This window comes from Amyelois transitella, chromosome W, assembly GCF_032362555.1.
Source record: "Amyelois transitella isolate CPQ chromosome W, ilAmyTran1.1, whole genome shotgun sequence".
In the NCBI taxonomy this organism is placed as follows: Eukaryota; Metazoa; Arthropoda; class Insecta; order Lepidoptera; family Pyralidae; genus Amyelois; species Amyelois transitella.
In genome coordinates, this window is record NC_083536.1 from 9,399,982 (window position 1) to 9,472,070 (window position 72,089).

The 72,089-nt window shown below is 36.7% G+C and overlaps 4 protein-coding genes, 1 long non-coding RNA gene and 1 pseudogene across 5 annotated transcripts; 3 read left to right on the forward strand and 3 right to left on the reverse strand.

Moving 5' to 3' along the window:
- Positions 1 to 11,226: 11,226 nt before the first annotated feature.
- On the reverse strand, positions 11,227 to 12,244 carry LOC132904166 (lactosylceramide 1,3-N-acetyl-beta-D-glucosaminyltransferase-like; the record flags this gene model as incomplete). The annotated part of the gene is made up of 1 exon (XM_060954081.1): positions 11,227 to 12,244. A coding segment is annotated over one exon (924 nt), but the record flags the coding sequence as incomplete, so codon positions are not given.
- A 5,645-nt stretch (positions 12,245 to 17,889) lies between these two features.
- On the forward strand, positions 17,890 to 21,652 carry LOC132904249 (uncharacterized). The gene is made up of 2 exons (XM_060954174.1): positions 17,890 to 17,929; positions 18,885 to 21,652. The coding sequence occupies exon 2, from the start codon at positions 18,886 to 18,888 to the stop codon at positions 21,505 to 21,507; it is 2,622 nt and encodes an 873-aa protein (XP_060810157.1). The 5' UTR covers positions 17,890 to 17,929; position 18,885; the 3' UTR covers positions 21,508 to 21,652.
- A 2,493-nt stretch (positions 21,653 to 24,145) lies between these two features.
- LOC132904281 (uncharacterized) lies at positions 24,146 to 25,268 on the forward strand. The gene is made up of 3 exons (XR_009657553.1): positions 24,146 to 24,631; positions 24,776 to 24,946; positions 25,057 to 25,268. It is a non-coding gene; the product is annotated as an uncharacterized LOC132904281 (long non-coding RNA).
- A 24,304-nt stretch (positions 25,269 to 49,572) lies between these two features.
- On the forward strand, positions 49,573 to 51,860 carry LOC132904312 (uncharacterized). Its single transcript, XM_060954240.1, has 5 exons — positions 49,573 to 50,197; positions 50,282 to 50,414; positions 50,509 to 50,694; positions 51,063 to 51,189; positions 51,274 to 51,860. The coding sequence occupies exons 1-5, from the start codon at positions 50,148 to 50,150 to the stop codon at positions 51,723 to 51,725; spliced, it is 948 nt and encodes a 315-aa protein (XP_060810223.1). The 5' UTR covers positions 49,573 to 50,147; the 3' UTR covers positions 51,726 to 51,860.
- Positions 51,861 to 51,932: 72 nt separating this feature from the next.
- LOC106134332 (putative nuclease HARBI1) lies at positions 51,933 to 54,468 on the reverse strand. The gene is made up of 6 exons (XM_060954223.1): positions 53,879 to 54,468; positions 53,591 to 53,781; positions 53,171 to 53,306; positions 52,947 to 53,088; positions 52,562 to 52,831; positions 51,933 to 52,413 (listed from the first exon to the last, which is right to left on the reverse strand). Exons 1-6 carry the CDS (start codon positions 54,125 to 54,127, stop codon positions 52,295 to 52,297), a joined length of 1,107 nt encoding a protein of 368 aa, XP_060810206.1. The 5' UTR covers positions 54,128 to 54,468; the 3' UTR covers positions 51,933 to 52,294.
- Positions 54,469 to 70,869: 16,401 nt separating this feature from the next.
- Positions 70,870 to 71,868, reverse strand: LOC132904167 (uncharacterized; annotated as a pseudogene).
- Between the last annotated feature and the right edge of the window lie 221 nt (positions 71,869 to 72,089).

The following is a 72,089-nucleotide window of genomic DNA, read 5'->3' on the forward strand; positions in this document are numbered from 1 at the left end:
ACTCTGTGCGGTTAAATACTCCGGCTACGACACTACCAAGCGAGCGAGGGGAAACACACCTCAGCCCCGCGGGAATGAAACGACTGCGATAATTCATCTCTTTTTAACATTGTGCGTGTGCGTCATCACGTCAAACTTCGCTCCATCAAGCTACGAATTTTGTGCTACGAGCAGGCATCGGCGGCGTCGTCGTAGCTAATCAACTAAGTGCTACGACATTTACCTGCATATAGTACCTATATGTTGCGCAATTCGTCGTCTACGAGTGTCGTAATCGTTTGAGGTAACTTGCATCTTATATTTACTAGTTCACAAGCTGAATCTTATGAGCATAAAATAGTCTGTCACTTAGGACAATATGGAAAATCTTGATAAGTCATTCTTAGACTCTGAAAACTTTGTCCAACCTCGCAGAAAGAGGAAGGAAAGAGACGATGATCACGAAATAAGTAAACTAAGGAATGAGATGATGAATATGTTTTCTAAATTAATGTCCTCGCAAGAAAAGGAATTTAAGAAAAATGAGACTATTTTAAAGGAAATTGAGGAAACAAATGCTAACATAGAAAAATCTATAACATTCTTATCGATGCAGAACAAAGAGTTTAAGAAAAAGATTGATTCGCTAGAAGAAAAAATTAAAGAAGATCGTAAATATATAACATTGCTGGAGGATAAAATAGAAAATCTACAGGTGGAAAAATGTACCAAAAAAAGCAAATGAAACTAAAGAGGATTTATTGGAGATGGTCCAACAACTTACCACAAATATTTGCTGTCAGCTAAAAAACTCAGACATAAAAGATATATACCGCGTACGTGGAAAAAATAATATGAGTAAAAATTCACCTATTGTGGTAGAAACCTCTTCAGCTCTTTCGAAAAATGATTTGCTCAAATCTTGCAAGATCTTCAACATGAAACAAAAGATTAAGATCTGCGCCAAACATCTGGGTTTCCGCACATCGGAAGACACCCCTGTGTACATTACGGAACATCTTACCGCGAAGGCGGCGCGCCTATTTTTCCTCGCGCGGGAGCTCGCGTCTTCTAAAAAATATAGATTCTGCTGGTCTTCCTTCAGTCGTATATACCTTAGACTGAATACTGAATCGGAAGTTATTCATATTAAGAGTGAAGGTCATATCCAACAACTGTACATTGACAACGTATACTTTTTTGTGTTATGACTGTTGTAAGGGAATATCGGTTGCTTATTTTTTGCAATGTGTAGCATTAATTTTTATTGTACTGGTTAACTTTAGACATGTCCGTGTGCATAGCACACGACGTATTGCCACATATCTGTTCTCATATACAAAGAATATTTTACAAAATCAGTTCACTTGTATACTGGCACATTTGAGAATTCTACATAATCATACTCATTTTCTGTACAATTCAAATAGTATTCATAAATTATTTTATATATCAATCAACATCAAGACTGAATTAGGTTACAACGCATCTGTTTCACAGCGCAACCAAAAGTCACTTTTACTTATAATGCTATGTTACGTTATAGATATATATCATAACAATTATATTTGTCTCACATTAATAGCGGATAACTTCTTAACAATTAAACCAATTATATTCCTACAAAAATATGCAAATGCCATGTACAAATACATAACTAATCTTAGCTTACTATATAAACTTTCAGCTTTCTACGTAAAATATCCTGGGTCAACATTGTGTAGTGATAAATTCATGGATTACAAAATAGTTGAGTGCGTGTTTATTTGTCAATACCTATTAACTAAAATAACCCAGCTCGCGGTACATAAAAGTGTTTTTGTTAAGAACCCAACATGAATTTTTTGCGGGTAGGCGCGGCGGAAATACGAAAAAACTTAGCCACAATAATAATTTATTAAAATTTGTAATCAAGTGAAACTCTGGCTAAAAGTAGATAAGTTTGCTGCCAGACTCACCTGCGCTCATCTGAAATAATAATCCTGTCAAGTATCCTGCTCCAACACTATTCTGCATTATGGAGGCTACTCATGGGCTAAGCTTTGAAGATCTCCAAAGAACGTTTCAAACTAGAATGCAGGAATATGAGGACAAGCTGCTGCAGATTGCTTCCGGGACTTCGCCAGGACACCCTGATTTGTCATCACTTGCACGTGAGTTCAGTGATTTTTAGAAGTTTGTCTTGCAATCATTGTCTGTCATGAAATCACAGATAGATTTGCTCTCTCTTGGTCAGGACAGACATGAAACCATGATGCGAAGAAAGGTACTGATGCTACATGGGTTTCCAGAGAAAGATAGTGAGAATGTCCAAGATTCTGTCCTTCGCATACTTAGTGACAACATGAAATTGGGTAGTGTTGTAGGAAGTGATTTGGCTGTTTGTCATAGGCTGGGTTCCCGTCGTGGTAAGACCCGACCGATTATCGTGCGTTTTTGTAATATGGATTCCAGAACTTTAGTGTGGGACAGCAAAATTACACTGAAAGGTTCTGGTATTACGGTATCAGAATTTTTAACTAATGCCCGGCATAAGGCATTCATCACCGCACGTCGTCACTTTGGTGTGAAGAATTGCTGGACCGTCGAAGGAAAAATCATTGTCTTGCTCCCTAACAAGTCTCGTCGTAAGCTGGAGTCCCTCACCGAAGTGCAAGCCCTTATTGCTGCCCACCCGAATGCTGAAACAAGTTCCGATGGTAGAGAGACGGGCCCGGCAGTCACTCACAAGCAAAAAGCTGGCTCCAGTAAGGCTCCTGTGGCCCCTAAAGCGAGCAGATTGCGTGGACGTGAGTGAATGACCGGTATTATTGTTAATGGGGTTTTCTGTGGTCCAAGGTGGCGGTACATTTATTGTTCACATTAATGTAGGTATTTCTTTAATTTTCGTTTTTGCAAATCACCCTTACCTCTATTTTGAATATTAATTTTAAATAAATAAATTTACTGGTTATTGTTATGGAAATTCACTGTCACACTTCACAGTCTGTTATTGTCATGTTTTTAATCCAATTGTCATTATCATGATTGTCATTCACCTGTCACCTTGGACTAACAATTACTGTCACTGTCATTTCTGCTGTGGTGTTGTCATCAGGGTATAATTATTAATTGCTGCGTTTTGTTCCATGCCGTAATATTTGTAGCAGTTTATTTTCTTTTCTTTTTTTTCTTTGTTTTTCTGTACTTTTCCTTAACTTGTAATTCTTTTACATTTGTAAAATTTTGCGGAACTGTGTTTATTCGATTTTGTGAGTAGTGAGCAATGGATGAGTTTGGCGGGTGATTTATTGCTTGTTAATATAGTCACATTATTTATTATTATAATATTTTTTTTTATGTTAAAATATTAATATTTTGTTAATTGTCTTTTTATGGATATTCACGAGAGTTATTTTTCTTGCTCGTCTTCTTCTTGTAGTTTTCTCAGTGCGGATACGGATTTCACACCTGGACAGCTATTATGCGATGATCTGTCTAGAATTTTTTCAGACTATCCTCGAAATTTTAACATTGTACATATAAATGCCCAAAGTATCCTTGGGCATTTCCCAGATTTTGTAACCTCATTTGATTGTGCTCATTTACTTATTATTCATACTTGTTTCGGAATCTTTCCTAAAACCCTCACTACATTCTTCTCTTGTTGATTTAAATAATTTTAACCTTATTCGCAATGACAGAGTTGGTGCAGCTTGTGGTGGTGTCGCTATTTACATCCGAAATTCAATTCCCTATAATATTCTACGCAGTTCCCCCTCCACTTATTCAGCAACTGCTGAATTTATTTTCCTTGAATTGAATATGCTTCACGCTAAAATACTTCTTGCGGTATTTTATTCTCCTAGTCTCCATATTAATTATTTCAGTACATTTGATTCCTTTTAGATGAACTTCGTCCCATCTATGAACACGTTGTTATAATAGGTGATTTTAATACGTGTCTCATAAAAAACGATTCTCGTTCCCTTCAAATTCAAAACATTGTGTCTTCTTATAATTTGAATATCTTACCTCTTTCTACAACACATCATGCACCGGGCAACGTCCCATCCCTGTTAGACCTTATAATTACCTCTTCTCTTGACAATGTCGCCTGTCATGGTCAACTTACTGCTCCGTTTTCACATCACGATCTCCTTTACTTATCATACCTGATTCGTGCCCCTAAGCGTAAGTTACAGTACCGAACTGTCCGAAATTTCAAGGGTATTGACGTGGAGGCATTGACTAGGGACTCATTGACCATTGATTGGACCTTAATTTTGAATGAGAATAATATAAACAATAAAGTTGAAATTCTCAACACCATGATTCTTACATTATTTGATAGCCATGCACCATTGCGTCGTATCAAAGTAAAACACAAACCTGCCCCTTGGCTTACTTCGGAAATTAAGGAGTGGATGGCACGCAGGGATAAAGTGAAACGGCGATATAAGAGATGTCCGTCTGAACGTAATTTGCAATTTTACAAGATGCTTCGCAACCGGTGTAGTCGTTCATGTCATGACGCCAAGAGACGTTACTTCCACGAATCGCTTGTGAATCGAAGCCCTGCCGAGACGTGGAAATTTTTGAGGTCTGTTGGTGTTGGAAAATCCTCTTCTCCTACTCTTGCTCATTTTAACCTTAATGATCTCAATAAACATTTCTCACGTCCCCCTGTAAGTTTAGATCCAACTATTAAATCTGCTACTCTCTCCAAATTATTAGATGTACCCACCCCCACTTATCCTGCCTTTGAATTTTCTGCAGTTCTTCAAGATGAGGTTAATAAAGCTATTCAACATATTTCTTCTGATGCAGTGGGAAACGACTTAGTATGCTCTAAGATGATCAGTTTACTTTTACCCATACTACTACCAGTACTAACTCACATCTTTAATTATTCATTTTCATCAGGTATTTTTCCTTTAGCTTGGAAGCGGGCTAATGTTATACCATTGCCAAAAACTTCTAATCCTTCATCTTTCTCTGACCTTCGTCCTATATCTATTTTACCATACCTCTCTAAAGTTCTTGAACATCTTTCACACAACCAGTTTTCTTCATTTCTCTATAAAAATAATCTTATTAGCCCATTTCAATCTGGTTTCAGACCTGGACATAGCACAGCCACCGCTCTAATTAATGTAACGGACGACATCCGTTGGGCAATGGAAAATAAGGCACTCACTTTGATTGTGTTACTGGATTTCACTAGTGCATTTAATTCTATTAACTTTGACGTTTTGTTGGGCGTACTGCGGTCAAGTCATATCTCTCCCTCTTCCCTATCATGGTTTGATTCATATCTCCGTGGTCGATCACAGCTTGTCCGTGTTGGTGAGTCGGTTTCTGATTGGTGTAATCTTAGTGCTGGTGTTCCTCAGGGCGGTATACTCTCGCCGTTGCTATTTTCGTTATTTATAACATCAGTCTCTAAACTACTGACATGCAAATACCATCTTTTCGCTGATGATTTACAGATATATTGTCATTTTAATGAGAAAGACTCCTTGACAGCCATTGCGGAGATAAATGCAGAACTTGATCGGGTTTCTGAATGGGCGAAGTATTATGGTCTTTTGGTTAATCCTGTCAAATCTAAGGCTATGATAATTGGTAGTTATTATATGTGTAATCAAATCAACATTGATATATTGCCAAGCCTGTACTATAATGGTTCTCCAATTGAATTCACCAAATCTGCAAGGAACCTTGGTCTTACTATAGATTCAAACCTAAACTGGTCGGCCCATATTAAGGAGGTTAGTCGTAAGATCTATTACTCTTTCCATACTCTAAGATGCCTTCAATATTTCTTACCTTTACAAACAAGGGTCTCTCTCATGCATAGCCTGATTCTTCCAATTCTGGACTATGCTGATGCGTGCTATCTTGATGCCACAGAGGAGCTACTAGATAAATTGAAACGGTTACAAAACCTCTGTATTCGTTTCATATTTGGCTTAAGAAAATACGATCATGTTTCCATTTACCGTTCTAAGCTGAAATGGCTTCCCATTCGCTTTCTTAGAAATACTCGCATTCTCTGTCTTCTTTTTAATATTTTATTTAATCCCGCCTTTCCTTCTTATCTTAAAGAACGTTTCTCTTTCCGTCATTCGTCAAATTCTCCTTGCAGATCTCATTTGCGCACCATTCTTACTATTCCTACCCACAAGACTTCCTTCTACTCTTTTTCCTTCTCTGCTCGTGCTGTACGACTGTGGAATTCCTTACCGCATGATATTCGCGATTCCCAAACTCTTACTTCATTCAAACGACGAGTTAAAGACTATTATCTCTCCAAATAGACTTATATTATATATATATATATATATATATATATATATATTGGTATGTTTATGTAGTTTATTACTGTCATTTATTTAATTGTTCCATGTTTAATTATGTAAGTATTAGCATGTATGTTTAGTTAAATATGTTAAACGTTATTTATGCACACGCCATACCGCTCCAAAATTAATCTCTCCTCTCATGGGTCTACTGAAAGAGATTTCTTTTGAAATAAGTAGCACCTTTGTACTAGTATTACTGTTATAAATGCTTCTGTATAAAATTTTGTGTACATAAATAAATAAACAAATGAATAAGTTGGTAAATACAATTAATGATATAGATAATCTAAACCCAGCTCGATCTGTACAATGTGATACAAATGACCTTATTAAGTATTGTAATATAAATAAATCAGATTTTACCATCTTCTCACAAAATAATAATGAAGTGTTAACACTGTACGATAAACATGCACCCGTACGTGCCATCAAAATAAAGCGCCCTCCTGCACCATGGATCACGGAGGCGGTACATATCGCCATGAGAAGACGAAATCGTGTTTTTAGAAAGTTTAAACGGGATCGTACTAACGAAAATTGGTGCTTATATAAGGCTGCAAGGAATCTCTGCAATAGATTTTGTAGAAATGCAAAACGCCAATATTTCTCCGACAACATAGAAAATGTTTCTCCAGCTAATATGTGGAAATTTCTTAATTCTCAGGGTATAGGTAAAGTACAGAAATCATGTTCAAAATTCCCTTTCACTTTGAATGAGCTTAACAATCATTTTTCCTCAGTTCCTCTTTTAGATGAAAATATAAAATTAGCTTCGATCTCTTCCATTCTTGCTTTGCCTTCTCCCAACAGTAGGCCATTTGAATTCTCAGCTGTCACTAAAGACGACGTATACAAAATCATTCATTCCATCTCCTCTAATGCCGTTGGTCCAGATCAAATAAGTCGTGTGATGTTAATTCCAATCCTCTTTTATATCCTCCCTATCATCACCCATATTATTAATAACAGTTTCTCAGAAAATCGCTTTCCTCTATCATGGCTCATGGCCTATGTACGTCCTCTCCCAAAAATCCCAGATCCTACTCATTTGAATGACGTACGTCCTATCTCCATACTTTCATTCTTATCGAAGGTCCTAGAAGCATTTGCCTTTAGCCAGTTTTCAAAATATCTACTTGATAACCACCTTTTAAACAAATATCAAACTGGTTTTAGGCCGGCGCATAGTACCACCACTGCACTTCTTCGAGTTACAGAAGACATTAGAACGGGCATGGAACATAAACAAGTCACAATTTTAGTATTAATAGACTTTAGTAACGCATTTAATACTGTTGACATTGATATCCTTTTAGCCACCCTTTCCCGTTGCAACGTCTCTTCTTCAGTGATTTCTTGGTTCTCCAGTTATCTTCATGGAAGCCGGCAACAGGTTCGTAACGGTACGGATGAATCAGATTGGTGCGAATTGAAAGCTGGCGTTCCACAAGGCGGTATTTTGTCTCCTAGATTGTTCTCAGTTTTCATAAACATGCTTCATTATATATTAACTGTTTCTATCACTTCTATGCTGACGACTTGCAGCTTTATGTACAGACGAATATTGATAACATGGAACAGGCCATTGATTTGCTGAATCAAAACTTAAATGGAGTTCTAGACTGGTCTAATCGATTTGGCATTTCTGTTAATGTTAAAAAGTGTCAGGCTATAGTAGTTGGCAGTTTCTATCAGATTAATAATATTGACATTAACACCTTGCCACCGCTGATTTTTGACGGAACTATAATTGAATTTAGTACGACGGTTAAAAACCTTGGCTTACATATTGATACCAACTTACATTGGGATTCACACGTTGTTGCAACCAGTCGGAAAGTTTACAGTGTTCTGCATTATCTGCAACGCTTAAAACATTTTCTTCCAACAAAGACGAAGATTATGCTTGCCCAAGCACTTCTTCTGCCTATAATTGATTATGCTGATGTGTGTTATTTGGATTTAACTGAAGAGCATCTCAACAAATTAGAACGTCTTCTAAACAATTGTATCAGGTTTGTATTCTGCCTTCGGAAGTACGATCATATTTCTGAATACCGTTCTCAGCTAAAATGGCTCCCCATCCGTAACCGTAGAAATCTTCACATCTTATGTCAGCTCTATACCATTCTCAATTATCAGCTTGCCCCAGACTATCTTAAAAAAGACTTCCAACTATTAACTCCTACTCACGAAAAAATCCTACGTTCTTCAAATAAGTTAACTCTTGCTATCCCTTTTCACCGTACAGGTATTGCCTCCAATTCTTTCGCCGTTATGGCTGTTAGGCTCTGGAATTCACTTCCCGGGTCCATCAGGACATCCCCAAGTCGTTCTAGTTTCAAATCGCGGGTATACGGGTTTTTCTTAAGTCGCGAGGGTATTTAATATCGCCTTTTCACTCATTTCGGTAATCGCTGCACCTATTTATTTATGTATATTGTTTATCTATTGTAGTTTTTATGAATGTATATTATAATTATTTTATTTTATATTTTGTGTAGGTATAAATATATTTATTTAGTTTAACCCCACATGAAGTTCTCTGTAAGACCCAATGGTTGACTGGTAGATAATGCTTCTAGCATTAAGTCCGCCAATTGTGCTATACATTTGTATCTTGTGCAATGAAGTTTAAATAAATAAAAAATAAATAAATAAAAAATAAATAAATAAATCATTATCTATAGTTATTATTAATTATAAATTAGTAACCAGATTCTAAAGACTAGAAAAGTTGTTAATTGAAGTTTGTATTGATGGGTTTTTCATCTAATTACCGCTATATGTCTTTAACAAAAATTTGGTTTTTGAAAAAAAATCAGTTCCGGGTACACTTGATCCCTGCGAGCGCGGGGAGCGCGATGTTCGAATTCCTCAATACTTTTTTTAAATTTTAAAACTGTCTCTAAATACAATTTGTTGAAATCATAATCAAAATATAATATTTTGTTTTTCATAAGAGAGCATAGTCAGACAACCCGTCTCCGAGTTGTTTTTGATGCAAGTCTCAAAACAAGTTTAAATTTAAGTCTTAATGATGTTCTTTATAATGGGCCCACAGTGCAAAGGAAGTTGTTCGAAATATTAGTATTGTTTCGCTCATATGAATTTGTAGCCTTGTGTGATATCCGTCAAATGTATAGGCAAATAAGAATTGATCCTTCACAAAATCATTTACAAAATATCCTTTGGAGAAGTAATGTTAATGATCCATTATTGTGCTTGCAGCTTCAAACTGTAACATATGGTGTCAGGAGTTCCAGTTTTCTCGCCACGCGATGTCTGGTTGAGCTAGCAATAAGGTATGGAGACAAATATCCATTAGCAGCCAGCGTGTTGTTGAATAATATAGTATATATATAGTCTTACAGTATTGAGCAAAGTAAAAAGCAGGTATGTAATGAATTAATTACTTTATTAAGGCTTGGAAGCTTTGAGCTACATAAATGGAGCTCAAGCAGCAATAGGGTATTATCTGATATTCCAAAGGACAAGCAAGTATTTTCTGAACATCATCAATTTGATAACAGTGAAGCTGTGTTAAAGGCTTTAGGATTATTTTTAGATATGAAAAATGATCAATTTAGAATATGCAAGCCAGAAGGCAAACTCCCTAAAGAGTGGACGAAACGAATTGTCTTAAGGCTGATCTTATGGATTTTCAGAAATATTCTTATTTTAACAAAGGATATAAATATGTTTTAGTTGTAATAGATACATACATACATACATACATAAACTCACGCCTCTTTCCCGGAGGGGTAGGCAGAGACTACCTCTTTCCACTTGCCACGATCCCTGCATACTTCCTTTGCTTCATCCACATTCATAACTCTCTTCATGCAAGCTCGGCGGTTTCGGGCACTTTTGACCTGACCCTTCACCAGTACGTCCTTAATTTGATCAAGATATGTTCGTCTAGGTCTTCCCACCCCGACCTTTCCCTCCACACTCTCCTTGTATATCTGCTTAGTCAACCTGTTTTCATTCATCCTCTCCACATGACCGAACCATCTCAACATACCCTTTTCTATTCCTGTAACTACATCTTCTTTCACATCACAACATTCCCTTATCACGCTGTTCCTTATCCGGTCACTCAATTTCACACCCAACATACTCCTTAACGCTCTCATTTCCACTGCATTTATTCTGCTTTCGTGCTTCTTTTGCCATACCCAACTTTCACTCCCATACATTAATGTCGGGACCAACACGCCCCTGTGCACAGCCAGTCGAGCCTTTTTGGATAGTTTCTGACTGCTCATAAAGGCATGCAAAGCTCCATTCACCATGTTCCCCGCGTTCACTCTCCTTTCAATATCACTATCACACTTGCCATCTGATGTAAACTTTGATCCTAGATATACAAACTCTTTCACTTGCTCAACTTTTTCTCCTCCAATCAAAATATTACATGCTGTCATTTCTTTCTCCATTTCAAAAACCAGTGTTTTAGTTTTACTTACGTTCACTTTCATTCCTTTCTCTTTTAAAGCTTCATGCATACAGTTTACCATCTCCTGTAACTCCTCCGCTGATGACGCCAGTATAACCTGATCGTCGGCATAGAGCAGACATTTGACGAGTAATTCATTCATCCTTAATCCACTTTCAGACTCTTTCAAATCTGTCAAACAACTATCCATAAATAGGTTGAACAGCCACGGTGACGCAACACATCCCTGCCTAACACCTTTCTCAATCTTAAACCACTCAGTGTGCGCTCCGTTTATCCTGACACAAGCACTCGAATCCTCATATAAGTGGCCATTCAGTCTTTTCAAGACTGTTGGCTCTGTCTACCCTGCAAGGGATATAGACGTGACCATATGTATGTATGTATGTATATATTTATATAAAGTTATATACTGACTAACCAACTTTAAAACTCTGATATTTAGGGTTATAAATTTGTGTGTATATTCTAAAAACCCTGTGGTATAAATAAACCATAAGAATAAGAAATTTTTGTGCTCACCTTTTCATTTTTACCTAGTATAAGTTCCTTTCTCTTTTACCAAATAATCCCATGTATTCAATATATCGTAAATCGTCAGATCTGGTGGTCCAAAGAGGAACGGCCCGAAATAGTTTGGGCCTAATTTTAGGAAACTCTCCGATATATCCCTGGTCAAAATACGGTTACCGAGTGGCTTCCGAGGCACTCCGATCTTCTGGGCGCAAATTCCAGTGATTTGGACATCGTCTATCCAAAAATAGGATATGGACTGTGCGACCTCTAGAAGTTTTGATATGACATCTTGGGAGTAGATGATCGCCCAGCCTCCGCAATATGCCGGGTAATAATAGTCCTTATATTCATCCAGTGTTACTTGATATTTGGAATTTTCATTCCTCTGGGCTAAAGAATTCTCATATGTGTGACAATTTATCAAACTTTTCGCGCCGAATGGTGACAAAACTCTGCCCAAATAATTCCACACCTCTTTAATATTCACAACTATGTCATCATCAGTTTTCAATACATATTTAGCCTTTGGACAATGGTGCGTTACCCATTTCAACCCCATCACATATTTATAAGTCAGGTTTTTATAAGCATCTATGAAATTCCCTTGTACAATATCCCCATACAATTTAATTTCCTCTGTTAATAGTTGATTTGTAATGTTATCAGCTTCTCCTAACAAAAACACCAATTTTGTTGAGTCCACTGTCTTTCCCCATGTTTTTCTAATAGCCATTCTGTTAGCAAAATTAGTAGGCCTCGTAGAAACAATAATCACCAACAAAATCCCAGCTAGATTATTTCGACACGGTTGTGCGTTAGCCAGAAATGAGAATTTCAAATCTAACAATTGGTCGTAAATGTCTGATGTATTTACGATTGTGGTATCATAAGGTCCAAGTAAAGATACCGGATATTCACGACCTTTCTGAGAGTAGAAGTATTAATAAATAGGATAAACAAGTAGAAATAAAGCCAAGACTATCTGCAGGAATTTGTTTAAGTCAAAATTGTCACTTTTTTTAATAATGAACATGGCGTTTTCGAAAATGTTACACAAACATCACTTTATCCCTTTGGAAGTTTGGACTTAATTAATGAAACAAAACAAACTACACAAACAAAATCATTTGTTTTTTATCAAACTTGGTGCCCGCGAATAATCTAATAAATAGAAGAGATAAAAACATCTCCGAATAAAATAAAGGAATTTATCATTTCGCTACCAGGATTTCATGGATACGCAAGAGGTTTAATTTATCTACTTAAAAATAAATCAAAACGGGCCCCTAATTTACCAAAACAAGACTAGATAGAGTACTTGTCTCTCTTTCTTAAATTCGACTAATTCAAGGTCAATATTCAAATTTGAGAGTGTGTGTGTGCGCAGTCAATGGGTTTAATTGGTTCTAGTACACTAAGCGCCGCCCAATGGCGCTACGCCGCGAGACAGGTGATGTACACGTATCCTTTCTTCCGCTTTAGGGTAAGTTAGGGTAAAATGATGATCCCACCTGATTATTTACGTTTGTGATTAGTAAACTTTTACTTTGTTTAATTTTATCGCCGCATTCATAAAAAAGTTGTCAACATTTAGTCAACCTAGGAAACACGTTTTGTACATGCCACTTTTTCCTATTGGTAAGAGTGGTAGGTAGTAAGTATGGTAAAATTTTGACATCAAATAATACTGTTTTTAACCCGTTTATTATGGTAAAATTAATAAGATATTGAATCAAAGGGACAAAACATATTTGTACTAAAATAATTTTATTTCACCTTTGTTTACAAAAATATGCCGGTTAACGTAACCGCGGTCGACTTTGCCCGTGTCTCCCCTGTAGGATGCCAGAATCGGGAAGCGGAAATGTACAATTATTTGAGAAGTCAATCAGTCGTTCGCTATCGGTTTGCGTGACAACCAGTGCTGCCATTTTAGCGCTTTGGGCGCTAGATCTAGCGCTTTTTTTATGTGTTTGGTGCGCTTTACAGAATTATGGCACCTAGCGGATAATCTGGTGTTTTTTTTTTAATTTACATCATGACATATTAAAAAACTCTATGGCTCTATCAGCATCAGTTATTTTAAAGCCCAATAGAGTGTTTTTTTGTTTGTTTGCTTTATTTAATTCAAGAAAAATTGTTCTTTTAGCGCGATATCTAGCGCTTTTTTAAAGCACAATTTCCGAGAAATCGAGCGCTTTTTTACATCTTACAGCGCTCAATCGGATTTTTGGTCTGGCAGCACTGGTGACAACATTGTTTGTGTTTGTGTTTTGTCTTTTTCGTACACGTGTTCTCTTTCGTGATTTCTTTAAGTAATTGAGAATATTACGACTATAATAATCCTTCCCCCCGGACCGCCGTAAGGTGTACTCGTGCACTTGGACCTTTAAATTCCTAGCAAAATAATTCAGTGTGAAAAATAGGATAGCAGAAGTCTACAAGAAGTTTCGCCGTCCCATCTCAGCGTGCACACACGGAAACATCATACTTTGCATCAACCTTCACTTCGCTTGACTCCTGGTACGTGCCCATCTTGTCTTCCTTGTTGCACATCAGTGAATTGCGGTGCCTGCCTACGCATCTTTCATCCTTCTCGCACAAGCACCGGCAAATTTTAAGGCCCCGCCTACTCAACCGCGCTAAGTTTGTGAACAGAGGCCAGTATCTCCATCTCACCCGCCACCTGACGAAGTACCTGCGCTTGCGCATTTGCCGTCTTGCTTACACTATTGGGCGGTCTTACACGCTTTATTGACTAACTTATCGGACGAGCTAGTGTGCGTCACATGTTATTCTCGACGTTTCGTCCTTTTAATATTGGCCTCTCGCTCATCGGATATATCCATCCTTCATTTTAGCGTACATTGTAAGTGCACCAACTCGCGGTTTATAAAATCCTAGTACACTCGAATTGGAGTCGCACTGAATAAATTCTATTATGGATAATTCAACTTCTGGCAATGCAATTACGAACTTAGACAAATCCTTTTCGGATACAGAAATAAATCGTATTGATATGAACCTCATAAATACACCCCCGAACTTTGTATCGCATAGACAGAAAAGACCGAGGGAGGAAGATTATGGCAGCGAATTTTCTCGGTTAATTAAGGAAATACAGAACATGTTTTCAGACATGAAGGAGACTCAAGCACGAGAGTTTGCAAAAAATGCCGCTGCATTGCAGATCATCCAAAACTCAAATAATAATATAGAAAGTTCAGTCGCGTTTTAATGGCGCAGAATGAAGAATTTCAAAATAAAATTAAAATTTTAGAGGAAAAAGCTAACGAAGATAAAAAATATATTTCCTTATTAGAGGAAAAATTGGAAATAATCCAACAGGACTGTAGAAAAACCAATATTGAGATTAAAAATGTACCCAAAAAACCCAACGAAACTAAAGAAGATTTGGTTGAAATGGTAGTGAACCTGTCGGACTCTGTTGGCTGCAAGACAGAAAGGTCCGTTATTCGCGACATTTACAGAATACGGCCAAAGAAAAACTCGAGTGAGAACACACCAATCATAGTAGAGATGAACTCGACTTTGGTCAAGAATACTATGCTAAGGTCTTGTAAATCGTTTAATATAGCACAGAAGTCAAAACTTTGTGCCAAACACTTGGGCATGCGTTCCCACGAAAATACACCTTTATTTGTTTCCGAACAGCTCACTCCCAAAGCAGCCCGGCTACACTTTTTAGCCCGCGACCTAGTAAAATCTAAAGCATACAAGTATTGCTGGACGGCGTACGGAAGAGTATGCCTAAGGCAAGAAGATAACTCTCCTGTCATTCTCATAAAAAGTGAGGCGCAAATCCAACAACTCGTTATAAGTAAATGACTAGTATTAATACCCTACCCGTACTATGATTTTTTTCTGTGCATATTTTACTTTCAAACTATTACTATTAACAGCTGTATAGATCTATATTTTAAGCTTATATTATTAAATATGACTATAAGTCTCCAAAGAAACTATATATATTATTATTTTATTAAAAAAGTACATAATTTTATTATACACTAGCTGTGCCTGCGACTTCGTCCGCGTGGAATAGTTATTTTGGGCATTATTGAAGCCCTCAAGGATGCTCCTTCTACGATTTTTTTCACATTTTCCATTATTTCTTCGCTCCTAATAGTTTAATAGTTGCATCTAGACGTTATATAGCCTAAAGCCTTCCTCGATAAATGGTCTATTCAACACAAAAATAATCTTTCAAATCGAACCAGTAGTTCATAAGATTAGCACATTCAATGAGATTAGCACATTAAAAAAAAAACAAACAAACTCTTCAGTTTTATAATATTAGTATAGATAAATCTAAGTGCCTATTTAAACTAAAAAAAATATTCTAATAGAATTATAACCAGAAATATGTACCTACAACTTACAAAAGAAAAAGAAATGAAAATAAAGTTCAAACGCCTGTGCAATACTATCTTGCCGTCGTCGGGTCTTCCCATACTCCCTTAGGGAGTCGGAGTAGATTGGTCAGGGCTTTTGGTCCTCTTTAATGGCATCATCGCTGCCTACGACTGTAGGCAGGTCGATGGGGCGGCCGTGACGGCCTGGGTCTTCACGTCTTCTTACACTGGGAGTTCCCATCGGCGGCGGCGTCGTCACTGGTCGACAACGTCTGCCGCAAGGCAGCGAGGGGAGGGTTTCACCCGACGACCCGGAGGGCGGGCGTGGAGCGGCGCGATGCCACGCAGGTGGCTGTGTGATGACGCGTCCGCCCTCTCGAATATCTAGGTTCTCCCACTTCAGGTCCCTGAGAATCGTCGAGTTCCTCACGTAGCGCGGAGCTCCGACGACTGCTCTGAGTCTTCTCCTGTTGGTCTCATGATTCAGTAGTTACGCGCGATATCATGATCCAGTAGTTACGCGCGATGGCTTGTTAGGGTACTTTATTTCACGTGTAAGTTTGGTGTTTCTATACCGATTTCGATGATTTTTTTTTTATTGAAAAGTAATATTAATTTATAAGAATTACGAATGAGTGTGAGTGTTATTGGTATTATAAACATCAGAGTAAAGAAATATAATCAGAAATCTCCGAACTGCTAAGCTATTAGGAATTACACGTGTTATTGTGAGTCAACCATAAAAGATAGACTTATGCTGTCTTGGGATATTTTTTTAATAATTTTATGTAGAATATTTCCGTTGTACATGGTTTTGCTGTATCTTTAACCACTAAGGCTGCACACGCGACGAAAGCTTAAAAAATCAAGTAACTTCTCCCGTTTTCCCAACATTTCCTTTCACTGCTCTGCTCCTATTGATTGTAGCGTAATAAAAAGTATACTATAACCTGCTCAGGAGTATGAAGTATAACTGTACCAAGTTTCGTTAAAATCTGTCAAGAAGTTTTTGTTTCTATAAAGAACATACAGACAGACAGACAGACAGACAAAAATTTTACTGATTGCATTTTTGGCATCAGTATCGATCACTAATCATCCCCTGATAGTTATTTTGAAAAAATATTCCATGTACAGAATTGACCTCTCTACAGATTTATTATAAGTATAGATGTCATCCAAACTATTATATGCATGTATATATCTATTATTGAATATAATTATCAGATAAATAATCTAATACCAACAAGTATATTGTTTAAATACACGTACATAATTGGGCAACACTCGACACTATTAAATACATTCCACCAAAAATACTACAATTATTATTTCCTTTCCGTAGTATATATTATAACATTTCACAATAAAAAAGTTCTCGTTACCCTATTTACATCAAAAAAAAATATTTTAATGTGTGACATGATAAAAAATATAACTGAAATGGATAATTTTAATATTGCAGATTCTGTGTCATGTGAAACTACAGACATTACTAAACACTATCAAATACATAAGAGTGATCTGACCGTTATTTCTCAGAATATTCGGAGCATATATTGCAATTTCGATGATTTTATGCTTAATATGTCATCTCTGGACTTTGAACCTGACGTGTTCATATTTACAGAATCTCATGTTGATGCTAATAAACCTATACCTAAAATAAAAAAATTACATATCTTGTGCAACCACAATGCATTTAAACCAGAATGACGGCGTCGTCATATTTGCAAAAGAAAAACTTAAACCTAAAATCAAAGAAGTAAAATTGACACAAGCTTCTTGTCTACAAGTCAACATTCTTGACCATACCCTACTCGGAATTTACCGTTCGCCGTCTAATAATCCTGATAACTTTATAAGCTCTTTATCTGAATACATAAATAAACTTAATTCCACTTCCAACATAATTATTACCGGTGACATAAATATTAATATTATTCCTAATCAGAGAGAAAAATTACACGAAATACAACATAGAACATTGTATCTAAATATGCTTGCTGCTCAGGGCATTCTGCCTGGACATTCTTTCCCTACAAGAGAATCTAACTGCCTTGACCACTTTATGCTAAGAATTAATAGGAAGAAAGACTCTGCATTTGTTGCTATTCTGAATACCACAATAACAGACCATGCTACAACTGTTTTATTAGTTAAAAAAGTAAAAGTAAATGAAAATATACATAAAACTACTACCGTAAAATGTGGCAACATTACCAAACCCGTGGCAAGATTTCCATATTGTAGGTATTTTACTTATAGTTGCCTATCTTAAAAAATTGCAATTAAATAAACGGAGTTTAAATAGTAGTATTTTTTCAATAGCGTAGGGAAACATTTTTTATAATTTTCTTACTGGCAACACTGACGATTATTTCAATATGGCTGTTCATTGTCAAGGCGTGGGAAAGCGTCGTCCAACAATTTTTGTCAAATTGTGTCTTCAGAACGTAGAATAATTGTAAGAGGTGAGTATTATTTTGATATTGCATGTAGGAAATGGTCGGGATTGCATCTGATTAATTGTTTAATCGCTACTTTTCTTTTTCATTGAAATATCGGTAGAGGTAATGTTGTTTGAGGTTAGGTAAAGTTGACACCGACTGCTTTGTGGTAACTTTACCTACAGCTAGGGTTGGCATAAATTAGGTATTTCATGTACCTATGTATGCGTGCTTTGTTTGATACGTGTGAATGTTTTGTTTTTATATAGGTATGTGTATAACATGAATATCCTGCGCTACTAACGCATAAAAGTGCTTGAATAACTTCGATTATTTTCATGATGATTATTTTCATGAGGAGCTCGGTGGCCCGACGGGAGTGCGCATAACCAGCGCTTTCGCAAATTAAGCGACACCGGGCGTGGTCTGCACATGGGTGGGTGCCCACAAGTGGCATACAAATTTCTTGAGTTCCTCCGAGCTTCGGAAGGCTCGTATAAGCCATTGGTCCCGGCTGTCATTATTGTATTAGGCAGCCTAAAAAATCTGATACCAGTGTTGGCCACTAACACACCCAAAAAACAAAACAAAACAATGATGGAAAACTATTAGTACAAAGTAATTTTAAATGAAAAAATGCTCTTATTATGTGTATTTTTATTTATTTTTTGTTTCTTGACCTCAGGCTTTTCGGGGATTTTGTGAATGCTTTATGCTTATGTGTGCTTATCTGGTAAGTATCTTTTTGTTTCAGAATGCCCCCCAAAAAAAGAGACAGAAAAAAGCTTGGGGCTAGGCCCTATAAAAATTACACCGATGAGATGATGGCCTTGGCTATTGAGATGGTAGAAACAAAAAGAATGACTTCTTACGAAGCCGAAAAAACCTTTAGCATACCAAGAAGAACTATTGAAAAAAAAGTAAAAAAGAAACATTCCGACAAACCAGGGCCACCCTTCAAGTTATCGCCAGAAGAAGAACTGAACTTTGTGAAAGTTCTTATTGTGGCCTCAGATTACGGAGCTCCGCTGACGCAACTTGATCTCCGAATTCTGGTCCATGAATACTTAAAGAAAAATAATAGGAGCGATATTTTTCATGATAAAATGCCCGGTGAATGGTGGGTAAAAAATTTTATTGAGCGCTACCGCGACAAACTAAGTCTGAGAGCAGTGCAGAACATCAAAAGGGCCAGAGCAGAAAAAACTCTGTCAGAATTTCAGCAGTTTTTCAATAATATAAAGTCTGTATTGGAAAACGTGCCTCCGACGCACATTGTGAATTATGATGAGACAAATTTCTCCGACGACCCCGGCTCTGCTAAATGTATTTTTCGTCGTGGTACTAAATATCCGGAACGCGTAATGAACAGTTCTAAGGGCTGTATATCAGTCATGTTTGCAGGTACAGCCAACGGATCAGTGATGCCTCCATACGTTGTATATAAAGCGGAGAGCTTGTGGTGTCAATGGGTCGAAGGAGGACCTGAAAATGCGCGGTTTAATCGAACCAAAAGTGGTTGGTTCGATTCAACAACGTTTCTTGACTGGTTTAACACCATAATTGTGCCTTGGGCACGAAAACTAGAAGGTCCAAAGGTCGTGATTGGCGATAACCTTTCCAGCCACATCAATTCGGAAGTCATAGAATTGTGTGAAAAATATAATATTCGATTTGTCCTTCTGCCACCAAATTCGACTCATCTGACTCAACCGCTGGATGTAGCGTTCTTTGGCCCCTTGAAAAAGGTTTGGCGAAAAATTTTAACTACTTACAAGATAGAAAATCCGAAGCAAGCAGGGCTTAATAAGTCTCATTTTCCACCTCTACTTGCAAAGGTGATGGATGAAGTTAACATGACAAAGAAAGAAAATGTTGTGAGTGGATTTAGAGCGACAGGTATTGTTCCATTCAATCCTCAACAAGTGTATAAGAAAATTCCCGAATGTCTTCCAGATGAGACCATTTTTTCTGTGGATCAAACATTACTTGATTATTTGAAAGAAAACAGAAAACCAAATGAAATAAAAAGAGGGAGAAACAAAAAGTTAAATGTCCAGCCAGGAAAATCAATCACTACATCAGAGCTTAATCAAGTTGAAACGGACAACAAAAAACAAAAGAAAAATAGATTAGAAAAAGAAGCAAAAACTAAAGAAGACTTAGACCTAATAGTATCTGAAGAAGGATATATACCTGATGCTAGAATGACACGTAAAACCCAGATAAAATCCAAAGAAAAAACACTTGATACAAAAATTGATGAGTTCAGTGGGAAACTATCGGCTATCCAAGTAAAAATTTGTGGAAATTTAAGCGGAGATGATATTTCACATGATGAACATTCAATTGAATTAGACGAAGCAACTATAGACCAAATTAAGCGACGAAAGCGCTCTTTAAAAGAAAAAAACTTACAAAATACAAAACCGGCAAAAAAATGCAAGCACATTGGGTCGACCACCACAGAAGATTCAGAATATAGTGTTCACAGTGAAATAGAAATATATGACTTAGAAGATTTAGATGATGAGACTGATTATGATGTAAAAAAAAGAATAGACATAATTGAATGCAGAATATTTGATGAAATTGCAAAAATAGAATACATGGAAAACAATAATGACACAGATAAATATCAAATAAAGCAGAATAAAATTGAGACAGATCTAGAAAAACAAAATAATGATGAAGAAGATCAAATAAACACAGAAAAAGAGACAGCAAACTTAGAGGATAAACAAGAGAAACAAGATAACACAGAAAATGAAACTGCGGAAGAAGAACAAAAAGACACAAAAAAGAAAAAAGAAATGACAGGCAATGATTACACAGAGAAAGAAACAGAGAGTGAAACTAAGAAAGAAAAAGAGAAGAATGCAAAAAATTTTAATGATCCCACAGAGAAACAGAAAGAAATAGAAAATGGCTTTGAGACAGGACAACAGAAATATACAAAAAAGAAAATCACACAAAATGATACTGAGACTAAGAATTATATAAATAAAAATGAATTTTTAAAGACAAAAGTGGGTGAATCAGAAGAGAAAAAGATAAAAGTACAGAAAAAGATCGAGAATGATGGAGTTAGCTGGGCTGAAGGAGACACAATCTTAGCAAGATATTATTCACGAAAATGGAAGTATTTCGTCGGCATAATCAAGCATGTTAATAGACATGAAAAAAAATATTCAGTTTCGTACTATAAAATAACACGCATGAAGGATGGTATTCTGTTTGTTATGCCTAAAAAAGCGGATGAAGATAATTATCTGCCAGAAGATTCTATAGTAAAATCTGTTCAATTATTACAAATATCAGAATATCCTGAAAAATATGTTCTTATGAACGAGGAAGATAATATTTATTTTGATTAAATTTTAATTGGTTTTGTCCTCTGTAAGTCGTGCCATTTAATCTTCGAACCCTATAGTTTTTAAGATTAATTTTTTTAAGGCCATTTGTCACAATTTTGAATTTTATGTTGAAGTTAATTTTTCAGAAAGTCTTTTTTAATTTATAAGTAAAAGAGATTAAGACTGTTTTACTATTAATTTTTGTACTTAAGAAGTACAAAAATGTGCAATTTTTATATTCACTTTTAATTTAACAATAAAGAAACAAAAGTATTTTTGTTGTTTTTCATTTACATACGTATTGCTTTCCCCTTTTTCAAAATAATAATCTTATGTATCTAATATATCTAATTATATTGCAGAAAAAAATGTTTACTTGTTCCCGTTTTTTGACAGCCCTATGAGTCAAATCATATTTGTATGTAAACTGCAATGAATCCTTTGGCAACTTTACCTGTTGATAGTGTTACCACTTTTTAACATATTTTTCTTCTTTTCTGGTTTAGTTTAAATAACTCGGCCGAATTTATTGTCATCTTTGCCTAGGGAATTATTTTGTACGCAATAATAACGGAATACAATGCATAGGTAAAGTTACCAAAAATGTGTCAATTTTACCCACGTTCTTAATTTACGGCTACAGCTTAAATTAGTTAGTTTTGTGTAATATAAAAGTGTTTAGAAAAAGTTTCATATCTTTGCGTCTAATAGACAAAAAAGTACATAGATTTCTTTCTAAAAATATGGTAATGTTGCCACATTTTACGGTACTAAAGTTAACTTTGATAGCGCACTAAATTACTTAAAGCAAAAAAATCTGTCGTATTTACTGTTTTGTGATGACCCTAACCAAATTACAAATATTCTTATACAAACATTAATGGATACATTGAAGCAAAGTACTATTACAATTCAAATTCCCAAGAGTCAACGCACCATTAAACCCTGGATGACCAAGGGTATTTTAAGATGTATTCAAAATCGCAATAATCTTCAAAAACAGTCACGTAATGATCCTGATAATTACACAGTGAAAACTATTTACACTAGGTATAGAAATTTTTGCACTAAATTAATCAAAAAACTTAAGAGAAACTACGAAAGGACTTTAATAAATAACACAATTAAAAATAATAAACTTCTATGGAAAAATATTAAATCGATAACTTATAATAATAAAAATAAAAATCTTAATTCAGCACTAATCGATTTGAAGCCCACCCCATTGGAATCGGCAACATATATAAATAATTATTTTGCTAATATCGGAAATCAACTTGCGAATGACATCCAATCATCTATATCCACAGGTGAAATAAATAAGTATCTCAATGAGCTCCCAAGCCAGCCCCAATCCTTCGTTTTGTTAAAAACAGACTGTGAAGAAGTTGACAATATCATAAAAAGTCTGAAACCAGATAGTGCTCCGGGTTGGGACGGTATTCCCACTCGTTACATACAACATACAAAAGATGAAATCACACCTATTATAACTCACTTGGCAAATACATGTTTCTAAAAAGGTATATTTCCCACTAGACTTAAAGAGTCTATTATTACCCCAATACATAAAGGCGGAAAGGGTGAGGATATTAATAATTACAGGCCCATAACAGTGCTCACAGTTTTATCAAAAATACTTGAAAAGTTATTAAATATTCGACTTCTAAAGTACCTGGATGCCCACAATTTACTTTCTGATTCTCAATTTGGTTTCAGAAAGGGAATCTCCACAGAACATGCAGTGACCTCTCTGACTGAAACCATAATTGAAAATTTGGATAAAGGGGTTAAATGCCTATCATGCTTCATTGACCTGAAAAAGGCGTTTGATACGGTTTCAATCCCCATCTTACTGGCAAAATTAGAAAAAATTGGAATTAGGGATAAACAATAGGGAAGATGCAAATATGATATTTATGAAAATTTTACGTATAAAATGTTAAAAAAATATAAAAGAAGGACTTCTTCAACGTTTTTATTTTAAATTATGTTGATTTTTTGCAATTATTACGAATTAAAATTACGTTAAACGAAACGTATTTCAAAACACCAATCAGCGTTCAGTGACGTCACTCGTGCTGTGTCAACTTTTAGAAGTTAACTTTGCGATTAATAGGCAGCAGTGCTTATTATTTACGTTTTTAATAAAAATGGAAGTTGGATTTAATAAAACAGACTCCAAAAATTTACCAAAAGTTAGTGTCGACATGGTAGTAACTTTTTTTGTCGTGAGTCCAGAGTTTTCAAGTGTAGAAATGAAAGGCACTAAATTAGTACGGTATGCATGAATGTTTTTAAACGTTGTTTGCATTTTATTCAGCAATTTCTAAACATAGCAGTTATATTTTAGCTCAACGAGAGAATCTTACGGCGATAACGCAATCGGTTATGTGCAAATTAAAAGAGATGAAGAATTATGTACAGTGAAAAGTCGAGTTACTCCAGAGCACAAAGTACGAAAAGAAGGTTATCGTGTTACAGCTGTAATAAATGAAGCACAAAGCTTAGTTCTGTCCTACCAATGCAAAGATTGTGCAGCTTCAAGTCAAGTATTACGATATTAATGAATAATTAAACTGTTCAAAAAGAAGATTATTAATTTTAAATGCTATGAGGTATGGATTATCATGACTAAAACTTTATCATATACAGGTGGGTGCAAGCATGCTGCTGCACTATTGCTATGGTTGCACAGAAGGTCTGAGCAGCCTCCAATTACGTCCGTCACATGCTATTGGAAGAAGTTGAAATTATCTACATGTGCTTCTGGAAAATCTTTCATAAAAGCCAAAGAAATGGGTCAAGTTTCAGTCAATAACAGTTTCTCTCAAGTAAGCAGCTTTTTTATTTAAAGAGATTGAAAAGAAGTTAAATGTGTGTTACAATAATAACTGCATATTTTTAGGTGGATATTTTAAAAGAATTTGTAGATGCTGTCAATAAAAAAGATTGCCGGGGAAGTATTCTTCGCTACTTTCATGAAGACAAGCATTCATAAGGTGTGTTCAAGCTTGATTGGAAAGTTGGACTCTCCAGAATCATTTCTTGAAGCATTATCAAAGCAAATGACCACTGATAATATAAATATGGTATTTTCCACCACCAAACATCAAAGTGATTCACCAATGTGGTTTGAGTTGAGGTAAGTAGTAAGTCTTCTAGCTTAGTTTTGTTTATTGTATTTATCACTAAAATACCATGAATAAATAAACTCATTATCATACTCACATAACATAAACTTGATTGGCATATTAGCTGTATATAAGTTTATTTTTCTATTTTACAGGTACGGCAGAATTACTAGTTCAACTCTTTATGAAACCGCTCACTGTAGAACTATAAATGGTTCCCTTCTGAACGCAATTATGAGAGAACATTCAAAATTTACTTCCATTGCGATGAGTAGAGGGAAAATACTAGAAAAAAAGTTCTAAAAGTAGTAAGCAAGAAAGAAAAGGTAAGTTTGGTGGTGTTTGTTTGTTTGAATATTTTGAATAAAAGAAATTTGTAATGTTTGGTTCAAGGTTTTTGTAGTACACAATTAATATTTTTGTTTCTGCAATTCAGATTGAAATTGAAGAAGCTGGACTACTTCTTAATGCCGAGTATCCTATTTTTGAAGCAACACCTGACGGGCTTACTGAAAATTATACAATAGAAGTCAAATGTCCTTCAACCAAAGCTGCCATACTTTCCTATGTGAAAGACAATAAAATAACACCAAAATGTTGGACACAAGTACAACTGCAAATGTTGTGTGCCATATGATAACAGCATTGTATCTGTAATGAATATTGCAAAGAAATTCTGGATAGATGCTGTATTTCCGCATAATATTTTATAATATTTATGCACATTTTTTTGTTTTTCAAAAATTTCATAAATTTATTTAAATTTATTAAATAAAACTATGCTTCGAAAATATTGTTTTTTATTCAATTTTAATTAAAAGCGATTCACAAGTGCACAACAAATGATTATACTATAGTCTAATTGGGGTATTAGAAAGTGATCTACACAGGCATTTGGAAACTTTGTTGAAGTAGATAGACACATAGGCACAAAACATGAGTCAACACGACTTTTTATCCGAATTTTTTCGGTATTATTGTGATCACTTGATGTGGATGGATATTCCATTTAAAATTATTACAAAAAACTTAGTGGAAAGTCGAGAAAATTTGCAATTTATCATAATCAACCAGTGTTTCCACTATAAAAATTTTCTTTCCCCATGCCTCAATTCCGATTTCCCCTTTTCAGAACTTTTTTTCCCCTCAAAAATTATTTTGCCGTAGTTTTGGAACTTTTGTTGTAACGAAAAGTTTAATATATGATTACCTAAAATTCCCCTTTTATAATATTTCCCCTTTTTCTTCCCCTCTGGACCCTGATTACCCCTTAAAAGGGGAATTTCCCCACATTGTGGAAACACTGTAATCAACGAAGGCAAGCACGACCAGTGTCAAACACGTGTGACGTCATTGGAAGTGTAGGTCCGTTTTGGCGCGAAAATTTAAACGAACAGTTTAAAGCCGCATTTTTTACGATAAATTAGATTGTTTTAATTTTTTTAATATGTTAAGACCTATTTTACATGGAATTCTTCAAAATGAAATCAAAACTAAAATTATTGCATGTTCCCTATTGGACATCTTTAGGGACTATCTTTCGGACCGGATCCAAAAATTAAAAATTAACGACTGTATTAGTGAGGGATGTAGTGTTGTCTGCGGAGTTTCACAAGGCAGTGTGCTGGGCCCAACCCTGTTTCTTATATATATTAACGACTTGTGCGACATGAAACTTAATCATGCAAAAATTATTTCTTATGCCGACGATACAGCTATTATTTTTACTGGCCCAAACTGGAACGCTACTCGCAGAAACGCTGAAAGGGGTATGGCCAAAGTAAGCACATGGCTTAAACATAATCTCCTCAATCTAAATACTTCCAAAACAAACTACATATGTTTAAGCATTTACAACAGAACACAACCTAGTAATAATTTTGAAATAAAAATACACTCATGTGACATAAATCCAAATAGTACCTGTACCTGCCCTGCAATCAGCAAGGTTAAGAACACTAAATATCTGGGCATAGTTATAGACCAGAACTTATCCTGGTATCCCCAAATCGAACAGCTATCGGGTAGAATTCGTAAGTTTATTTGGTTATTTAAAACCCTTAGACATATAGTTCCAGCAACTCTCCTAAACAGCATGTCAATTCTGCTATTTTATTTTAATCCGAAGCGGATCTGAAACGCATTGATTACAACTTTTGGTATTCTACTAACAATTTGTCAAAACGAAGCCGTAACGCATTGGTTACGAAAACCGAAACGGTTTGGTTGTCGTATTCTGCTAAAGGACACGTAACCTTCCGTTTGCCGTTCGGCTATTATTTCGTATTCTGATAAGTTTTTGACAGTTGGTCCGGCCGAAACGCAACGGTTCTGCATTGGTTGAATTGTCCAAAGTGTAGGGAAGTGGCGAGTGGAGACTAGTGAAACGGCCAAAGGCTGATTAAACACTGATTTATTCATACGCATGATACGCATATATATTAATAGGAGTACATGGGTGATACATACATCTCACCTCCATACCAATTGAAAATAAAATAAATGATTACATTTGTTTTATTGCTTAAACCCTAGTACATTTTTCTTTTGCCTAACTGATACCTCCATCTTTAAACCCTCTATTACAATATTACATGTCGTTACAGATAAGTACCTTAAAAAAAATAATCACATACATATACCTATAGTTTAAAATACAGGTGCTCCATAATTTAAAACTCATGTTATATTAAATCAGAAGTTATAGAAGTTAGAAGCATAGATTATATAATACTTAACAATATCAGAAGGTACCTACTGAATTTATATTATATAACATAAAACAGTATACTATTTACTAACTAAATACACTTTTTTTTTTTTTTTGTTATACATTTATTGGTTGAATATACAATTTTGTCCTGTTCTTATGTATGATATCTGGTTTGTTACCCTTTAAGATTTCTACATTGGGTGTCATATCTCTAATTACCTTATACGGACCTGAATAAATGCTCTGGAACTTATTACCAGTTTCATTACGTACTAAAATTAAATCTTTTGGCTTATACGCCATAGGATTAGCACGTATTTAAGCTTTCTATTCAACTTACTATTCACTAAATTAGCGTATGCCTCTTTGCTAGATACCTGGAGTCTATATTTTAGTTCTAATGGATAACTATCCAAATTGTACAATGGATAGACTTTACTTGAATTTAAATTTGAAGGTAATTTACATTTTTTGTCAAAAACTAATTCAAAAGGAGTAAATTTAGTTTCTGTATGGACAGAAGTATTGTACGAAAAACACCAGAAAGGCACCCATGAGCTCCATGACTCAGGGTGATTTTCCGTTTGAATCCGTAAATAATTACCCATATGCTTATGTGAATTCTCCAATGCTCCAAGAGTTTGGTGGTGGTACGCTGTCGAGTGTAACTGATTTATATGCAAAAGCTTACATACCTCGCTCATTGTACTTGATAGAAACTCCGTTCCTCTATCAGTTGCTATCTCCTTTGGCACGCCATATCTGAGAACGAAATTGTTAACAAAGCTCCTAGCTACTTCATTTGATTTCTTAGAAAATAAAGGATATGCCTCGATATATTTACTTAACTCACATTGTATTGTTAAAATATATACGTAACCATCGTTATCTTTATCTAATGGGCCTACCAGATCTAAATAAATTTTCTCCATAGCAGACGAAGCTGTACTTGTTATAGTCATGCGTTCTTTCGTATGATGTGATGAATACTTTTGTCGTTGACACATATCGCATCTCCTTACGAATTCTGTCACATCGGCCTCCATACCAGGCCAAAAATAGTATTTTTTGATATTGTTAGACATCCTTTTTATGCCTGCGTGGCCACTTGTGGGCAAAATATGGAAATCGTTTAAGATTACTCGCTGCTCATCTTTGTCAAAAATTCTCTCGACATCTTCTAAAATACAAACTCGTGGTCCGGACCATTTTTCTATATTATGTATCTCTCTTATCACTTTCTGTATAAAACTGCAATTATTCTTATTTTTAATAAAATATATTTCACTTATTTTTATCTCTTTACAAAATATATTCAGCTCTCTCACAAATTCGCTTGGCGATAGTTGTGATCGAGAAGCTGGATTAATAAAAATAATATTCATCGAAGGTGAATAGCAAAAATATCTATTTTCGTTTTTTATTTCATTTAATTTACGACGCTTATTTAATTCACTACATGTTATAAACCGCAATTCAGATATGTACTTCGGTTTGCTATGTATTTCGACAATTTTTGGGTGATCAAGCCAATCGTTATCGGAAATAATAACATCCCGAGCCTGCCTAGCTCTCTGTCCACGCGTCATTACATTAATCGTCCCTTGGTGCATTTCTTTTAACTCATCTGATGTTATACATAATCGCGACAGTGCGTCGGCGGGTCCATTATGCTTTCCCTTTATGTATTCTACGATAAAGTCATATTCTTCGAGAATTAATCAAAATTTTGTTAATCGACTTGATGGATCTTTCATACCAAACAAAGCTACAAGTGGTTTGTGGTCGGTTTGAATTTTAAACTGACGACCATATAAATACGGCCGAAAGTGTTTAACTGCCCACACTATTGCCAATAACTCTTTTTCTATCGTCGGATACCTTTTCTCAGCTTGATTAAGACTACGGCTAGCGTATGCTACAGGTCTGCCACCTCCATTACATAGGACTGCTCCAATAGCATATCCTGATGCGTCTGTTTGTAAAATGAATTGATTATTTTCCGATAAATTTGGATATTGTAAAACTGGATGTGAGATAATGCTTTGTTTAAGTACTTCAAAAGATTTTTGACACTCCTCATCCCATTTATATACTGAATTTTTTCTACACAAATTATTTAATGGATATGCTTTTGTTGCAAAATTGGGAATAAATTTCCTGTAGTAATTTACGAACGCTACGAAACGTTTAATTTCGTCTGTATTTTTGGGGATAGGGTAATTTTGAACAACTTTTATTTTCTCGGGGTCGGGCATGACACCTTTCGAGGAAACTATGTGACCTAAATAAAGCAATTCCTTTTGGAAAAAGGTATATTTTTGAGGATTAAGTTTTAAATTGACTTTTCTTAGTCTTTCAAAAATTGCCTGCAAATTTGTTATATGCGAAGGAAGATCACGACTGAAACAGATTAAATCATCTTGATACACAAGACATTTCTCATAAGTTAAGCCTGTCATTGCCATCGTCATCATGCGTGAAAATGAGCTTGGACTTGTCTTTAAGCCCATTGCCATTCTGGTCATCCTGAACTCTCCCGAGCAAAAAGCTGTGTAATTTCTACTGTCTGGATGCAAATCTACATTATAGTACCCCTGATACAAATCTAAATGAGAGAAATACATACATCCTGATAAAGAATCTAAAATGTCCGTTATGTTGGGCAGTGGAAATTTGTCGTCGTGGATGACTTCATTTAATTTTCGATAATCTATAACTAATCTCCACCGTTTGTTACCTTCACTGTCACATTTCTTTGGTACTAACAAAATAGGACTCGACCATTCGCTTTGACATGGTTCTATAATGCCATCTTTTAACATATTGTCAATTTGACCTTTAATTTCGTTACGAAGGGAATGTGGTAATCTATAAGGCTTGGAAAAAATTGGCTGGGTATTAGGTTTAACTGTAATTGTATGTTGATAAATATTTGTTGTTGATAACCGATCTCCATCTAAAAAAAAATATATCCGAATATTTAGCGCATAATTTTTCAATCTCTACTTTCTCTTCTTTATTTAAACTCTTTAAATTTAATTTAGAAAATAATTGTTTTACTCGCGAAGCATTTTTTAAATTATTGTCGAAACTACATATGTTGTAATCCTTAGCATTTTGAATATTGAGACATAATTCTGATAAAGTGACATTATTTTCCGTAGTATTTAAAAATTTCAATGGTATTTTTCCCTTAACCGGCTTAACCAAGGCACTCGCTACAAAAACTCCCTCATAAACCTCTTTCGTGCATACTACGCATTCCTCAGAAAAACTTTCACCAATACTAATATACTGAATAGACTCAGATCGAGGTGGTAAACTAATTAAATTATCCTTCGAACTCAGTAACTTCAAAGTAATAGTGTGTTCGATAGTTCGTAATATCAATTCATGTTTATCACAATCTATAATCGCTCTATTCCGACTCAAAAAATCCTGACCCAGAATACCATATGCCTTACACGGTAAAGATTCGAATACACAGAACTTACTACTCTGTCAAGAAAGTAGCGGGAAAAGATCAATAATACACAAACTGTTTGTTATTCATCCAAATTTATTTTATCACCTTCAAAATATGCTCCTTTAGAAACGATACACTTACGCCAACGAATAATCCAATCATCAAAACATTTTTTAAACGCTGTTTCCGGAATTGAGGTCAGTTCTCGCCGCGAATTCTCTTTTATATCTTCTACCGATTGAAAACGGGTGCCACGAAGTGGTAATTTGAGTTTAGGAAAAAGAAAAAAGTCGGCTGGAGCCATATCTGGTGAATATGGTGGTTGCTCGATGGTATTTGTTGAGTGTTTGGTTAAAAATTCGTTCACAATGATGGCCTTGTGCGAAGGTGCATTATCATGGTGCAAAATCCAAGAATTTTCTTTCCACAAATCTGGCCTTTTTCGTCGGATTTGCTCTCTTAAACGCCGCATAACACTCAAATAATATTCCTTATTTACCGTTTGACCTTCCGGCAAGAATTCCGAGTGCACAACACCGCGATAGTCAAAGAAAACAGTCAACATGACTTTGACTTTTGAACGACTTTGGCGTGGTTTTTTCGGTTTCGGTTCAGTTGGAAGGCGCCACTCCGAAGCTTGTTGACTAGTTTGCATGTCAAACTCGTAAACCCACGTCTCGTCACCAGTAACAATGCGTTTCATGAATGTTGGGTCGGAATTGACTCGTTCTAGCATGTCCTCAGCGACTCTCATGCGATTGAGTTTTTGAAAAAAATTCAGATCTTTTGGGACTAGCCGAGCGGCAACATGTTTCATACCCAAATTATTAGTTAAAATGGTACGGATCGACTCGTGAGATACAGAAAGTTCGGTGGCTATCTCTCTCAAAGTTGAATGAGGATTTTCAGTCACTATTTCCTTCACTTTTGCGATGTTAACTTCAGTTGCAGACGTTGATGGCCTACCAGAGCGAGGCAAATCTTCCATCACATCTCGACCGCTTTTGAACGCTTTGTACCACTCATAAGCACGAGTTTTTGCTAAAGTCGATTCACCGTAAGCCTTTTGTAACATTTTCAGTGACTCCAAACACGATATTCCATTGGCAATGCAAAATTTAAGACAAACTCTTTGTTCGATGTTTTTATCCATTATGAAATTAGCAATACACACTAGCTATGATATAACTAAAAATAGCACTGTATTTAATGTAAACAACAGATGCAACTCAAACTCCGCGCCAAAATGGAAAACAGTTGTGCCAATCTAACAACAACAAAAAAAACAAAAATTTGAATTTGGAACCATAAATAAATAATCCATTCCCGATACTTTTCTGACTGAATGTATGACGCATACTCAACCCGTGTACAGATAAATCTAGATACACGTATCCGATTGCTTGTACTTTTCCACCTATTCCATTTATAAGTATGTTCTCTCTAAAGATTGGAATGTTAAAATCATGTACATATTTATACTTAATAGCTGATACTGATGCTCCGGAATCTACGAGAAAACTAAAGGAATGAATATTTTTATACATCAGTTCTACATTATAAGTACTACCACTGGCTAAAATATTGTACTCTTTATGGACGAAAAAACTCATATTCGTTAACTACTTGCTCTTGCGATGTGGACGGTTGTTCCTCTTTCCCTTCCGTCAGAACTCGGGTGTTACCTCGATAATACCTGTTACCTCTAAAATGTGAATTATGAAAAGTACCTCTGAACTGTCTGCCTCGCGGAGCGTAAGCTACCTGTTGCGGGCGATACTGCTGGAAGCTCTGCGCGGCTCCTCTGGATGACTGCCATCCCCGAGCTTGACCTCGACCGCGACCTCTTACGTAACGCTGGTTATTAAAGTGACGAGGTGACCTGGAATTGTTTTTAAACCCTCTATTATTTCTATTTCCCATAGTCATAATTTCCTGTTCCGGATTCGATGACAACACACCCTGCTCATCTAAGGCAGTTTGAATAGCGTCCTACTATCATATTTTTGGGCAGAGCTATAATTGTGCTGATCCTCCGATATCGCAATCCATCACTAAACTATTTGATCGCCTGTTTCTCATTAATTGTTTTTAAAACTTTATAATTTGTTGGATCATTTTTTGTCTGCGAGATCGTAAGATCAACAAATAATTCCGACAATTTTTTACCAAAATCTTCAACAGACATTTCATTCTGTCTGCAACTAAGTAGCTGTTTTTGAAGTGAAGTAGCCGATTTTTGCGGCAATAGTACTTTTTTCATATCCGCCAAAAGGTTTGCAACGCTATTGTATTCGATTGCTAATTTTAATTTCGCTGACTGCGATAGTCGATTTTTTAAAACAAACTTTATAAGTTGAGGCTGAGACTCCTGAGATAAAATAGAGCTATAATAATCTATTCCGTCAATTAATTGTTTTGTATTAGATATTTCATCTGTCATGACTGGTAATAAGTTCAAAGCAACTTTGAGTTCGAATTTTTCCATTTTTGTTTCAATACTACTTTCAGACTTCACAGGTTGACACAAATTAAATATTTCTAAATACAACTTTTTGAAAAATTCATGGAATTCTTTTATTGCAATATCGTCTTCCTCACTGACATCTTCCTGTTCATTAACAGTTTGTAAATAATCATTAAATTCTTGTACAATTAACTGTGCCTCATTAAGCTTTTTATTCAAAATTTCGCCTTTTCTGCGAGCAGGTCCAATTTTTATTAAGTAAGTTCTAATTTCTAACAAGCGTTCATAAAGTTTCTTTGCAAAATCAGCCATAAATATATCATTCTATATAAACTTATTCCTACATAAGTACCAAAAAAAAATGCTATGTAAATGTTTACATACCTGGGTTACGAGCGTCGAAGGTATCAGTTCACTAAGTTTCAATGATATTGATAATAAGCATAACATATGATTATTATGATTAAACACGCTGTAGGTACATACATTAAATCGTAATACCTCACTTATTTATTTAACTTAATGTCCCTAAGTAATTTATGATTTATACGGAATATATAGTCCGACGAATACATATGTATATACGTGCGTAAGACCTAATATGACGATCCACGCTATAACACAATCACTTCACTTATTGCCTTTTTTTTTTTTCACTCATGAAGACCGCACTTTTACAATATCTATTACATGTTTGCCGTATCGCCGATCTTCACGTCCGGGTACATTTGTCGCCTCCGAAAGAACGACCCTCTGCTGGAACTATGCCGGAACTCCTCTCGAATCCAGCGCAAGTGGCATTTCCGATAAATTCGGAACAGCAAGTATATGATAATACATGCCACGCCCAATTCAACCAAGAGCATCAATATATCTGTGTTCTTAAGGTGCGTGCGGAAATCCTCTATCTGCACATTATTCACACCCCCAGCTGCATTTTGAGGGATCACCAGCTCTTCCTTAGTTTGCGACGAACCCATTTTTTTTAGCACAAGCACAAGTGTCACTTAGCACAGTAATGAGCGCTCTGGAAGCTTCCATGATGACACAATATGGACCACACAAGTCGAAACAGCTTCTCGGTACTCGGTGCACACTCTGCACCTTACACGCTTCGCGACGGTATCGAATTCGGGCGCGACAGGCTGGCGGCGCAACGTAATCTTCTGCCAGGGTCTGGCAGGGTCGCCATGTAGGGAAGTGGCGAGTGGAGACTAGTGAAACGGCCAAAGGCTGATTAAACACTGATTTATTCATACGCATGATACGCATATATATTAATAGGAGTACATGGGTGATACATACATCTCAAAAGTTACAGTTTTGCATCGGCAGCAAATAACCAACCGCTTCCGTTTCATTTGCGTTTCAGCTATGAACGTAAAGTTACTGGAATACCGTTTGACAATATAAACGCAACTGTATCCAAGCTGAAACGCATCCGAACTGTTTCGGTTAACAAATAGCAGAATTGGCCTGCTGCATTTATGTCTCGTTGGTGCAGTCCATAATAGTTTACTGTGTTCCCATCTGGGGTGGAGCTCTCAAGACTAGATTTCTGGAGCTTGAGAGATCACAGCGCTCACTTCTGAAAGTAATGTACTTCAAAAAAAGGAGATTCCCAACAGATACATTGTATCAAATCTGTAATTTATTATCAATTAGGAAATTGTATGTACTACACCTTATACTTAAAAAACATAAATCCCTACCTTTTAAACCCCAGAGAGCAGGAAGGAGAAAACCGGCTGCCGCAAACGTTCCGCTAGTCAATACCAAATTTGCAAGAGCTCAACACAGTAGTCGTTCTGCCTACTTATATAACAAAATTGACAAGGAAATTGACATATATAGAACAACAACTTTTAAATGCCAACAACTATTAATACCATGGATTAGCCAACTAAGCTACGATGAATTGGAAACTTTTATAAACACCCCTACACTTTAACAGCTAGAAATTATGACCCACCCATACAAACACATACATATAGACATTTATAAACATTCTTATACATTGAATCATATATATACATATATTGTATCATATATATATACATATATTATATCATATATATATATACATATATAACATAAATATAAAAAAAAATGGTTTTTTTTTCTTTGAATTGTGATTTAGATTTAAGTATATTTTGTAAAAACGTACATTACGTTCTTGTGATATGGAAGAGCGGAGTCTACTGGCACAAGTATTGCTATACTTAAAAGTAGACTCCAACAACTATCTATGTAAAAATGTACCTACTTAGCGAATAAATATTTTTTTTTTTTTTTATAATGAACATTATTGGTCGCATACCTACCTACCAATCCACATGTTTTTACGGAGTCATCTTTCCAGCACCAGTGGCGGATAAATGTGTGGGCTGGATGCTGGAAAAGTCGGAGATGTCGTTGGACCATATTTTTTGCCTAACAGTCTAAATTTCCTAGAAAATTACTTAAATGAGGAATTGACAATAATGCCAGTGAGAAGTTACGTGGATCTCGTGATGGAAAACAACCTAATATTCCAACATGGTGGCGCTCCAGCTCACTTCGCTCGTGATGTGCGCAGCCACCTCAATGCCCGGTTCCCGGAATGGATTGGACGAGGAGGACGTATCGCATTGCCTCCGCGGTCCCCAGAACTCACACCACTTGACTTTTTGTGGGGATACATTAAAAATAAGGTGTATGCGTTGGATTCCCCTTCGAGCGAAGAAATGGTTGCCCGCATCAAACCGCATGCGATACTGTAACGCCAGGAATGCTTCGCAATGTCTGGGTTTCCATTTACCGGAGAGCTGACTTGTGCATCCAAGAAGGAGGTCGACGTTTTGAACCCTTTCTTTGAAAGGTATGTAGGTTTTCAATCTTTCTTTGACTTACCTTACTTAGTTACCAATTTATTTTGTAATGTAGGTAATTATTATTTCTTTTGCATTTCATGCGAACATTTTCAAATCGACTGAATGTCTTAAACGACGTACCTCTGTCAAAGCAAAATGATTCTTATTGATTAAGTAAACGAGTTGGTCTCGCGGAAGGATATGGACAAGGAGTACCTTTGATCCGTAACTCGAGCTCTCGTCCAGCGCCGGTATCTTCCACGATCCAAAGGGTAGTTTTTGGGAAACACAAATCACTGCACTTCACAAATTAACCCCGGGGTGCGTAGTTAATAAAGTTTTAGCGTCTTTGATGAATAAACGGAATTATTTTAAAAATTGAATCATTTTGTTTATTGGAAATAAACCAATTAGAGCAGATTAAGCGTAGAAACCACAACCCACAATATTTTCGTCACAACCGGCTTTCTGTCTGTCAAACAAGTGAAGTGACTTTGACATTTGGATGAAATTGACATAAGAAGTTTGACATAAGAATTGACATTATATTTTATATATAGATGACAGAATAAAATTATACAGCCAAGTGCAATATATAATTTAATTGACAAAAAGAATAATTTCATAAGTATAATTACAGTTTTGTCTTTTAAAATGGATAACATAACAATTAGAAAAAAATTACAAAGATCTATATCAGAAACGGACTTAACAAAAATGACGATGGAATGTAATAGCAATATTTTAAATTCTACTATTATGGACACTACTATCTATAGCCTGCAGAATGTAACTACAAATGATACATCTTATATTGAAGACTTAAAATCAGAATTAGAAAATGTGAAAGAGAAGCTAAGAATTGCTGATTTGGAAATAGAAAATTTAAACACAGAAAATATTAAAATGAAACAAAAAATACATGAACAGGATAAAAAAATGGAATTACTAAAAAAGCTTACAACTAATAGTATAACTGAAAATAAAATTATGTCTACGCCAATCAGAAGGAAAATTTTAAATATACTTATATTATAAAGCTGAAGAGTTTGTTTGTTTGAACGCGCTAATCTCAGGAAGTGCTGGTTCGAATTGAAATAATCTTTTTGTGTTGAATAGACCAATTATCGAGGAAGGCTTTAGGCTATATAACATCACGCTGAAACTGTAAGGAGCGAAGAAATAATGGAAAATGTGAAAAAAACACGGCGAAAATTATTCACCCTTGAGTGCTGCAATGATGCCCAAAATAACTATTCCACGCGGACAGAGTCGCGGGCACAGCTAGTTTTAAATATTAAAATGCGTACGCCAAGAATATCACCATTACATCAGGACAGAAGCGTTTTGGCCAATACGCATAACCCAGGAATGAAAAATAAAGACGTAACAGTCAGCTTTGAAAATGATTCCCCAAGCAAAATTAATTTAAGCGCACATGTAAAGCAACCCACAATTAACTTAAATGCTACCGAGAAGGAACCCTATAATACGGCTACTGAATATTGTACAGAAATTAACCAAATGGAACAGTGTAAACAAAAAAAAGTCATCATTCTATCGGATGAGCAAGGGCGCGGCCTGCGAGAAAAACTTCAAAAATTAGGGACTGAATATTTAGTATCTTGTTATTATAAGCCAGGAGCGTCAATAGGTAGTATTTTGAACAATTATTTAAAGACCGACCTGAGCCAACTTACAAAAAATGATGTTGTTATACTTGCAGGCGGAATTAATGACAAAAATCCATTTAATTTACAGTTAGATATAAGTAAATGGATAAATTCTTTGTCTAACACTAATGTAATAAAAACTGAAATTTCTTATAATTTCCATTTAAACGAAAAGAAAATTAACTATACCTTGCAATTTATATGTAAAAATGATAAAAATGTACCATTTATAGATATGGACTATAGCAGGATTTTACCTCGTAAAAAGCATTTTACATTAAATCTTGCCAGATCTTTACTAAGAGAAATTTTACGCATAGGTTATAAGACTAACGTGGAAATGTATAAAAAGAATAATACTTCAAAGAATAATAATTGTAATTGCCACAGGAAATTGTATAAAGATCAAATGACTCAGACTGACTTAGATAATAGTATTGACATTTATTACAATTTAGATTCCAATACTAATAAGAATGACAATAATGACATAATTTTAAATAATGTTAATGGTAATGATATAATAAATGATGTAACTTCTAATGATAAATCTAATTGCAATAATAACAATTTATTTCGTGACTAATTTTTTACATATTATGCACCAAAATTTAAATGGATTGATTAGTAAATCCGATTTATTATTAGTTTGCTTAGACGAGTTAGCGAATGAAGGCAAATATATTGATATACTATGTATAACTGAACATAATAATATGATTAAAGGGGATGAACTGAATCTAGCGTTAAGTGATTTTAAATTGGCATCAAGTTTTATGAGAAATTCTCGGGATGGTGGTTCATGTATACTTGTCAGGAGCTCGTTAAAATTTTCCGAAATCAAAGAATTTACAGATTTATCAATTCCTAACGTATTTGAGTGTTCCGCAATAGAATTGTTAGATCACAATACAATCATAATCTGTGTCTACAGAAGCCCAGATAACAAAAACCATATTCTAGACACTTATTTTAACAAATTAAATTTAATTTTGACAAAACGCAAACAAAAATGCAAGATCATTATATGTGGTGACTTTAACATAGACATATTGCAAAGAAATAAACAGACAAATACCTTTCGGAATTTAATATATTCTTATGATCTCAAAATCGAATTTGAAGAAGCTACTCGTTTATCTAGTGGAAAGTGTCTGGATAATATTGTACACAATACAAATCGCTCTAAGAGTGAGTTACGTGATTTTGCATTATCAGACCATACAGCGCAGATATTAAAATTCTCTATCAAAAAAAGTTGCTGTTTTAAGTACTGGTATAGTGTAAAGCGTGACTTTTCAAAACATAATAGGTCAATTTTCATACAATATATTAGTCAATTAAGCTTTTCCAGCACATATGAATCAGACGACCCAAATATAGCGTTCAACGAATTTTATGAATTATTTCAATTAATATACGACCTTTGTTTCCCAATGATTAAAGTAAAACACTCTACACAAAAGCGACCAAAGTGGATAAGTAAAGGTATTAAGATTTGTAGCAAACGTAAGCGAAGTTTATTGTGGAAATATAGAAATAATCCAACAAAAAAGAATGCAACCATTTTACGAGCCTACACAAAGCGTTTTAAACGTATAATTATGTTGACACAAAAATCTCAAAATGACTATTACATAAAACAATCAAAAAATAAGAGCAAAGCCACTTGGTATATTATAAATCAGAACAAAACTAACTTTCCGAAGGAGAATATTGATAAATTACACTTAAAGAACAAAATTATTACAGATCCTACAATGATAGCTAATGCATTCAACGATTACTTTATTAATGAAACAAAGGCAGATGATGACATTGGTAATAATAATAATTCAAGTATAAAATACAATAATTAAAAAAACAATTTTTTTGACTCCGACAATTCCAACTAATATTTATGAAATAATTATGACACTAAGGAATACTAATTGTACTGGTTTTGACCAGATTTGTACAATGGCTATCAAAGATGTTGCTCACATTATCAGTGCAGTATTAAGCCACATTATAAATATGGTCTTAGAAAAAGGTGAATTTCCCAAAAAATTAAAACTGTCCATCGTAAGACCTCTGTTTAAAAAGAATGACAAGAATCTAATCAGCAATTATAGACCACTAGCTTTAGGATCTATTTTTACCAAAATTATTGAAAAAGTAATAAACAAACAATTCTATGACTTCTTCGAGTCAAATGATATATTTTCGGAACATCAGTATGGGTTTAGGCCTAATAAATCTATTAATCTCGCTATTTACGAATTTTTATTCAAAGCAATGACTGAAGTTGATAAAAGGAAGCCGTGTGTAGGTTTATTCATGGACATGTCACTGGCGTTCGATCGTGTTGACCATAATATTTTAATGGATAAACTATACCACTATGGTATCAGAGGCAATGCTTACCAACTTATCAAGTCTTACCTTACTGATAGACAACAAATAACGCAAATTGACAGAATCTGTACTAAATCAAAAACGGAATCGAGATATTACTCTGAGTGCAGAAAGGTTCTTTGTGGTGTCCCACAGGGTAGTGTTTTGGGCCCATTATTGTTTCTGATTTATATAAATGATCTCCCTCTGGTAACAAATCACCATGTTACACTCTTTGCGGATGACAGCACCGTTTTATTTGTAGGTAATGATTTGGAAATCACAAAATCAGAAATTATACATAACTTGACATTAATAATGGATTGGCTTAAGAATAATAAATTAAAATTAAATATTGACAAGACTAAATTTATGAATTTTAAGCAGAGACATAATGATAATACAAAAATGGACATAATATTTCTTAATCAAAATATATCTGACACTGAAGTTACGAAATTCTTAGGACTGTATATTGATAATAAATTAAATTGGAAAACACATTGTAACGGTCCAAGATATTTGCACACGTTATTTCATTCTCAAATGTTTTATCACAAATTTATTTTAATATTTAAATCAATTTTATAATATTCTAATAATATATTAAATTCAAATAGATGAACGTGGCCGTTCAGTTCTTTCGGGACTGATGGCTCTGTCAGCCCGCAAGGGATGTGGACGTGACCATATGTATGTATGAATGTTTAATTCCGTCGTGCAAGGACAAAGGGCTTGCTTGACAAAAACGTGTGAGACGCTGATTGGTTAGTGGGTTGGTGGCGTTTTAGTTAGGGTCACGCCCATATTTTAACAGGGGCAAATTGGGAGTTGGAAAAAGATCATTCGATTCGGGGCTAAGGATCAGTCGGGGTCATTCGATTCGGGGCTAAGGATCAGTCGGGATCATTCGATTCGGGGCTAAGGTTCAGTCGGGACAGTCTCGGTCCGGGAGCTAAGGAATTAGGCTGGATCAGTCGGTCAAAGAGTCGAGCTCAATCGGGAAGAGTCGATGGAGCCTATGAGTATCGGTTAGGGGTTGGGATGCTGGATCCATGGGGTTCAGTCGCGAACGGTTGGGACGAACGGAATCTGGCCAGATAACGGGGTAGACAAGCCTAAACGCGATAGGCTTGCGCACGCGCATGCATAATAATTACGCGCGGGAATCGGTTTCGATATTAATTTTAATTAATATAATTTTATTCGATAAGTGATGAGTGAAGTGGTTCCTGGAAGGCGGTTACAGGAAACGGGTGAAAGAATTCCATTATTTTTATTTTATTATTTATTTGAATTCGAATAATGAAATTGATATAAATATGTGTTGAATTCCTTGCTTGGGTTGGAAGTTGATCCAAAGTCAATAATTTATTATCTACTATGAAATTTGAATATTTCTGGCTTGCTTGGTCTTGAGTGAAATGTATCTTTGAAAATAAATATTAATTAATTATTATTCAAAAGGATAATTTCCGGATTTTGAGAGCTATGATCTGATCTGATCAGTGAAACTGGTCGTCCGTAATTCTTCGAGGCAAAGCAGTGGAGTTGGACATACGAGTAGATTTAGATTATACGCAATCAAGTCTAGAAAGTCTTTTATCTGAATTATTCTCATATGAGATCATCTCAGGGGAAACACCCTTTACAACTTTTAGTGAATGAAATATTTTCACTTATTTTATACAACCTATGGTTTTATATGAGAAACAATCAGACACTTACCTACTTTTGTGATCATTTTGCCAAGATTAACCAAGTGAGGAAATACATTTATAACGTATGTATTATTTAAAGCCATGAATGCTTTGGATATAACTATCAACTACTTATATTTACCACATAATCTTTTAATCATTAAAATGCAGGGTCTATTGTAGGCCGATTCTATAAATTACCTTCGTTTATTCGAATCCAAAATAAGTAATGAAAACTTATTGCAATAAGGTTATTATCATCTAATATTCGCATGTCTAGGAATTACACCTATTCTTACTATTTATTATTATATCTAAAATGATTGACTTCCCCTTTTGATGACTGACTGGACTGTATTGTGTATTCTCCTTCGGAGATTAGATATTACCTTTCCTGATGACATACCAAAGATTAAATTAGTTAAAAATATTAATTCAGCTCATTGCAATGGCAAGCTAATGCTGCATTGTAGAATAAGGTAATATCGCTTGGAGACATTTTGTCTCTCCTCTCGTCCCTTGACAGGACTTTGACTTACTTCGACACTATTGACATACAGACTTATAAGGTCTCATTGAATTTTATTGACTTGAGAAAATATGAATGAGCTAGGGGGGAGGATTACCCCGTCTGGTGACGCGATCCACCGGTAGCGACGGGGAGGGGTCGCTGCCTATACCCGAAAGCTCAAATGCTGGAAAAATGTATTTCTGTATATTCATATTGATATACAATATATAAATATCTTTTTATACCAGAAAGCTCAAATGTGACGTCATTCAGTATTTCAATATTTACCTAATATATGCCTATACCCAAAAGCTCATACAAATATCATGCCATTCTCTAATTCCATACTTAATAAAATACGTATATTACCTATAACTAGAAGCTCGAGTGTTGGAGTCAAATACATATATGCTTTTCCAATCTGGATATAAATAATGGAAAACTTGAATATTTAATTTACTCTCTATTTACCTACATTATAAGTTCCTATTTATATTTTTAGTAATCAGACAGAGTTAGGTCATATAGTGAACCTATAGGGTTGTTCTAGGATATGTAGACTTCGTAGAGTCTGAGGTTATGTCGGCTATACAACCAGGGAAATACCACTACGATCACGTACTATTGGCCATATTAAGAAATCACAATAGGAAATAAGAAATACGGAAAGTTTAATTATAAAGGGTCCTTAGGTTTTGCGTTATATTATTTATTACGTTGGTGTCGTAAAAAGAGCGTATTATATTATAATAGTATTTTAATTATTTATTTGTTAGGGCGTCGCAAGTTGGTGTCGTTTGTAAATAATTACAATAAATAAATACATAAAGAATTATTAAATAGTAAAATAAATAATTTTAATTTAATTTTAAATAATTATAATAATATTAGGGGGTTGTTGTAGAAGGAGGGGGGGTCGTTACAACATATCGACTTTCTATGCAAACGTTTAAGACAATTCTCCTATGCTTTATTTAGACTTCAAAGAATTGTCAATCAAAAAACAGTTCTAACGGCCTATCATGCATACGTTAATTCAACATTACGCTATGGAGTTATGTTTTGGGGTAATTTCACAGACAAAGAACTTATTTTTAATGCTCAAAAACGTTGTATACGATCTGTTTTCCAACTCCAGCAAACAGATTCGTGTGTACCATATTTAAAAAAATTTCAATTACTGACATTGCCATGCATGTTTATATTTGAGTGTGCTATTTTTGTGCACACACACAAAAATAAATTCACATTTCGTACACGGGCTCGAAATTCATCTAAAATAGCGTTATCTGTCTGTAAAACAGCTTTGATGCAAAAAAGTGTATTTGGAAGAGCTCCTGTGATATACAATAACCTACCTATCTCTTTTAAATCGGCCAGTTTAGATACATTTAAAAAAAGCCTTCATAATCTACTCGTTGAGAAATGCTATTATAAGCTTGATGACTTCCTAAAAGACAAACTGTAATCAATGTTAATTATTTTATTTTTTTATTTATGACTTTATATTTGTACGCCACTTTGGCAAAATACAGAGCACCTTAATTGTATTGACATCTTTGTATTTACCTGTATTTACAAATAAATTATTTTGATTTGATTTGATTTGAGAATATTCACAACCGATGCAGAGAGCGGTGCAGATGCGCGCGGAGACGAATTAGAACGTTTTTTTTTAAATTATTTTGACATTTGTGAAAGGAGTGAGAGTGGGACAGGAATAGGATTGAGTGCGTGCGTGAAAGAGTGCGTGTATGTAGTGTTGCGTTTATAAAAAATATATTAAAAAATAATTAATTGGCGAAGACAAGTCTGCCGGCCTAGAGGTGAGTCTCGTTTGGACATCGGACGAAGACGGTCGTGCCGAACACAATAGATCCCATCACATCTGTTGACCACTCGCACCGCCTAAACGTCACCCGGGCTGAGCCTCATACAATAAGTTTAGTCGCGAAATTAAGAGACTTTTTTAGTTTTAGATTCCTTAAACCATACATAGTGCAAATTGTGTCGTGTTTTCAAGTGTTTTGTGTTGGTGCAGCGCAACAATTGCGATATTTATATGGGCTCGTGCTGCAGAAAACCCGGTGAGATCGTTTCTATATACTTTAACACCTGCGGTACCAGAGCTCCCAAGAAAGAAAACTATGATAAGAATACGTCATTTTAACCCAAACAGAACAGTCCCTACATTCAATTATTTATAACTAATAAAATTAAAAGTAAATACCAATTCTGCTAACAATTTTTCAACAATCTATGGCAAGCTCAATTCTGTGTAAAAGTTAAATGACACAAATCAAGTAAACAACACAATAGGGCCTAAGAAACTTCAAACATTTAAACACATCGAGATCAATCCAATAACAACCCCAACTACATTTTTAACTATATATAATTTAATGATGTTATTTGTTGTTACAAATAACATCATTAAATTCACGTAGGTTTTCTTTAACAACCACTAACACCCGAGTATCGTAGCTCCCGCTATTATTATCAAAAAAGGTCAAACATCTCAAAGCCAATTAATATACCAAACCATATGAACCAGCTAATGTAATAATTAATGTAGTATAGTAATTCATATATGTTAACAAAATTAAGGAACCTCAATCACCAGACTTAATAAACCTTGTCCATGTAACAATTATTCTATATTCAGAATACACAAAAACTCTAAAAAAGAGAAAAAACCTAAACAGGGCCATCCGTAATAAATAAATAAAACCATCGGCGTCAATGACAGCGCAACACTATAAAATAATCCTCCTACAAAACTTTCTCGAAAGTCAATGCCGAACATGTGCGAGCATTGCGCAATAAACAAAAATTTTAAAAAGAAATAACAAAAAGAGGGACCCTAAAGAAACAACAATTTCAATGAATCCGACAATAAAAGCCAAAGAACGCACATCTGGCCAAAACAAATTACCAACCTAAAAAACAAAACCCTGCAAATACACATACTAAACCATAAACCATTATAGTACTTAATAATGAACCATTCTCTCCACAGCCATTCTAGATATTAAGTTCTTTTTACAGCTAAAATACATTGCAAGAACAAACACAAAAATCATATCGATAAAGGAAATAATGCGAGATGGCAACTGCATATACAGAGCAATCACTCAAAAGCAAAGCTCACCAAATAAATGACTTATTAGGCCTAACATTCGATCACCGTGCGATTCGTCGAGACCTTGCAAAATATACGGAAGAAAACCAACACGACAAAAACAAACGCCAAGAAATTATAAGCAACCTGAACCATCAAACAGATATTTCAGATTTAGAAACACAAATCAAGAAATACACAAAATCACAATTCACGGAAGGAGTATGAGGTGGAACCGACATTCTAATAGCTGCCGCCGAATACGACATCATCCACGTCAAAGTATTTCTCGGCACCCTCTTAAAAGAAATAGCAGAGTTTAATCTTCATAGAAAACCACTACGATTGTTTCGAACACCATATGGGCGCAATGGGCCCAATCATAACTCAAGACACACTAAGCTCTAACGATTACACGCCGATGGATGCCGCCCAGACGAGACAGGCCACAGACTTATTCGTCCCAGGCCCTACTAAACCACGACCAGATCGATAATAATAACCTCAACATAGCAACATGGAATGTAAGAGGCGCTGCAACCCTAACTAAGAAATTGGACATCGACCAAACACTGGAAGACAAAGCAATGCCTATAGCCTGCCTTCAAGAAACGCACATAAAATCCGGCACCTATGAATCTAAACACTATAACTGGATTTTGAGCGGCAACAATAGTAGCCGAGGGCTAGACTAGTCATCCTGACAAAGAAAAACTACAATATATCGACTGACTGGATGAAATCCAACATTAACAACATGGCAGCATTAATCAACGTCGGAAGCAAAACTAATCTACTCGTGATCACAAAACATTGATCAAACTCAACATCCGCAGTAACTAACGACCTCATACGAATCCGAAAACTCATAAGAGTACAGCCAAACAACTTCAACCTGATAATTCTAGGTGATTTCAACGCACATGCCGTAAACCAAGACACTAGAAAACAACGCACCTTAAAGAGCATAGAGGAAAACCTCCACCACAAACACAAAAATACCACGGGAGAAATTCTAACAAACCTTATAACGATGGAACAACTTAGATTAAATAAATTAATCGGCAGAGCAAGCTGCAAAACCACGTGGATCTCAGGCAATAAAATCAATGCTGGAATTTGGAAAAAATACGACATATTAGAATCAAAATTGAGTGCTAAATAAAACTAAGTACTAAGAACTGGAGAAGTCATATTGGAATCAAGGCTACGAGCTGGAGGAAATACTGAAAACCGATATATTGGAACTAATGCTGCGAACCTCAAAAAACATGACTTATTAAAATCAATGCCGCGAATTTGAGACAACACGACGTATTGAATTAAGGCTGTAAATTCGAGAAAACATGATGTATTGGAATTAATGCTGCGAACTGATAGATGTCATATTGGAATCAATGCTGCGAACCTGAGACAACATGACGTATTGGAATCAAGACTACGAATTTGAGAAAACTTGATGGACTGGAATCAATGCTGCGAACTGATAGAGGTTATATTGCAATCAATACTGCGAACTGATAGAGGTCACATCGGAATTAATGCTGCGAACTGATAGAGGTCATATTGGAATTAATGCTGCGAACTGATAGAGGCCATATTGGAATCGATGCTGCGAACCTGAGAGAACAAAACATATTGGAATCAAGACTACGAATTAGAGAAAACATGATGTATTGGAATTAATGCTGCGAACTGATAGAGGTCATATTGGAATCAATGCCGTGAACCTGAGACAACATGACGTATTGGAATCAAGACTACGAATTTAAGAAAACATGATGGATAGGAATTAATTCTGCGAACTGATAGAGGTCATATTGCAATCAATGCTGCGAACCTGGGAGAACACGACATATTGGAATCAAGACTACGAATTAGAGAAAACATGATGTATTGGAATTAATGCTGCGAACTGAGAGAGGTCTTATTGGAATCAATGCTGCGAACCTGAGGTAACATCACGTATTGGAAGCAAGACAACGAATAAGAGAAAACGTGATGTATTTAAATTAATACTGCGGACTGATAGAGGTCCCATCGGAATTAATGCTGCGAACTGATAGAGGTCATATTGCAATCAATGCTGCGCACCTGAGAGAACACGATGTATTGGAATCAAGACTACGAATTAGAGAAAACAAGATGTATTGGAATTAATGTTGCGAACATGATGTATTGGAAAGAAAGAGAAAACATGATTGGAATTAATGCTGCGAACTGATAGAGGTCATATTGGAATCATTGCTGCGAACCTGAGAGAACAGGGCGTATTGGAATCAAGACTACGAATTAGAGAAAACATGATGTATTGGAATTAATGCTGCGAACCTGAGAAAACACAATGTATTGGAATCATAGGTTTGGATCCGAGAAAACACTATGTATAGGAATGAATGCTGCGAACTGATGGAAATCATCATCATCAAACACGACGTATAGGAATAAACGCTGCTAATTAAAGATATCACGACGTATAGAATCAATACTAAGAACCTGATTAAACACGGGCATAGGAGGCGAAAATGAGATCTGGAAAAACTACAGTAAATAAAATCGGAATCTATGCTACGAACTGGAGAAACACGACGCATTAGGGCTAATGCTGCAACTGGAAGTGTACAAGAAACACGACACTTTAGAAACAACACTACAAACGAAACGTGTGACATCAATATCTAAAACTGGAAGTACTTACATTGGAAACAACGCGGCCAACTTGAGAGAAAGCCACAGGTTGAAGGCAAATTTGGATGACAAGAATAAAGATCTGAAACAGCCGACTAACCAATCACAAAAACCATCGAAACGGGGATAAAATTCCTACATAATAACGAAGGCCTAATGAAATCCTACACTACAAATTCTTTAGAATGGGCAGACATCGCGACTTATAACAAAAATCATCACAGCAGCACGAGATTCCTACGAAATAAATGAAACTGATAACGAACCGTTAAAACAAGAACTAGATACAAGGAAGAAGGAAACACGCAACACATCAACGCTCTCCTCCGTCGAAATACCCGTCTTCCTTAATTCCTATATTGGCTATAGGCTGTATAGTCGGTCGATTGAGGTCGACTGGTTGCGGCTGGTCGGCCTTCCTCTCCCATCCCTGAGCGTGTCACTCCCTATAAAATCTGTGCCCCCTGGTGTATCCAGCTAGACTGGGTCAGGCTTTGCTTGGCTGGGTGTGGTACCAATGTTCATGTTCATGTTCATGAAGACAAGTCTGCCGGCCTAGAGGTTTCCTCTATATTACATGAAACAACATACAGGAACTAGGAATGAATACAATTGCAAGTTTTAAGTAGATACGTAACTAATAACAAAAAATTAAAACTTACAACCTAAAATATATAAATCTAGATAAAAATATTTACTGAGTAGGCAATGGGCAAACCCGGATTACTGGACGTATATAACTCCCAGAAGAAGTGCGAACCTTGACGGTTCGAACTACATATATTGTCTTTACCCGGGTAAACATCTGTAATGACTCCCAGGGGCCAACAATGAGGATGCGTATTATTATCTTTGAGTATGACTACAGTACCCAGTTTTATATTTTCTGAGGACTTAGTCCATTTTTCTCTTTGTTGAAGGGAAGTGAGATATTCCTGGCTCCAACGACGCCAGAAATCATGCGTGAGTTTACATAACAATTGATAACGTGATAAGCGATTATCAGGCGTTTCAAGGTAATTTTCAGCGGGAAGAAATTTTATAGGAGTAACATTCAAAAAATGATTTGGAGTGAGAGCAGTTGCTTCAGGTTCAGTACCTAGCACACAAAGGGGTCTACTGTTTAGCAAACCCTCTATTTGAACTAAGACAGTTGTGAACTCCTCGTAAGTTAAGATCTGAGAGCTTACAGTTTTGAGTATATGAGTTTTAACACTCTTAACATTAGCCTCACTTAGACCGTTAAAATGAGGACCGTACGGCGGGCTATGTTTAAATTGAATTTTATTTGTCAATAAATAATTACTGATATAATTTTGGTGAGCTGTGGACTGTAATAAATCATAAATTTCACTAAGTTTTCGTTTAGCGCCGATAAAGTTGGTTCCGCCATCGGTATAGATCATAGAAACCGGACCTCTTCTACTTATAAAGCGTTTGAAAGTGTCGACAAACAATTCTGAACTGAGATCAGTACCTCAAGTGTAACTGTTTGTTTAAAATTTGAATACGCTTCGAACACGTTAATCGAGCTTACTACCTTCTATCTGTTTTATCATAACGTGCGAGTGTATCTGCCAACATGACGCTTCACTATTTTTTACGTACGCTCACTTCGTGGAAAGTATAGTTACTTTTTGAAGGTTGGCAATCATGATACAACTTTAAAATTATACGACATAATCGAAGTGACCATTTCAAATATGCTCACTCCCGTTTGCCTGAAGCTTCTTAATTTATAGGAGTAATAATGAATATGTTTTGTTTCATTTTATACTGCAAGAGTAATGAAGATAACTGCAGTTCGCGCGGTTTTTGAGTTTTTACAAAAACACAAACAACTCCCAACTAGGTACTTGACTTTAGTTAAGTGTTTGCTTTTCGCTCTACATTCCGCGTCCAAAGTATTGTCGTAAAATTTAAAAGCTATTAAACTATTTAACAGTTCATTTTTACAATGAAAACCAGTGTGTCTCAATTTGAAATGCTTGTTAATTTTATGGAAAAGTAAGTACCTTAATGAATTACATACATTCCTATTACCCCCTAGTTGAAAGAGTACTAGATGAAACTTTACCTATTTTATTTCAGACATGGTGATATAAACAAACCCACTAAAAATGCTAGTGGAAGGATCCAAACAATCCAAGCTTGGGACCGTCTGACCGATTTGTTGAATGGTGATGCAACAGGTGAAGCAAAAACAACAGAGAAATGGAAAAAAGTAAGTATATTCGTGTAATAAAATAGGTAGGTACTTAATATTTTACTTAACATTCCTAACATATTTGACTTTAATGTATTAATGCATTTCAAAGGTGTGGAGTGACTTAAAAAATAATACTAAAAAGAAAGCAGCAAAAATTAATAAGGGTGCTAGAGGTACTGGTGTTGGGCCTGCTTTACAAATCCGACTCTCTGAGCTGGAGGAGCGAGTCCTCAGTATAATCGGGCCGCAAGCTGCTACAGGTCTGATGGGGGTGCCTGAAGCTGACTTTTTTCAGGTAACATTTTTTTCTTGTACCTTTTTACATATCTAATACTTACTTATAAATGTAAAAGCTCTCTGTGTTATCAATAAGTATGATTATAACTCAAGAAGCTTCTCTTTTTAGAAGCACAACTTTTTTATTTTTAAGATATGGTTCCAAGTGGACAGTGGGATTTTTTTGAATGTAAGCATAAAGAAATAAGCCACTTTTAACTAAGAGTAGTATCACCCTTTTTATGCAATAATATCACCAATGCATTGCCCCACCGATCAGGAATCTCACCATCAAAGAGTGCCTTATTTAATTAATTAATTATAAAATATTTTCAACTTTTATTTAAAAAAAATGGATTATTTTTTTACATACTATTATTTTTACAGGAACCTAATGTAACAGGGGATACTGACAGGACATTATCGTTACCTGAAACATTGCCCCATGTCGTCCTCGAATCATCAGAGAGCCCTACAATATTTTCATTACCAGAAGTTGGGGAAATTTCAAGAGGTTTGTTAGTATTTATTATTTGAGGTGATATCAAGGTAACTAAGTAAATTGAGATTTTTATGTATAAAACAATTTTTGTTTCAGTGACTCATGTTGAAATTCCTGCTAATGAAAAATCAGTTCATGATGTTTGGAATGAGGCTGGACCGTCACACCAGCCTCATGTACCACCACCGACGCAGACGCCACCGCCAGTTCACCAGGAGGATATTGCACCAACTCATCGTCAGCCAGCTCAACGAGGGCAGACACCTCGTCGTCGGCACGGTTCACCATTACGCCGTGCTCGTTCACCAAGAAGGCGCCTTGTCGGACCACATTCCCACATTGAGCAGGCAACGCAGCAATTTATATCTTCCGATGAGGAATGGCGAAATTTTCTCCGAAAAAAACATGAGGATGAAATAGAACTCGAGAGAGAAAAGCTGCGCATTAAAGAAAAAGAAATTGAGGCACAACATCGATGGCAGGATGTAACTATGAGTGCAATAGCTGCATTGAATAGAATAATTGATTCTAGATTTTTAAGAGACTAGGTCACTGTTTTTTTAAATTAGTACGTAATTAGGTAATATTGCATGGTAATTTTTTTTAAGTTCTACTGTTTTACTAACATATTAGGTAATAAAAAAAAGGTCATTGTTTTTTAATTAGTACGTAATTAGGTAATATTGCATGGTTACATTTTTTTTAAGTTTTGCTGTTGTATACGTATTAAGTAATAAGCAAAAATAAAAATTTCAACATATGGTATATCACATTTATTTACTTATATTAGGCATTTCAAGGATATTGCTTTAATAAAATCCTATTCATTATTAAAACATCCATCGTTTCAGCAGAAGGACGTCCACTCACTGCTTGTGTCCACAAAGGTTTCTCCCAAGTCCAAGTCAAAGCATTTATCAGAAATTAGACCTTCACAGGCACTTTTTCATGTTAAAAAAATAAAATTATGTAATATTATCAAAACTACAAACTACTAGCATTTCGGAACGACCACTGCTGAGAAGAAACGCCGAAAGAAACTCATTTAACAGTATTGGTCCCTATCATGCCTGATGGGCCAAGGATCACCACATACTACACATAGAAATTGATAATTTTATTGTGAATTCTGTAGTTTTCTAACTAATTGATCCCTATAAGCCCTTCCTCGTATTAATTCATTTGAGATTCTTGTTTCCCTGAGATGTTCAATCGGCTGGGGAGGTACATTGAAATCTGAAAAAAAAAATACAATTTATTAATACCCTAGGATAGGCAGGAAGTTGTTAAAAAATAACCTACAGTCAACTTTCCTACAAGAAGAAAACATTCAACTGCTAGTCCCAAATGCACTAATTACTAACTTATTTAATCTATTACTTACCATAATTATGTGGTTCTGCTACCCTGTAATCAAGTGCAATATTGTGTAGTACACAACAAGCCTGTATTATTTGTGCACACTTTTCAGGCTTATAATGTAGGACTCTATCTTTGCATAAGCATCGCCATCGGTTCTTCAATCTTCCAAAGGTATTTTCTATGAGCACTCTAGCTCTCATATGTTTTTGGTTATAATTTGCTTCTGGTGACCCTGGGTGCACCTCCAGAAATGGAATCATCAACCATGGACGTTGAGGATAACCAGAGTCGCCTGAAATATAAAATTAGTCTTTGTACAAAAATGTACCAATACTGTCATTAAAGTAAAAAAAATAAATAATATAAACATTTTTTGCATAAAGTAGGTATGGGTTAAATATAGTCACCTAAGAGCCAAAATATTTCACCCCTGTTATGAAGATGTTGCATGTAGGTGTTAACATTACTGTTCTCCCAAATGAACGCATCATGATTTTGCCCTCCAAATTTAGCATTTACATTTATAATTCTGCAATCACTATCACACACCTAAAAAGACAAGTATGTACTTGGAGTTATTTTGAAATGAATTATTTAATTAAAAATAGTTTCATTTTTCAATTTAACATACCATCTGCACATTTATTGAATGGTAATGTTTTCGACAATAATATAAATGTTCCTCTGCACTTGGAGGTCCAAATATTTTGAAATGACTGCCATCAATGCACCCAATCACACCTGGCAAGCCATACTTTGTAAAAAATCTGTAAATAGATACAAATAGTCAAAGTTAGAATTACATGATATAATATTTTAAGATGTATTGCTGCTAGTGAGCATTTCAGTTATTATTATTTACTTGCAGTTCATACACCACACTCCATCACAACTATATTTGAAAAATACAGTGAGAAAGACAATTAAAATTAACAAAAATAAAAATCACCCAAAAGCAATAACATCTAAACTTTGTGACAGATACCTAAATTTGGAAGTCCCGGTTTGACCCCAGGCTGACCATTTTTATAGCGAATTATTTGGTACTTACTTGTGACTGACTGCTTGTCTGTCTGCAAGTGTCTTTGGAAAAGATATGTACTTTTCAAGCATCGCAGGATGATTAAGGGCCTGTGTTACCTCCTGAATGTAAACGCTACACATCTTTTGGCATAGACTTTTAGCCACTCCTATAGGACGCTGGTAAGACCCGGTTGCATAGAAAAATAGTGCAACCAGAACCTAAAAAAAATGAACATTAGTTTTTTTATGTGAAAAAAAACTAGTGTTAACAAGTAAAACCTGCCCAAGATAACTCTCTGACTATGTGGGTACATACCTTTTCCTGAAGACTAATTTGCAGCGTTTTCTTTAGGGTTGTTAAATGTTTTAGTTCTTCACAAAGAAATAGAAATGCTTCCTTTGATAAGCGATATCTATTTCTAAACTCCACTTCACTAATATCCCATAGGGGATTAAAAGACGAACGGCAAGCTCGTCGTTTTTGCCGAAGTTGATTTCTGCTGTCTTGAGTTTCTGCAGCCATTAATAACTTCCAGGCAAAAAAATTACGTGCTGCCATTGTCATAAATATCCTTCTCTGTTAACAAATTATTTCAAACCACGTATGATTTCACAAGCCAAAAGCCAAGTGATTTACTTTACTAACGCGTTTCGGTTGTGAAACAATTAAAACTGTCAAATTTAACATTTACACTCGCAAAAACACACGAAACTTGACTTCGAATGAGAACGCAGTCGAAACGTTCAGAAACTCATCGTCATTAGTAAAAGTTTGTACAAATACACTCGTCATTTTATTTCTAATAGTTTCCGCTAGAGGCGCTGTTCAAGTTTACATACAAAATTGGAACTTAACGCAAACGCACTAGTTGCGTTTTTCACAAATGAAAACTTACACTCGGGGTTCAGAAACTAATTCTAAATGTAACGCCTTGGTGGCGAGACACACAAATAGACAAACATATGCCTTGTGGCTTTTGATTCCACGGCGTCGAATATGTGTAATAAAAAAGGGGCCTAAATAATCCACAGCAGTGTTAACGAAACACTTAACTTTTGAAATGCGAAAGGTAAATCTCCCATGCGAGGGTAAGTGAATTTCGGTTTAAGTTTGAAACAAATATTGCATTTATGTACGCGTTGACGAATTAAGTTTCTAGCGGATAGTATCCAAAACTTTTGTCTTATAAAAGTGAGTAATAGTGAAGGTCCTGTATGAAGGTTAGTAACGTGATAATAATCAATAATCAATTGAGTTATTAAATTTTTAGAAGGTAATAAAATGGGATGCTTTTGACCGAAATCGAGTTCAGACTTTGATAATCTCCCACCGACTCTTAGAAGGCCTTCCTTGTCGATGAAAGGGTTTAACTTGAGTAGAGAACTATCAGATAATTTCCCATTTCGTAAAGCGGTAATTTCTTTAGAGAAATGCTTATTTTGAACAAAGCGGATTATATAAAGTTCAGAAAATTCTAAATCTTGTACAGAAATAGGTTGTTGAGATTTTAATTTTTGTATAAAACGTAACATATAAACAACCGAGCGTAATAATTACAACCAGTTTGAAATTCTTTCAGCCATAATTTCAATTGGATGAGAAGTCTGAATATCTTCAGGACTTTGAACGACTAAACTAATTGTTTTAGTCTCTAAATTTTCTAAACAACCATTAGGATTAATCGTAAAAGGTTTCAATGGCCAATCAGAACAACTAAGGCTTAGCCAATTGGGACCATTAAACCAAAATTGATTGTTGACTAGAGCTTTAGGCGTTACAGGGCGAGATATAATATCTGCAGGATTTTCAATGCCTCTCACATGAAACCAATGCTTAGCGGGAAGTTTTGAGTTAATCTCAGTAATTCTATTAGCCACAAATGTATGGAATTTGTACGGCGGAGAATGAATCCACGTAAGCGCCACAGATGAATCTGAAAACGAGTATATTTCGTTGATATGACATCTCTGGGAAAGAGTATGTCTAACGGAGTCTAGAAGGTTAGCGAGAAGTAGAGCGGCGCACAGCTCTAGTCGTGCGAGTGGCATTTTAGATAGTGAAGCTACGCGAGACTTAGAAGCGAGCAAATGGACAGAGCCGGGTGAGTATGAGTCTTGACTAACGCGAATGTACACATTAGCGCCATAGCACCTTTCACTTGCGTCTGCGAAACCTAGAAGAATGACATGCGGAGAACGTAATCCGACATGTCGCGGAATTTTTATTTGTTCTAGATAAGCAAGTTCATTATGAAACTGTGTCCATTTATTTAAGATCGCGGGAGGCACTGGATCGTCCCAATCAAGGCCAGCCATCCGGCATTCTTGAACGAGCAGTTTCATGTATGTGACCACCGGGCCTAGTAGTCCTAATGGGTCGAACAAGCGCGCAGTAATCGAGAGAATGAAGCGCTTGGTGCACTCTTGCATATCAGCGTTCGTTGAGAATTGAAAATGATCAGTAGTAGGTAACCACTGCATTCCTACTATCTTATGTGGAGTTGAAGCGTTAGTATCAAATTGTATGACGTCTTCACTTTGTATTGCGGACGACTTGTCCATGAGGTCGGGACTATTAGAAATCCACTTCGTGAGATTAAAGCCACCAGAGGCAAACATTTGGATCAACTCGGACTTGGCCTTTAGAGCGACGTCTACGCCATCCATAGATGTGATGAAATCATCCATGTACATGTGACTTTCAGCTTCTGTGGCGGCGAGAGGAAATTGATCGCGGCTATCGGCAGCTAGCTGGCGAATGACTCTCATGGCAAGGTAAGGGGAACTTGATATACCGAAAGATACACGATTGAACTCGAACGTATCGATATCAGATCTAGAATCGAATCGATATAAAATACGTTGAAAAGCGTGATGAATGGGAGTAAGTTTTAATTGAAAATACATCTTTTCAATGAAAATAGGGCCACAGAGAACATGCGTAAATTTAATAAAAGGTCAAATATACTTGTCTGTAAATTCGGACCTGTATAAAGAAGGTCATTAAGAGACTTTCCACTAGTAGTTTTACTACTGGCGTCAATAACGATACGAGTTTTCGAAGTTAGTTTGTCGGGGCGATAAACAGCTCTGTGCGGAATATAATAAGAGCTATCATCTGACGATGCATTTTCAACCTTAGATAAGTAACCTTTATCAATATAACTTTGCAAAGTGTCGTTGTAATTCGTACGTAAATCAGGATTACTATCAAGTTATTTCTCTAAATTCAGTAAACGGCGTTTAGCGATAAAATGAGAATTTCCTAATTCTGAAGGATTATGTTTAAACGGGAGATGCACAGTATAACGACCGGTACTATCTCGAGAATAAGTTGACTTGAAGATTTCTTCACAGGCCTGATCGTCAGGGCTCATATGAATTTTATGAGGGACATTGTCGAGTTCCCAAAAGCGTTGAGTAATTGATTCTAGCGTTGAGGTTTGTTCAGTAAAACAAAAGAAAGTTTTATTATTAGCATTGCGACAGGGCTTGATGCGCGTAGCAGCAGCCTTACCCATGGCTACATATCCAAGAGTAGTTTCTAACGCAACTACGGAAAAATGCGGTGAAGTCACTTTGTCACTTCCTAACAGAAACGGGAAGAGCTCGTTACCAATTAAACAATCCACCTCGCCGGGCATATGGTAATTATAGTCAGCCATTGGTAAGTCACTAAAGTGAGTTAATTTAGAAATATCTAACTCATAGTTGTGTAGGTGGTCGGTGATCGAGTCAATAACACGCGCAACTATATCATACGAACACATAGGATCGAAACGGGAATGGAATTTCAGAGTAGTGACTCCGTATGATACACTTTCGGTCTGACCGATACCTTTAATCGAGGAGGAAGCGGGAGTTATTTTTAAATTTAATCGATCACAGCAAGATTTTGTGATGAAGTGGCTAGATCCACAATCTAAAAATAGACGTAAATTATGTCGCTTATTCTTATTAAAAACATAAACGGAAGCAGTAGGTAAAACAACGGTATTACCTAGCTCATTACAAAGAGACGAAGTAACAACCGACAGCGCAACATTATTTAAATTTGCGCGCGTATTCGAGTCTGCGTGTACTTGCTGCATAGAATTCGACTGTGTGAGCGTATCGGCAACAGGGGCTGAATACGGTGCGTGCGAGTGAGACGGATAGCTCACTGACGTCGCCTTGTGATTAGACGGCGTGATAGCACTTTGAGTATCATGCATGTGCAACAAAGAATGATGTCTTTGCTGACAAATATTACAGTTACGTTGAGAACGACAGACTGCAATATTATGAAATCCGAGGCAATTAATACAAAAATTGTACTTAGTGACTAAATTATTTCTGGAAACTGGAGTCTGATTCAAGAAATATTGACAGTTATACAATGCGTGTGAAGGTTGAGATTTTGCATATCAAACAATTGTAAGATAGTGAGTTTTTAGAATTAGAATTACGTATGTCTGTTTTGGTATTTATCTGATCGGTGTTAGCGAAATAATTATGCGTTGCTTTATTTTTGTTAGTATTTTTATTAGCGTTCGAGGGTAGCGTTTTGTTCATAGTATAGGCAGACGAACGAAGCGTTTGTATCTTGTTTTGATGATTGACAAATTGCGTTATTTGAGAAAAAGTAGGTATCTCAACACATGAATGCATTTGCTCAAATAACCTTACTGTCTCTTTGTCAAGTTTATTGAGTGCTATATGCGTAAAAATATAATCGGACAAGTTATCGATTTTTAATCTGCGTAACGCAGATTCAACCGAGCAAAATTGCTCCAAGAATGTATCAAGCGATTGGCCAGTCTTAAAATTAATCATTTGGTCAATATACAATGACGCTTGGACTCTGATATCTTGGTATTTCTTCAAAAGCGCGTTCCAAATAATCAAATAATTGTCTGACGTGGGAGGTATACCGGAACATACTGTTAGGGCTTTACCTGTTAGTTTGCCTACTAGATACTGAACCTTCTCCGCATCCGTCAAGCGGGGATTTTTGTGAATTAAACTCTAAAAGTTTTCATAAAAGAGTGACCATTTTGTGGGGGGTACCATCAAATGATATCAAATTAAGCGGGGGTAATTTCTTATTCAACAATTCAAACTTTTGATCGCACCTGGAAATCTTACAGTTGTATTTATTTTCGCAAGCTTTAATATGACAATAAAGTTGGCCAAAGATTTCATACTGGAGTAATCCGGTTTTGATTTTGGATCAAAAGAGATTTGAGCTATGGCTAAATCATCGAGCGTTTGCATAAAATCAGTCCTAGTTTTTTCAAGCGACTGTACCATTATCAAGAACTTCTCTTTGTTTGTTTCATCGGAAATATCTTTACTCAGTGTATATGCGTCTTGAATAATAGCAAAAAGATGTTCCTTTTTTGCTGTTAATCGAACAATTTCGGGAGAATATGCACATTCAGACTTTTGTTTCGACATTTTAAATTGAAAATATGTAAAAAATTACTTTAATGAAACTAGAAAATAAATTTATAAAATAAATCGGTGAAAATAAATATGGCGGCGATGTCGATAAATAATTTGACGCAGATTCGTAACAAAAAATATCAAATTATCTCGAAAAATACAATTGAACGAATAGTTGTTATGCGTAATATATATTCTATTGTGAATATATAAGATAATAAATTATTATATATAAGGGAACCATATGAGTTTATGAGTTTTTAAGCGAATGAAAGTGTAGCGTAATGTAGGTAGTTAAGTATGTAGTAATGAGATGCGTTGCGTGGTGCGTTGGAATTAAGTAAAATATACGATATTAATAGCGTGTGAGAAGTATTGCATTGAAGAAGAGTAATGTGAGGATACCAGATAGGGATACGGCTCGTGAGGAACACTTGGTCTCGCGGAAGGATATGGACAAGGAGTACCTTTGATCCGTAACTTGAGCTCTCGTCTAGCGCCGGTATCTTCCACGATCCAAAGGGTAGTTCTTGGGAAACACAAATCACTGCACTTCACAAATTAACCCCGGGGTGCGGGTAGTTAATAAAGTTTTAGCGTCTTTGATGAATTTTGAGAATATTCACAACCGATGCAGAGAGCGGTGCAGATGCGCGCGGAGACGAATTAGAACGTTTTTCTTTTAAATTATTTTGACATTTGTGAAAGGAGTGAGAGTGGGACAGGAATAGGATTGAGTGCATGCGTGAAAGAGTGCGTGTATGTAGTGTTGCGTTTATAAAAAATATATTAAAAAATAAATAATTGGCGAAGACACGAGTCTTATTTGTTTGTTTTAGAATCTTCGTCAAACGTTCGCCGCCTTGTGCCGCGATCTCTTTGACGGCGCCGAGCCGCCGACAAAGCGGCTACCTACGACTTAGGTCGCCGACGGTACCAGGAGAAAATGACGAGTGAGGAGTTAGTGTTTTAGTGTACATCGATAGTGTCTTAGTGTGTGTGATGTTTTGAATTGAGAATGTTGACCTCAATTGTGATTTGCCACGTTTGTTTACATTCAAATAAATAAATTTTATTGCGAAATTTTATTGACATGCATTTATGAACATGGTGATAAGGACCAGTAGTAGCAGTAGGAAGAATCTATTAAAGGTATAGTATCCACCCACTTCTTATGATAACCCCCTTTCCGTTACACGTTGTATATATGTGTTAATAACTTCGATATAGACAGTACTCATTTGGAAGATGATCAAAGATTAATAATAAGAGCATTATTGGATGATTATAAACACATATTTGCAAAGGATAAATATGATGTTGGCTGAGTAAAAAATTACGAAGCATTCATAGACTTACAAGTAGAAAAATATTGTTCAAAAAGACCATATAGATGCTTCTTGGATGATAAAGAAGAAATAGAGAGACAAATTAGTCAACTACTTAAGAATGAACTGATTGAAGAATCTTATAGCCCATTCGCTGCACCAGTGACATTAGCATTCAAACGGGATGAAGGAAAAAAATCAAGATTATGCATTGACAGTAGATGTTTATTGGGAATTCTGGGACACTTTTGTGTCCCAGAATTCCCAATAAACAAAATTCGATTCATTCTAAACACAAAACATTAGTCGAATGCACTCACCTGACTCCATTATAAAATTGATAAGAATCACCCGCGGGCTCGTGGAAAGATCACACACCGAACACACTTTTTACACATAACTGTTCACCGGTTGGAAGCACCGTGGTTAGTAAGTTCCTGCGAGCCCTTGGTAAGCTCACGCACCGATAACACTTCCTAATTCCTAACTGATGATCGGTTGAAAGCACCATGGTAAGTAACTTTCTGCGAGCCCGTGGTAAGATCACGCACCGACCACACTTCCTAATTCCTAACTGATGATCGGTTGAAAGCACCGTGGTAAGTAACTTTCTGCGAGCCCGTGGTAAGATCACGCACCGACCACACTTCCTAATTCCTAACTGATGATTGGCTAGAAGAAACCGTGGTAAGTAAACTTCCTGCGAGCCCGTGGTAAGATCACGCACCAACCACACTTCCTAATTCACTTTGGTTAACAATAATAGCAGAAACTTTAAATTATAAATAAACAGACCGACATTATAATCTTAATAAATTATCACACACAACACAACATCACAACTTAGTTCTTAGCAACAAAATGGTCTAATGAAGTCAATACCATACTTTGAGTTTGTAAGTAAATTAAGTGTGTAGTCGTCCTAATAACAATATGCAGACATGCAAATGCAATATAATAAAAATTATGTCTAAGCATTAGCGGATGTGCTTTGTAGAATGACGATGATCGAATATCAAAGTAAGTTTTGTAACAAAATACATAATTTGTTAATACCGATCTCTCATCCGCCGTGTGGTTCCTGGCACCAATGAAAAATAGGACCTCTCCATCTCTTTCCCATGGATGTCGCAAGAGGCGAGTAAGAAATAGGCTTCAGCGTGGTCTGTCAGCCTTTCAAGTTTGTTGGCTCTGTCTACCCCGTCAGGGATGTAGACGTGATTATACGGATGGATGGACTATTTCTCATTAGAGCGTGTTCCTGGTTGCATCCTCAAGGGTATGGCTTGGGAGCCCGGGGTCCGCTACATTTTGTTTATACCAATATTAAATGTTTCTCAAAGCTTTCAACGCATACATTTTACATTAAAACCTTATTCATGAATTTATTCATTTTAATCTAATTAATATTGATTTTGAATGGGGTATGGTAAACATTATAAATCCTATGTCTCCATCGTTCTTATAAATTATATAATCTATATTTTGAAAAAATTGTGGGCTCTGTCTACCCCAAAAGAGATATGGGTGTGATTATACATATGTATGTATATCCTATATAAATCGGTTGAATAGTTTATGCGATAAAAATATTTTCTTTTCATAACAAACAATATTATCTATGATGACTTTAGGAAAGAATTGGCTAATAAAGTTAGATACTCTTTGTATCTCAATTCTATCATAACCCTTACAGTTAAATGTGATCTACAGTCTTTTCAAAACTGTTAGCTTTGTCTACCCCTGATTTATGGTTACTAACATAGTTTATCCATTGTCAAAGACAACGACCAGGGTTGAAGACTTTTTTATGTTCAACGCACAATGTCTCTCCTAATGGATGTCGTAAAAGGCGATTAAGGGATAGGCTTAAAAACTTGGGATTCTTTTTTAGGCGATGGGCTAGCAACCTGTCACTATTTGAATCTCAATTCTATCATTAAGCCAAATAGTTGAACGTGACCATTCAGTCTTTTCAAGACTGTTGGCTCTGTCTACCCCGCAATGGATATAGACGTGACCATATGTATGTACATATGTGTATGTACCTACAATGTCTCATACAAGAAGAACAACATCCGATGACTTCCCCCTTAATCACCTCTTACAATGCCTGCAGGCAGATATTGGGTGGTGTTATTCTACTCTGTCAGCACCACACGATTCCTGATATAAAATATTATTCTTGTACAGTAAATTATGTAGTCATCATATTCGAATGCAATGATGACCCTCGTGACATAGTGGTTAACAAGTCTGCCCGTAACTTTTGGTCTCGGGTTCGATCACAACTGAATTAAGATATATATTTTTTTTCACATTTAACTATCTGGATTTGGGATTTATATATTCTGCTTACATTATGATTCGATTTTATCTTCAAACCAAATGTTGGAGATAAGTATTTAAAAAAATAGATTGATAGTTGACTCTATTATCATCTTTACTTAGTACTTGAATTATAAAAATTAAAATATTAATACATGTATCGGTTTGAACTACGTATTTTTATTAAATGTAAACCTAACTTTTTTATCAAGTATTAAAAAAATATATACCTTCACCGTTAGTTGTTAAGGTTCACATTAGTCTAAGATTCAGAATCAACCTACGCTTGACCGATTTTTTTGATGAGCAAGTGATATTTTCTGTTTAAATAGTCGGGCAATGAAGAAAATTAAATTATTATTTGTGAGCGAACGATTATGACACAAAACATTTTGTGAAAGCCAAAATCGCGCTGCGCATGCATTTTTGCTTGTACTAATATTAGTTGTGCAGCGCGCAAACTGTATGACATTTTGTACCATCCAGCGTAAAGTCTACACCACAGGATGTTGCTTCCTATAAATATAAGTATTAAAACAATGGTAAGTTGTTTTATATATTTAATTGTTTATTATAGATATAAGATTGATTTGATGTTATTCTAAACTTGTGTTTTTTTACAGACGCCGCAATACGTAGATGATGTGACTGCGAATTCAGATAATGAAACATTTATTCCAGATTCTTTTGAACATGCTCAACGTCTATCAGATGGATTGAGTGAGGAATTATTTAAAATACAAGCTTTCGAAAAATCAAAATCAAAGCAAAGCATGAACAGAAGGTACCTGAAAATTTCTTTCTTTATTATTGATTTAAATAAGAAGGGATAAACCATACAGATTGAGCTAGCCCCATAGTAAGTGGTAAACTTGTGTCGCAGGATAAGTACTAACCTTTTTACGGACGACCCCCCGGGTCTTCACCCGGGAGAGTGTGGGACTCCTGGCACCGAGTGTGCCAGACTACCGCACTAAAACCCCTCCGGCGCTTCCTTCCTGCCATTTCGAAGGCATCATGGGATCGGCTATGCATTCTACCATGATGCCCTCTGGCTCCTCGGTGCGGCTTTACCGAGGATCTTGTTTTATTGGGCGACTAGTAAGTTGCTAGTCGCCCATACTGCCCAGGATTAGTGGTCCTGTTGGGGGAGTAGGTGAGCACGGTAACGTGCTCGCCTTCTGCCACCCCGTCCACGTCTATGTGAGGGCGCGTTTGGATCTTCCTCCCGCGCCCTCTCAGCAGCCTCCTTCTGCGAGATGACGGTCTCACAGAAGGAAGCAACCGCCACCCAGTTCCTCTCGCTGCATAACATCCTGTCAACGACGTTATGCAGCGAGAGGTCGCCATCCCCCAAAATTTCCACCAGCTCTTGCCGCTGCGCCGACCACCTTGAGCAGTCTGCCAGAGTGTGTTGGGCCGTGTCGTCCGGCTCTCCACACTCATGGCAGACCTCGCTCCCCTCTTTCCCAATACGGTACAGGTAATGACCGAAGCAGCCATGCCCGGTCATTACCTGTGCCAACCTGTACGACACCTGGCCGTGGTGTCGATCCAGCCATTTGTCCAGCGATGGAAGGAGTGCCCCGATGGTGCGAACTCCGAATTCGGAGTTTTCGAGGTCACTCCTCCATCGCTCCCGTAACCTAGCCACGACCAGGTCCCACGTCTCCCTGCCTCTGCCGTCCACTTCTCTTTCGGCGGCAGGCAGAGCCCGCCACCTTGCCCTCTCCTTGTAGGCCTCCATATGGGCCAGCGCGTCCAGTTCCCACGGTGGGGTGCCAGCTAAGGCGCAGGCTGCCGCCCACGCCACCGTTATGTAGGCCCTGCATATTCGGATGGCTACCACTCTTTGTGGCCGCCGAAGCAGGGCCTTGTTGGCAGCGGAGAGCCTATCCGCCCATATCGGTGCCCCGTACAGTGCCATGCTGCGAGTGACATTCGCGTACAGGCGACGGCACGGGGCACCCGGCCCTCCTACGTTGGGCAGCAGTCGGCTGAGTGCTGACGCTGCACCAACGATTCGGGGAGCCATTCGCCTAAAGTGCTCCCCGAAGTCCCACCGTGGGTCCAGTATGATGCCGAGATATTTGATGTTCGGCATCATCCGGACTCTTTCTCCATCTACTAGAATGGACGCGCCAGCCGGAGGCCTCCAACCTCTTCCGCCGAAGGCAATGGCCTCAGTTTTGTTGAGGGCCACCCTCAGTCCCAGCAGCCTGATGCGGTAAACCATCAGGTCTGCCGCGACTGCCGCTCTGCGTAGGGTCCCCTCCAATTCTTCGCCCCAGACAGCGACCAACGTGTCATCCGCATAACAGATGACCGCCATCCGGGGCAAGAGGACCCCGCGGATGGCCCAGTCATAGCCGATGTTCCACAGCAGGGGTCCCAGCACCGACCCCTGGGGAACACCGCAAACCATTGCCCTCGACGTTATCATGCCATCCTTATTCTCGTAGAGCACTACCCTCGCCGTGAGGTAGTGCTCCACGATCCTCCGTAGATAAAGGGGCACCCCGTGGAACCGAAGTGCCTCCTTTATCACCTCAAAGGGGATGGAGCCGAAGGCGTTGGCGATGTCAAGGGACACAGCCACGGCCCCACCCTCCCTCTCAGTTGCCCTCTCCGAGAAATCCCTCAATGCCCCGATCGCGTCGATGGTAGACCGCCCAGTCCGGAACCCGAACTGGCGGTCCGAGATGTCCGGCCTCCTGTTTTCAAGATGCCGGATGATCCGGGATGCTATTACTCGTTCGAGCATCTTTCCGGATTCATCCAGCATTACAAGGGGCCTCCATCCGCTGGGGGAGTCCTCTGGCCGACCCTCTTTCCTCAGAAGGCAGAGCCGGCCTTCCTTCCATACCCCTGGGAACCGCCCTGTTTGGAGACAATCTTCAAATAAGTCCCTCAGGCGATCCCCAAGGTGTATAAGCGCCACCGGTATGACTCGGCCCGGGACCCCATCAGGACCCGGCGCCTTTTTGCTTCGATGGAGTCGGTCTATGACCCGCTCCATCTCTGCGTCAGTGACCGGCGGCACTTCCATCATATCGGAGGACTCCCGCTCCGGGGCAGCCATTCTCGGAGGGGCAAACTCTGGGACCTCGGGGAAGAGTCCCTCCACCACATTTCGGAGGAGCTCCGGTTCAAGAGAGGCCATCGGGGCGGCACACTGCATTTTGTTCCGTACAAGTTTGTACGGCCGCCCCCACGGGTCCCGGTCCAAGGCGGCCAAGAACTCTTTGTAGGATTCGTCCTTGGCCTTGGCAATCGCCTTGGACAGGGCCTCCTTAGCCTCTCTAAGTGCCGTGCGCAGGAGCTCCTCCTCACCCTCCACGGTCGTCCGTCGCCGCCTACACCGGGTGTATGCCCGGCGGGCACTATTGCTGGTGCGTCGGAGTACGGCGATCTCCTCCGACCACCAGTGCACCCGTTTTTTATTAGGCGGCGGACCCGATCTCCTCATAGAGGCGTCACAGACAGCGACAAGCGACGCCCGAAAGCGGCAGGCCCTCTCCTCCACGTCGAGGGACCGGTCTGGCGATTGTGTTCGCCAACGCTCAATCATGGCCGCCTCTTCAGCTGAGTCAGCGTCGAGGCTGGCCAGGCTCCACTTGCGGAACCGGTCCCTCGGGAGATTGCGATCTTGACTGGGCGGCCGCACCGAAGCCGGTCTGGAGACCGACATCCGAACATATAAATGGTCGGAGAGGGTCTCCACATCCCCCAGGACACGCCAACCTGTGACACGTGCAGCGGCGGAAGGGGTAGCGAACGAAACGTCCACTATGGAGCCCCCATTCCACCGTACACAGGTGTTGGCAGTGCCCTGGTTTAGGACACACAGCCCCGATGCCACCATCCAGTCGGAGAGGATCCTGCCGCGCAGGTCAGTGACGGGGGAACCCCATACCAAAGACTTGGCATTAAAGTCCCCCGCCACTATTACAGGCATGGGCGCCGCTCCCGCAATAATCCGCCCCACCTCTAAGAGGAGGGACTCAAACTCCCGTCGCGGTCTAGATGGGGCGAAGTACACAGCGACAAGAACCATGTCGCCCCATCTAGCCGCAACGTAGCCCCGGCCTGCACTCTGCTTGACCAGAGGAGGCCGGTCTCCCAACCGGGGTATGGTCACCGCGACCTCTCCCTCCGTGTCCCTTACCCACGTAGGGAGTGGGGGAACAAAGTACGGCTCAGACACAATGGCAGCACTAATGCCCCACTCCGCCAGGTGTTGCAGCAAGAGATCTTGCGCGCGGGCGGAGTGGTTGATGTTGCACTGCAGCAGCTCAAGTGCTTGGTGCTGACGTCTGGGCATTAGTGCTTCATTGTGTTGCCTACTCTTTTTAGCCCGGTGGGCTCCAGTCGTCCCCTGGTGCGCGGGGGGTTACACGCCTTCCCTCCCATTGTGTGCTTCGCCGGGAGTTTGGCATGATGGCACACCGCGCACCAGGGCTCCTTCTCAACACATTGCTGTGTGAGGTGCCCCGTTTTCCCGCATCTGTGGCAAAGTTCCGACCTGTCCACCGGTGATGGGCACAGCGCCCTCGTATGGCCCAAACCCATGCACCTGAAACAGCGCATGGGCAGGGGTTCCAGGCCAGTGATTTTGGCAGACGACCAACCGATCAATACTATAATTTTTAATAAAACCAACCCTGGTCAACTGAAAAACACTATTTTTCCATGTTAGCCTGGTCGGGGATCAAACCCGTTTTATTAGAATTATTGTTATGTGTATTTTTATTTTTTGTTACAGACAACAGGACGCGATACCCCTATCTTTCCAGATAGTGAAACATTAATACCAGAGTCATTTCAATGTCCTCGAGATTAGTTTGGATTCTCCGAAGAACTTTTCAAGATACAGTCGTCCCACCGAACCATCAAAATTAAGTACTCATACACGGAAAATGAAGTTAAAGGGGGGTCGCAATAAGGTAGATTTTTCTAAAAAGATTGTCAAATCACATGTTCCCCATCAATCGTTTGTGATAAAAAGTGCTCCCCACAAATGTCTGAAGACTGATCAAGATTCAAGTGCTTGACTTAGAGTGTAATCAAGTAATAAGAGACGGTATTCAGGACGATAGGGTCTTATTGAGCTCCCAATATGTGGTAAAAAGTGTTGGTGATGAAATTATGGACCAGACTGAAAAAAATATTAGAAATATTAAAAAAAAATTGTTACTATAGTTATACCAATTGGTTTTAAAATTATATATTAAAATGTATGTACAATTAATGTAATTTCCTTTATCAGTTTTATATCATTCTGTTATTTTTTTACAGATTTGTGTTATTTGCCTAGTATCAATAAACGTAAAATTTAAAAGATATGTGCCTTTATTTTATAGTTTAATTAGGAACTATAACCTAAATAATAATAATAAGAACACAGTATATTTTTTTCAGTAAATATTTTTATTATTTGAAAAATCTTATTATAATTGAAATAAAGAATTAAACACAAAATTGTCTTGACACCACTTTTTTAAACAGAGTGCATTTCTCAAAGCACACGTTTTTTTATGATGAACACAATTTAACACCTGATTATTCTCCTCACAATAATCCTCATATAATTTAAGTAATTTAGGACAACCCTTTTCACCCAGTTCTATAATTTCACAATCGTTGCATAAATCTTCAATCCATACAATCTTCTCATTTCCTTTAACTAAGACATTTTTACTTTTTAAATATGGAATTATAACTCGCCGGAATTCTCGATAATCGATAAACCCTTCATACCAATGTAGTCCCCGATTATTTTCTAACCATCGAACTCGCTTTTTTTCTTCATCAGAAAGAGTTTTAAAAGAATAAGGTGCTTTAACCAAGAAAGTTTGTGTGTATTCCTTAGTTGCAATCGAAAATTCCTTAACAATAAAATTATTTTTCAAATCCTTAAACCCTTGTAAATCTATGATTATTGTATTATCATTCATGATAACTTCTTCTATTCAAATATGCAATAGTTTAGTATCAGACAATATGCAGCCGTTTGATCGGGTATGTCTTGGTCAGATTCGAATTCAACTCTCACATCAATTGATCCCTTTAACATTTCATGCTGTCGTGAACAGTCTATAACAAATAACGGAGCTATGTCTCTAAATTCTTTTAATCCCATCAACGGCTCCGCTCGGCGACTATGATAAGACTGGTGAAATCCTGCTCCCTTTTTATATGGTTTTATATACAAAGCCTTTCCTAAAGCAACAGATTCCATCATCTTGTTATGTCGTTTAGACTCTTCAAAGTTTTTCTGAGCTACTTTGTAATCATTAACAGCCTTTGCTATACCTGCCGCGCCACCAGCAAGTGAACCTAAAGCTGACAGACCGGCAAAGATGGGAATGAGCGGTAAAAAGCCTCCACATTTAGGAATGGGTATACATCGTGGTAAACGTGTACGTGATCCGTTATTTTTAGAAAATAGTCTTTTTGCGGTTGCATATGCATAGTTTATAGTTGAACGCTTGTTCTTTGATTTATTATTTTTAAGCTTAGATTGTATATTTTTCACTACTTTCATAAATGAACGAACTCTAGCGCCAGCTTTGAGTTTTGCTTTCATTGCATTTTTTACAATCCATGAAGCCAATTTTTCTCCTTTTCCAGCACTCTTCGATTTTATTCTCTTCTTAGCCATATTCAAAAGTTCTAAATCTGCTTTATGTCGAATGTTTAAATTCTTATTATTGTATGCAATATCGTGGTACATACAAGCTTCATCCAATTTATTTATACCTCGGTCACCTCTCAATAATCGTTTTTGAAGTTTAGTACCTGGTCCACAAAACTGATATCCAGGAATATGTAGTTCGAAAGGTAAATTATTGATGACGTTATTTAAAATACCTCTTCCCTTCTTCATAGATATTCTTAAAATGAAGATATTTATTATGTCGCTCACTTTATATTACAATAGTAATGCATTCTTGTCCACCCAACTATTTTCTTTTTCACTTAAACCTAACCACTTTACATAAAGTTTATTACCTTTTCGTTTAATAACTTTTTCAATAAGATAAAGTTCTGGAAATTTCGTTTTTTGTAATTCATATTCATAAAAAGCTCCCAAAATTTCCTGTTTATGTTTGTCTTCTAATAGGTATGTTGGTGGATTCGTATCATTTACCTTGACAATAACGAATATTTCTGTCGACCAGTTGGGAGTGTATCCTTTACAAAAATCACCTTTGAATTTACTTATCCGAACACTATCACCAACGTGGAACTTAGGTTTGCGATATAAAACTCGCTTTTGTGCACGCAATATGTTACATCTAACATCTATCTGGTTTACTTTATTTACGTCGACTGGTTTAAATTTAGTAGTACGGTGAGTAGTATTGTTATATTTTTCTACAACGGAATTTAAATTTGGTCCTAACCATTTATAACAACCATACAAACTAAAAATTTTGTAAAGATTATATTTTATTGTACGAATAACTCTTTCCACAATAGAAGCTTTTTTAGTGGAGTAAGTGGAATAATGATTAATGTCATATTTCTTACACAATTTATTAAAAGCATCATTATAAAATTCTTTGCCTAAATCAGTTTGTAAATTTATAGGTTTTCGTTTTGAACGAGATAAAATTTCAAACATTGCTTTTGTCACACATTTTTTGTTTTTTGATTTTATAGGATATGTCCACACATATTTTGTAAAAGTATCTATTACAACTAAAACATATTTATATCCTTTGTTAAAATAAGAATATTTCTGAAAATCCATAAGATCAGCTTGCCATAAGTCGTCTATTCCTTTGATAATTGTAAATCGACGAGGAAAATTTCTTCTTGCTGCTTTATGAATTTCATCCACTATGTTTTTTTTGCTCATTGTGTTGGTTCAATTTAAGTTCAATCAAATTATCTATTTCTTGTTTTGTATAAAACGATTTTGACAAACGGTCTGATGTAGCTTTTTCCAATTTTTTTAAATATACTTGTATATTATCATTAACCACTCTTATTTCTTTTCTTAACTCTTGTAGTATATTATCGACGTATGCTTTGTTTACTGCTTCATCGGCTTCATTTGGAGATGAAAGACCTTTTAATTTAGATGTTTTCAAATCATAGTGTCCAGCATCAGTTTTCACCAATGTATCGTTTAAAGTGTCGATAAATTCCAATAATCGCAAACGTTTATGGACGTGATGACCGAACTTATCTACATTCATTGCTGTCTAGATGATTAGAGATCTCGAATTACACTGCTCATTTTCTGTGGCGATAGCTGTTTATGTTCTATATTTATAATTCCAGCTTCTCGTAATTCTTCTATGACTGCAATAATTTCATTATCTACACCACTATTGCCAGCCGCTCGTGATCCTAACAACAATTTTAATCGTTCTACCAGTTCGTTGGGATCATCCCAATAAACATAATCAGTTTATTTTTTTACTTTTTTCAGAAGTGAAATACCTTTTCCTTGAGGGAGACTTTCCACACTTGAAGTCATATTTTTTGAGAATTTAAATAAAGGCTTAATGACATTAATGTATTTAAAACCTTTGTTACTGTTTATAGGTTTAGATGACTCATAATTACGTCGATGTGCATTAGTATCAATTAGTAACAATTTATAATTTTGCAAGTCCTCCTCTCTGACTTTTTCTAGATCAGGTTTCCTTTTAAATAGTAACTCTCTTAAACCATCTGTCTTCTTTAAAATTCGAGTTCCTATTTTCAGAATGTTATCATTATCGAAAACACGAATATTGCCAAGCATTAGTTTTCCCCGCTCATGCCTAACTCCAAAAGGTATAGCATCCATTACTTCTGATGATGTAGACCACGACAAAGTTTGACGATTATCTGGAGAAGACGCAATAGATTTGAACGAACCTTCACTGACATTATGATCTTCAGAAGGTGTGGAAATTAAAGTTTTGTTGTAATTATTAGGAAAGTCGCTTTCAGAAACAGTGTCATTCGATTCTTCATTGGATGAATAAGACGATGTACTTTCATTTTTACATTTTTTCCCAACAGAGGTGATGTAATTATTTTCATTCTCAACCCACTTTTCATTATTTTTATTGGCTATCAAATTAAGCGGATCAACAATAGGTGTGAAAATTATCTCCAGTGCCATATTATTTACGTTTTTTGTATCGTTAATCATCCCCACTTTTCTTTTAACAGCTGCTGCTGACTTAACTATTTGTTTTTTAAATGTTTTTTCCATTTTACTGCTTGATATTGTGTTCAGTCGCAGATCACACTTTAAAGTGACCTTTCATTATCACTACATTGTATTAAGTATGTTAATCTAGAACTATAAAAGTGTCAAATGCTGACCTATAACATCCTTTGTTTTTATCACAATCCTTATTAATAACAAGATAATTAAAAGGCTTTTTCCAAACTTTTGAACACATTTCACGAAATTGATTCCATGACATATCA

What these genes read in the sequence shown, in the direction of transcription:
- LOC132904249 (XM_060954174.1), top strand. Translation starts at nt 18,886, where the DNA reads ATGCCCCCCAAAAAAAGAGACAGAAAAAAGCTTGGGGCTAGGCCCTAT.
- LOC132904312 (XM_060954240.1), top strand. Translation starts at nt 50,148, where the DNA reads ATGAAAACCAGTGTGTCTCAATTTGAAATGCTTGTTAATTTTATGGAA. An exon ending in CTTGTTAATTTTATGGAAAA is followed by an intron (nt 50,198 to 50,281) that starts GTAAGTACCTTA and finishes ATTTTATTTCAG; the next exon opens with ACATGGTGATATAAACAAAC. An exon ending in AGTTGGGGAAATTTCAAGAG is followed by an intron (nt 51,190 to 51,273) that starts GTTTGTTAGTAT and finishes TTTTTGTTTCAG; the next exon opens with TGACTCATGTTGAAATTCCT.
- LOC106134332 (XM_060954223.1), bottom strand. Translation starts at nt 54,127, where the DNA reads ATGACAATGGCAGCACGTAATTTTTTTGCCTGGAAGTTATTAATGGCT. An exon ending in ATTCAATAAATGTGCAGATG is followed by an intron (nt 53,089 to 53,170) that starts GTATGTTAAATT and finishes TTGTCTTTTTAG; the next exon opens with GTGTGTGATAGTGATTGCAG. An exon ending in AGCAGAACCACATAATTATG is followed by an intron (nt 52,414 to 52,561) that starts GTAAGTAATAGA and finishes TTTTTTTTTCAG; the next exon opens with ATTTCAATGTACCTCCCCAG.